The sequence below is a fragment of the Zalophus californianus genome, chromosome 8 (assembly GCF_009762305.2).
Source record: "Zalophus californianus isolate mZalCal1 chromosome 8, mZalCal1.pri.v2, whole genome shotgun sequence".
Classification (NCBI taxonomy): domain Eukaryota; kingdom Metazoa; phylum Chordata; class Mammalia; order Carnivora; family Otariidae; genus Zalophus; species Zalophus californianus.
In genome coordinates, this window is record NC_045602.1 from 12,620,763 (window position 1) to 12,692,091 (window position 71,329).

The window sequence follows — 71,329 nt, forward strand, 5'->3', positions numbered from 1 at the left end:
CGCCCACTGGGATGGACAGGCTGCTCCTGATGCACTGATCTCTCAGGACACCAAAGCATCGGGTCGTCAAGGAGTCAGGATCCCCTGGGAATCGAAAGGGGACTACTGTAAAGTCATGACCACGGGCATGTTCACACTTCACATGTAATGTTATGAAGGGAAGGTTCCTTTTCCCCTGGTCCCACCCAGGCACTGACTGCCGAAAGGACTCTAGCACCTTTGAGCCACAATCCAAAGATGGGGAAACTGAGGGCCAGCGGAGGCAGTGACTTACCCACGGCTACTCCCAGAAAGAATTAGAATGAGTCGCTACCCCCTTGTTTCCTTGACCTCCAGGACCCCCATTCTCCTCTCCATGCCACCCAGCGTCAGATCACACCCCTAGGCAGAGAGCTTCTCAGCGTTTCCTGCCTCATGTGTGTAATTGTGGGGATTTATTGTGGCTGGGATTTTGTTTCAAGCCTTTAATATGATTAGCAAACATCAAATATCAAAAGCTTATCTAGTAAACACCTCCTGTCCATGCCATGGATGTTATGGTCAGCTTCGGATTGAAGTCGAGTCACATTTCAAAACAGATGCAATTTCAAGAGGCCAGCCTGAGGCCGCCCACATCTGCTGGCCATGGTCTTTCGTGTGCAGTAACTGGCATTGTTGGGGAGCCGGGCTGTAAAAAAACCTCAGCCTGGTCAGCAGGACCTGCTTACAATGCCTGGAGCTGTCCGGGGGATTTTAAAAATGCAGCTGAGCACTCTGAGTCTGGTGGGCAGTCTGCTGGGACCAGCACAAGCTGTCCGTTTAGGACTGGGATGTTCAAATCGAATATTTATTATCTTTGACCCAAAAAATCAAGTGATATTATTGATTCCGGCAGGAGTGGAGGCGGGGCCCGGCGGGGGGGGGGGGGGGGGGAGATGGTGAGCGTTTGTCAAATAAGACTATTGTGCCCTCCAAATCTCTCCATGAACACTGAAAAAGCACGCTTCCGTCCCTGCCGTAGAAATGAGATTAAAAAAAAAAAAAATGTCTGTCCCATTTGTGAGTAAATGTGAAGTGTGAACCCAAGGCATGCTCATCAGTGTATGTTTTCCCTGGGGTCCGCGGACATGGTTGCTGACTGCATGCCTTTCCTTAAACGTGTCAGGACCAGAGCTTGGGCTCTGCCCGGTGTCCATTGAGAGCTCTAGCTCGTCTTCAGGGATGCAGGGTGTGTGTGTGTGTGTGCGTGTGTGTGTGTGTGTGGGCGTGCAGGAGCGTTTGAGTGTGTGTGAGAGCCTGTTCTTCCGTGTGATTCCAGTCACTGCAACACACGCACCGCCCTCCCCGGGCGCCTTTCTCTCTCCACCGCTCTCATGGGAAGGAGACAGTCTATCTGGGGGACTAATGTTTCTCTGGGCGTCGCAGTGCGCGGATCGGAGTGACCCGTTGCAGCTGTCTCTGGCGGCAGCTCCGAAACTGGCTATAGCCCAGTGGGTGGCAGGGTGGTTTACACCGTGGCAAATGCATTCCTAATGGGGCAGCCGCTGCCGGCGCGGCCAGAGCGGGAGGAGCTGGTGTAATGAGAGAAATTGTTCTCTGCCACCGGGTCTGGCGGAGTTCACCCGTAAATGAAGCTTTGCTGCTTCTCACACAGGAGGCATTTATTTGGTTTCGATTCCTAGAAGCTGATGAGGAGGCGGGGCTGACCCAAGGAAAAAGTTGGCCAGGAGTCCTGCGAGGAATGCGGTGATGGTTGGCACGCTCGGGATTCGAGGTGGGTGTGAACCGGGCTGCCCCAGGTCCCACCTGCAGGCTGCAATGTTGCTGAAGCTGCAAGTCACCGGGCTCTGCTGGTGCTGCAGCATCTTGAGGGGCACAGGAGCAGGGGGAAGGGGGAGGGCTCACTGGATCAGGGTGGCAGAGGGGTGGGACTGGAAGGGATTTTCAGAACTGCTGTTTCACCAGCAGAGACCACAATGGCCAGTGGCTCAGGGTACTGGCATCACGACGAGGGCTAGGACTGAAGTTCGGGGAGGATTTACTTTTTCTTTAATGTGGTTTTTAATTTTTTTTAAATCAAAGTTACATATGCATATTGTTTCAACAGTTCTGCAAGGCTTCTTAAGAAAAGCAAGTTTGCCCCCCAGCTTCCTCCCTATTTGCTTTTCCCCAGAGGCGACAAGTTTTAACTCTTAAGACTCTTGTCGTGTTCCTCCACCTCTGTCAGTAAAATATTGCTTCTTGATGTGATAGTTTGAAAAACAATCTGTTGGCTTCCCACTATGGAAGATGACGATTTAGCTTTTTTGGCGACTGTCCCTCTTGTCAACATCTGTTGACGGAAACATTGCATTCCTCCCGTACATCACAACTTTGGAAAGGGGCCAGGAAGGGGGTGCAAGAAACAGAACATGGAGCTCAGACTCCCCAAGCCAGGCCAACATAAAACTGTTTCCCAGGGAATTGTGGCAAGTGGGGAGTTTGGGGCTAAAATTACCCAGGTGAAGGATGCTTGGTACATGCAGATCCCAAAGCCATGTGGCATATTCCACAAGGCAGGGGATTTTTAGAAAAGTTGCGTGTTGGTGGAATGTGTCATTCCCTACCTTTCTATCCCTTGTAATACTTTGTGGAAGGGGACCTAGCTGGGTTAGAAACACATCTTCCTCAGAGTGCGGGAGACCCAGGAGAGGCATGCAGGGGGCATGCAAATAACGAAAGAGCTATGGCAAACGCATTAGAAGTGAGCCATCTGTCCCCACGGCAGAACGGATCCAAGAAAATATGATTCTGATCACAAGGTCCTAGGAAAGGGAAGAATCTGTTTACATTTATGACCGGCAGGGCAGGGAGCATTGTGCCCAGCATAAAAGGTGCTCAAAACATAGTTGTCTTTAATAAACGAAGCAGCTCGTTTTGCAGATGGGTACACTGAGAATCCAAGATTTAAGGTCATACAGAAGATTGACGGCAGAGCTGGTAGAGGGAGCCGGGACCCTCCCTCCCTCCATTCCTTTATCCCTCCCTCCCTCCCTGTATTGGTGTGTGGAGGACTACTCAGGCCAGGTATTGTTAAAGACGCTACGGATTAAAAAGACAGAAGACCTGGTCCTGAGCCAGAGGAGCTAAGAGTCCTACTGAGAGACAAGTAAACAAACAATGCAGAGGAGTATGGGGGATGATAGAGGCAAAGTACTTGAGGAAGGTACTTGAGGAAGACAGAGAAGGGACAGGTAACTAACTGATCAGCATTCAAGGAAGTCTTCCCAGAGAAAGTGATAATTGAGCTTGATCATGAAGGAAGAGTAAATGTCAGCTAAGAATAGTCAGCCTTTCATTATGTGATCACTTGACAGTGGGCAGGGAAGAGCCTGGAGGCAGGAGGTCAGGGAGGAGACTTCTTCAGGTGAGAGGTGACATAGGTTTGAACTAGCAGGACAGTAGCCAGGGAAACCGAGGGGGCAGATGGGAGAAATACTTTGGTATGAGGACTGACCTAACCTGGTAGTTGGCTGGAGGGAGGGGTGAGAGAGGAGGCTCGAGACCGATTTCCAGATTCCTGACTCAGTTAGGGGCCTGGATGGTGAGGTCATTCACAAGAAAGGAGAACATAAGAGACGAGAGAGGTTTTTTTGAGGAGGAAGAGGGTGAGTTCAGGTTTGAACTTGTAGAAATCGAAGAGCAAATGTTCAGCGGGCACTTGGGTTTGCAAGGACCACAGACACAGAAGAGAGGGCTGGAGGTGGGCGGGGTGTCCGAGGCCGAGGCTGGCCATCGAAGCCAGAGAAAGGAACATCAACCAGGAGCCTGTGCAGTAAGAGAAGGAGAGGTTGAGGACAGAGCCCTGAGGAGTATCCCAATGTCAGGGATGGTGAGAGAGAGACTGCATGAGGGTATCTGCAAAGGAGAATTCAGAGATAAAGGAGGAGTTCCTCTCAATGAGAGAAAAGAGATTACAGGAAGGAGATGATGGTCAACATGTCTAATGCAGCAGGAAAGTCTAGAAAGGAAAAGACTGACAAAGCCCACTGAGTTCGGCAATGTGGTGGTAGGCAGTGTTGGTGAGGGCAGTGTTGATGGAATGGTGGATGGAGGAAGCCAGAATTCAGTAGGGCGGGGAGCCCTGGGGCAGCCAACTTCCATGCCTTATAGGATCCCTGGCTGGCCTCAGGATGAACAAGATCAGTGTGCCTGGAAGGCACCACTCTGCAAGCCAAGCTCCTTGGGACCGACTGAAGAGCTGCCTGGACTGTAAATGGGATTCCAGCCCAGGCTGAGGCCAGGCCAGTTGGACTGGTGAGGGAATGAGGCCCATTTCTGCCTTCTGGTGACCATATGTCCTGGTCAGTGTGTTTTCTTCTACTCTGAGTGGTGTGTAGGTTTAGGAGCACCTGGTGCCTGATATTTGCTGCTGCTTCCGGGTGGTTGGAGTTCACCCAGAGTAAGATATTGCAGAGCCAGAACCCAAGGATTAAGTACAGCCGAGTTTCTTTTAATTCATTAAGGAGGCGTCCTTCTTTCTGATGTGGAGACTGAGCTAAGCAGTGGGATGTCTATTCTTTAGTAAATCAATTAGCAAATCTTCTTGTATGTGTGGTCTCTAAACCTTGGCTTGGGTGAGGAACTTGCCTTCATTCTTTGGATGAGAAAAATAAATGACATAGACCCCAAATAGACAGAAGTGTGGGCAGAGGGGTGTGGCCACTTTATCAGGATTTCTGCTTGTTTACTTAATAAGACATTAGATGCCAGGTAAATAAAAAAAGATGCACGTTTTCCACGGATTATTTCCAGGTTTTTGCTCGGATTATTATTATTTTTTTTTTTGCACAGATTTTTTCCCAGATTTAATATTTTCCTTTGAGTTTCCACAGTGGGGTGTTTGGAGACCCAGTACTGACCTGGGCCCAAATGGTACTGAAACCTTGTCATTAAAACTCTGCCTCTTCTGAAAAGGGATAAGGGAGAACTTTCAGTATTGGTGTCCATGAAACAAAGCCATTAATGAATGAAACAGCAAAAGAAAGATGTGAATCTCTTATATGGGGGGAAAAAACATGACAGGTCATTGAGACGACATGCTATTTCAGGTGAACACTACCTTTGGCTTCAAGCTTCTTGATCCCGAGTCAAGAAGGAAAACAGGCTGGACTACATAATTGTCCACATCAAATTCTCATTAAAATATGATCAGTAGTGACTTTAGAGATTATGTAATTGTATTTGTGGATGAAAGGGTAACTTTTTGGAATAAAGTTGGTATGGAGGATGCAGAACCCCACGTGCTTCACATCCCCCAGGTACTGGCGTCGGGCTCCAGGGAAGAGTGCAAGTCACTTTTCTCATTCAGCAGCGTCATGTCACATATGGGGAGACTGAGGCCAAAGAAGTGAATCCAGTTGATTGGTTGGTAAATCAGGACTAAGTTCTATACCTTCCACCTGCTTTTCTGTCTACAGTGATTTCAGGATTCTTTTTAATTTAAGTGGCATTTGATTTTCATAAATAAAATTCACTAAAAATTGGTCAATTTCACCAGCCAGAGATAGGTACTGTTAACATTCAAAATGCACATATACAGGGGCGCCTGGGTGGTTCAGTCGGTTAAGCATCTGCCTTCGGCTCAGGTCATGATCTCCAGTTCCTGGGATCGAGCGCCACATGGGGATCCCTGCTCAGGGGGGCAGTCTGCTTCTCCCTCTCCTTCTGCCCCTCCTCCCACTGTGCTCTCTCCTTCTCTCTCCAATAAATAAATAAAAATCTTCAAAACATTTAAAAAATGCACATATGCATACACAAACCTACACAATTTATAGATTCTGTACATGTAAAATTTTTTTTTCTTATTTTTTTCCTTTTGACCCCCTTCACCCGTATCTTCCACCCCCTACCCTCTGACTCTGGCAATCACCCATCTGTTCTTTGTATCTATGGGCTTGTTTTTGTTTGTTTGTTTGTTTTTGTTTTGTTTTTATTCCACATATAAGAGACATGATATGGCATTTGACTTTCTCTGTCTGACTTATTTCACTTAGCATAATGCCCTCGAGGTCCATCCCTGCTGTTGCAAATGACAAGTTTTCATTTTCTTTTACATCTGAATAATATTCCGTTGTATATATACACCACATCTTCTCTATCCATTCATCCATCAAAGGACTTTGAGATTGTTTCCATCTCTTGGCTATTGTAAAGAACGCTGCAATGAACACGGGGGTGCATTTATCTTTTCAAATTAGTTTTTTGTTTTGTTTTGTTTTCTTTGGGTAAGTACCCAGAAGTAGAAGTGCTGGATCATAGGGTAGTTGTACTTTTAATTTTCTGAGGAAGCTCCATACTGTTTTCCAGAGTGGCCACATCAGTATGCATTCCCACCAACAGTTCCAGAGGGTTCCCTTTTCTCCTCATCCTCACCAACACTCGTCATCTCTTGTCTTTTTTATGATGGCCATTCTAATTGGTGTAAGGTGATATCTCGTGGTAGTTTTGGCTTGTATTTTCCTCATGATTAATGACGCTGAGCATCCTTTCATGTACCTGTTAACGGTCCATCTGTATGTCTTCTTTGGGAAAATGTCTACTTGGATCTTATGCCCATTTTTAAATTGGGTTATTTAGTTTTTTTTTTTTTTTTGCCACTGAGTTGTAGGGGTTCTTTATATATTTTGGATATTAGCCCTTTATATTATATATAAATTAATTTCTGCTTTTTTAACTTAACACCTCGTAAATATTTTACCATGATGTTAGGAATTTTTTTGTAAATGTGATTTTTAATACTTACAGAAGATGCTATCATATGATATATCATGTAGTGAACTTATCTGGAAGATTGGCTGAATTTTTTTTTTTCCAGGTGAAATCTGCTTAAAACTATGCACGATACACATCGGCCCAGCTTCTTGAGGGCAGGCAAAACAACCCCCCCTACTCCCAATTTTCTAGCTTGAAGAGCTTGACTATACTTCCCACATGATGATATTTGGGTACTATGGGCCCCTGGTTTCCAAATTCCTGAGTGACTTTGGTTATCTCAGTACCTTCTGCCCCTGAGAAAGCCAGGGTGTCTCCTCTCAGCCTGATTCCCACATCTTAGCTTGCCTAGCTTGGCCCTCTGTGACTGGGCCAGAAGCCCTCGGCTTTTCCCCAGTCAGCCCAGGAGCAAAAGGAAAGCCTTGGACATTTCCAGCACTGTTAGTAGAGCCTCTGAAGGGGTTTTGCATTTGCTAGAGAGAAAGAGTCTTTGGAATTTTAGAACGGCCAACATGAAATCAATTCTTACAAGACTAACAAATTAGGAAAGAATGAGGAAGGATGCTCAGAGAAATGACCTCAGGTCATTGCCAGGTCCTTAAAATGCCTCCTGAATCATCAAAGAAAGATTGCATTACTGCCCAGATGGTTATAATGTCAGGTTCAATTTATTATCTCTGGATGCCTTGAAAATTAATCATTGAAGTTTAAGTATTTTATTATTTATTTATGATCTATACCTTGCTGACTTCAAAAATGAATCAGAGGTAGTGTGCCATATTTTAGTTTTGTATTTTATTTGTATTTTTTTGCTAAAGTAACTTGTGCATTGTTTTAACAACAACAAAAATCCCTTGCTCCGCTCTTCGTCTCCTGATTTTGCTCCTTTAAAGCGACCCAGTTTCAACACTACGTTGGTTTTTACATGATTTATTTCCATTTTCTATGTGCTTATATTGCTATTTTTAAATTTATTAATGCTAGGCATTATCCATATTGACTGCCAGCACACCTCTGGTTGATTACTATGCGTTACTGATTCTTGATGGAGCACATCCAGAGTGAGATATTACAGAATCAGAATCCAGGAAGAATATATTTAACCTTCAGGTTACTTTAGTAGAGTTGAGGATTTAAATCTCTTAAACCATGCCCTTTACTTCCTCTCTTTCTGTTCTCCCAATATAATTACTCAGTAATCTGTAGTTAGATCAATAGTCAGTATTTACATTTTTACTATGAAAATGTTGCTCACTAAAGAGCCAATTGGTATGTATTATGAATGCTCTCCTTTTTCAATATAATTTTTTTGGTTTCTTCTGGAGTTAATAATTCCTTGCTTAAGACTATGTCCATATTTTTAATTTTTTAAGAAAGATTTTATTTATTTATTTGACAAATAGAGACATAGCGAGAGAGGGAACACAAGCAGGAGGCATGGGAGAGGGAGAAGGAGGCTCCCTGCCAAGCAGGGAGCCCGATGCGGGGCTTTATCCCAGGACCTGGGATCATGACTTGAGCCGAAGGCAGACACTTAACAACTGAGCCACCCAGGAACCCCATATTTTCAATTTTAATCATTAAGGTTTACTGACAGTGTTTTGCAAATGCTTATATAAAGCAGACCATCTATCAGTTGCATTTTCCCACCTCTAGAACATTCTCTCATTGCTCGTTGTCTTGTGCTCCACTTTGGACTGCTTTTTAAGCCTGATAGTCAGCTGTCATCCTGGGGTGTGGTAGACTGCATGTTAAAACATACTCACAGTCCCTTCCTGGAGAGGATATCTCTGAGTCTCATTGATATGAGGTTTAGGCCATTGGCCAATGAAATGTGAGTAAAAGTGGTATGTGTGTGTATCATTTCTGAGAGGAAATCTTAGAGCCAGAGTATTGTTTGCCATGGTCTCTGTTTTCCTCTGCCATGATGGCTGTCAACATTGCAGATAGAGGATGCTCTGTCAAGTCAGTTCTGGAGCAAAGATGACACGGAGCAAAGCCAAAGCCAACCCACAGTGGACATGTAGCAAGAAATAAAGCTCTGTCGCTTTAAGTCCCGGCATACCATAGCCTATTTTTTCTGGGACATGTGACTTATCATCGCTGCCTTTTCCTGTTGCCTCTTCTGCTCCTGTTCGTTTGTTAACCTGATCTATCACCTCTCTCTCTCTCTCTCATCAGCTATCTACTGATCTCTTCTGTTGTCTAATCCCTTGTTTTGGTGTAGCATAACCCATGCCAGCTTCCTAAGAAATGGTGTATGGGCTGTAAAAGTTTTGAGTTCTTGAATAACAAAAAATTTCTCTCTTCTATTTTTGTATTATTTAGCTAGTTTGGCTGGGTATAGAGATCTATGTTGAAAATCGCTTTCTTTCAGAAAAATGAAAGCATTCTTTGTATTTTAATATTCTATGTTGCTATTAAGAAATTTGATACCATTCTGATCCCCAAACCTTGGATAGAATTTAAATATTCTTCCCTGGAAGCTTTTTTTTCCTCTTTAGTTAATGGAGGTTTTAAGATCTCTCTTTATCCCGGTATTTTGAAGCTTTACACTGAGGTAACTTACTGTGGGTCTTTTGTCCTTTTTTTTTTTTTGTCGTTGTTGTTACACTTTCAATCCTGGGGCTCGTGATCTTCCCTTCTAGGAAGTTTCTTTAAAGTAATTATGTCTGTAATAATTTTCTCCCCTGTTTGTTCTTTTTGTAAATAACATTAGTCAGATGTTGACTATTCTGGATCGATCCCAACATTTCATCTTTTCTGTCCTATTTTCCAATTCTTTGTTTTATATATATGTATATAGAACACATTAAAAGTTTCCATAACTTTATTTTCTGATCTTTCTATTGAATTTTCTAGTTTCACTATGTTGTTTAAGTCAAAAGAATCATTTACAGGAGAATACAGAAGAGGTGACCTTGGGGATCTAAATCTCCGATATTTAGCCTTAAAATCTGTATGAACCTAGAAGCCACTGAGTTTAGCGTCTCCCAGATGAAGATGATAGGTTCCAGAAAGAAAATGACTTATCTAAGGCAATGTACCATGCCTTCCTACTTCCAGGACAATTGCCTTTCCACCACAACATTATGCCTTTTCGTCTTATCATGGCTAAAACTTTGTTTCAACTCTGGAAGGGGCACTTTTAGAGTTAACTTCTGAATGGGAGAAGATAATGGAGATTGGTTGGGGCGGCACTAACAAGTAGGCACTTCATGTAATGGTGAGCACGCGTCACTCAGAGACCCGGAAATCTACTTCCTCTTCTGTCTCTGACTTGCGCTCTGATTTTAACAATTCGTTTCATCTTTCTGGACCTTGGGGCCCTTATCTACAAACGGAGGAGCTTGGAGTAGGTCATGGCTTTTCAAAACACATTCCTCAGAGCCCCAGAATTTCCATGGGTGCCTTGAGCCGCGGTGGCTTAGAGAGGGGGCTAAAACAGTGAACAAGAGGCAGGGCTCTGGGCCCTTCCTCTGCTTCTTCCTGAGCTGTTCCCCTTGGGTCTGTTTTATGTATTCAGTTTTCATGTAAGATTTTATCTCAAAAACAAGATTCTGTAGGTTAAATGTTTGAGAACCACTGGCCTAAAGTTCTCTAGCCTTTCTTCTGGCAATGTGTTTTTTGCCTCTCTGGTTGTAGATGTTTTTTTTCAGAGACTCATTTAGACAGGCTCAAATTTATATGCTGTTGAGCTCTTTGGAGTTCCTATAAATTAGGATGCACATCGAGATAATTACCATTCTGGAGTTCTAAGCACTTAAACACAAGTCAATCCTTATAACCCCCTTTTAAACCAATTGCCTCACTGCAGACATGGTCACTCAATATATATTATCAAATGCCAATAAAACAGGAAACCCGATCTTGCCATTTTCCCGATTAGATAGTACAGATGGGTTAAAGCCAGAATCTCAGCGGTCATTCTGCTGGTGGGATCTGGCTTCTCTCTGCAGTCAAACTCTGGCCGTCAGGCCAAGCACAGAGACATATTCAACACCTTTCCTCCCCTTGGCTCTGGAGACTCACGGAATAGACCAGCTTGCAGTCCCTTGCCTTTGGGAAACAAACTGGTTTTCGGCTCTGTTCCAAGTCGACTAATCATTAAAGGACACCATAGATCCAGGCCAAGCACTACTATCAAATGGCAGGGCTGAGAGGGAGCAGGTTCACGTCTGAGGCTGAGATTAAGGAAGTCAAGGTCAGTGGTGGGTCCCAGAGGACCACACCGATGCCTTCTCCGGGGCACACCTGCTCTGTGGAAGAGTACGGTGACCTGGGGACTGAGGCAGGGATTGGCTTTAAAATCAGAAAGAAATTCATAGAAAGCCCTTAGAAGTCAAACGACGGAGCCTCTTCACTGAATACATGGGCAAAATAAAGCCCAGAGAAGTGATACCCCTTGCCCAGGGTCACCCCTAGGTCGCAGTGTTTTGCTTCTTCCAGTCTACATGGTGGGACCTCAAGCTTCTCCCAACAGGCACTGGGAGCGTAAATGAGGTAACTGGCCAGGAGTGTTTCCTTGAGGGGTAGCCTTCAGGAGCGAGGGTGAAGGGATGGTGTTTCCCACCACGAGCCATTCATTGCTCAGCAGGCAGAAGGCAGTGCCCAGTAGCCAAACCCAGACCCAGTTCATCACAACGTGAGCCTCTCCACCCCACCCAGCACTAGGGACTTTGGAGACTACCCAGTGTGTGCAGGAATTCCCTCCTGCCCCCCTTGGCTGTCAGCCCACACCAGTCTGTGCCTGTTAAGTTTCTCTTCAGTTAAAAATGTGACCCCACCCTAAACCCTCAGTCCTTGGGCCACTTCTGTACAGAAGCCTCTGTTGTGTGTGTTACGGATGGAGCGTCCTGCCCTTTCTGAGGTTGACAGTCTGTGACGATCCTGATAGGGACAGGGAAACTCACACATATCATTTACTTCCGTAAATAGTCATGCCATTAATGAGCATCCAGCCAGCGGAGAGGGTTCATTTGCAGACTCCTAGACCACAGGCTTCGGTTTCCGGAAAATGCAGATCAGGACAGCAGATGAAATAAAGCCATCACCAGCCCACAGGACAGTCTCAAGAGGAGTGACAGTCCCAGTCCCCCACAGTTGTTGCCGGGGAGCAATTTGCCCTTGAAGCCAATATCCCATCCCGAACCTGACAATTTCATTTCCCTCCCAGCCCACCTCCTGCCCCGAAGATCTGCTGAAACTGCGAGTTCCATCTGACGAGGCGGCAGGATAATGGGTGAGTCCCATCCGTCCATCAGCGATAATAGTCACAGACACTCATGACGCCTTTTGTCTGCTGGCTTCCCTGAGGATGCAGGCTGGGGACCTGGGGTATTTACACTGCCTTTGTGTGTGTGTGCTTTTAACAGCAGCTCTCTTGTTTACTTTCCTGCCTTCACCCAGGCTGTTTACTACCTTTGCAGGGGCCCAGCCACTAAGTCAACATGCATTAAGACCCAACATCAAAATGTCATAATGCGAACGAGCGGAATTCAGAAAGGCCAGGGACATTGACTGCTCTGTTGGGTCCTGTTTAGTCTGAGGGTAATGAAGAGCTCACAGATGACCTGATTTCATTAAACTAGGTCAGATTCGGCTGCAAAGCGGCTATGACTCTCACCCAGTTATCCAGCAGGCTCTCCCTGCCCCCACCCCGCCCCCACCTCAGGGCTTGAATGCTTTCTGGGAATTAAGGCTGAGTTTTGTCAATACAGTAGCTAAATCTCCATGGAATAATTGGACCTTTCCCTTTAGCTTCTGTTTGTGCAGTGCTGAGGCCAGGCACAGGAGAGAAGGGGGTAGAAGGTTGGAAAGATCTGAAATTGCCTTTTGGAGGATGTTAGCCCAGGCCATATGATTCAGTTGTAGCCGATTTCTCTCGAGCCAAGCCTTCTGAGTTACAGCATCTTATCTGAGGGCTGAATTGACGGAGGCCGCTGAACCGGCGCAGAGAGGAGTTTCCGTGCAAACAAGGCTTTGAATGTGTGCAGTCTCTCCGGACACACTCAAGCCCTCTGCAGACTTCAAAAATCTGACTGTGGGGAGCAGGGAAGGGAGCAGTCTGAGGGGGGAGGCAGGAAGCAGTGATGTCTGCAGGAATGTTGGGGGGCCTAGGGGCTGTCCTTCTCGGGGATCTGGAGGCAAAGGCAGGATCCATGGTGGGCATTCTGGGCAGGCAGAACTCCGCTCATCCACATAAAAGAAAGCATTTCTAACAATTAGAATGGAACAAGGATCAGATGGGCTGTCAGATGAGATCATTTAAATGTTAGACTTTGTTAAGCATCTACGGTGACTCGGGCCTGATGCTGGGCACTTCACCTACCTTTTCTCTGAGCTGAACACCATCTCAGTTGAAGATGAGAGTTGAAGAATCCGAGGTTTAGACGTGTTAAGGACTTATTTAGGGACCGGCGGGGATATGCGGCGGAATCAGGACTTGAACCCAGATTGTTCTGCGCTCACGCCCTGCCCACATCCACAGTCCCCCACTTCTTGCTGGAGAACAGGAGAGTAGAACATTGCTGGGCTTTGGCAGAGGGGGTCTCATGCATTGCTTGGAGGCTGGACTAGGTGCTTCTTCAGCTGACTTTCTCCGGGAGAGCTGTAGGCCTTGAGGATTGAAAAGTTCAGATGTCTTGTTCCCAAAAGAACCTGAGTAGACAGCTGGAAGAAGAGAGCAATTTTGGAGCACGATTTCCCTTACCCCCCTACCTGTCCAAGTCCTCCCAACCTTCCAATGCTATTACTTTTGGGCAGCCTCTCTGGCCACCTCAGGCCTGAGGAGTCCCTTTGTTTGGAGTGCCCACAGTGCCAACTGGGCAAGCTTCTTCTGGGGACTGAGCTTGCTGGGTGCTGCGCACTGGGCACTCCGTATCCTTGGCTGAGGGTCTGGTCTCCCAGGGACTGGCCTGAATGCTGGACATCTCCGAGTCCTATGCAGCAACAGGAAAGGGCTGTGGACATATGGTTGGTTACTGAGGATAAACCGGATGTCACCTCCCCACCTCTACAGAGCAGGAGGAAGAAACGTCTCCCAAACAGAGCTTGGCGTTTGGAGGCAGAGGACAGGTTCTGGTTCTGGTTTACCATCTGCTTCTGCCTGTGAGCCTTGCTTGCTTCATTTTTTCTGGACCTCTGTTTCTTCTTCTTGATGATGGGGTAATAACATACATCTTACAGAGTCCTGGGCAGGGCTGTATGAGATCATGCATATAAAGAGGCTCAGCGGGCCGTAAAGTGCTGGGTAGACGTGAAAAATACCCTGAGGCTGCAGAAACTGATCTGAGCAAATGTAAGCAAAACGGGGAATTTATCTTAAAGAAATGCCTTGGAGGTTGCTCCCTGGAGCCTCAGGAAGGACTGGAGTCTAGAACGACAAGTCCTTCCAAGACCTGGGCAGCATACTCTCTCTTGCCTTCACCTCTGCTTTTCCCTGTGTGTCTCTTTCTTTTTCTCTGTTTGCCAGTCAATATGGCGTGCAAGACGGCTGCCCCGAAGCTCCTGAAGTTACATGTCAGGGGACCCAGTCACGGCAGGGGCATTCATCTCCCTCTCAGTCCCACATTCCTGAGACAGGACTTGGATTGGCACAATTTGGTCAGGTTGTTACTCCTCATCCAATCCTCTGTGGCCAGAGGTGTGGGGCCATCCTCCCTACAGTTATCTGGCTGGGGTGAATGCATGTGGAGAGAGCTCTAGAGAAGAGCTGGGAAAGCCAGTGTTATTGGGCTGGAGAGGCATCTCACAAGTATCTGTCATCCTTGCTTAGGTTATCTCATGCTGCAAAACAAAGTACCCCAAATTTCAGAGGCTGAAAACAACCATGCCTTATGCTCACTGATCTCTGGGTCAGGAATTCTAATAGGGCACAGAAAGGACGGCTTATATTTGCTCTATGATGTCCGGGGCCTCAGCTGACAGACTCAAAGGTTGGGGCTGGAATCATCTGAAGGTTTATTTGATCAAGACTTGAATAAGTAGGGGGGCAGTTGATGATTGCTCTTCCACGGGGGTCTCAGTTTCCACGTGGGCTTCTTCATGTGGACTCGCCACGTGGGCTGCTTGGGCTCCCTCACAGCATGGTGGTTGGGTTCCCAGGGTGAGCATCTGAGGAGAGAGGTGGGCTGAAGCCACAGCACCTTTTTGACCTGGCGTTAAGAGTCACACTGCATCGATTCTGTACGTTGTATCCGCAGCGTTTGTTAGAAGGAAGTCATTAAACCTGACTCATGTTCAACAGCGAAGGGAAGTTAAACACAACCTTTTAATGAAAGGAGAGGCAAGGTTCTCAAAAATCAGAAGAGGATTGGAAATATTGCTGTGGGCTCTTTGGGGGAAAAGACAACCTGCCACACTATTTATAATTGTTTCCATTGTATGTTAATATTGTTTTATAAGTAAGAAGCTGGAAAGGCCATCTCTAGGGTTGCAGGCTATGTTGTAGGTCTCCCAAACTATGTTGGCTCGTGGTGCCCCCAGGCCAAAAGAAATACCTGACAGTTCTGTTGATTAAGTAGTTACATCCGATAACGTAATACGTATTTATCTCCTAACAAATTAGTAGCCATTGAATAGTAGCCAAAATCATACTCATACATTGGAAGAAAAAGAAATATTTTTATTTCATTCTTTTTCTTCTAAAGATTTTATTTATTCATTTGAGAGAGAGCGTGTGAGTGAGCACAGGGGGAGGGGCAGAGGGAGAGGAAGAGAATCCTCAAGCAGACTTCCCACTGAATGTGGAGCCCAACGCGGGCCCCAATCCCAAGACCCTGAGATCATGACAGAGCCGAAGTCAGATGCTTAACCGACTGAGCCACCCAGGCTCCCCTATTTCATTCTTAAATAACTACAGTAACAGGATGTGGTGAGCCTTGTGAGCCTCTTGGGTGCTACACAGCTTCTCTGGCATCTGATTGGACACCACCCCCCTCGTTTCCTGTTTCACACTGATTTTCATACTTCATATGCTTGGTGTCGCTGAACCCCCAAACCCCGCTTTGCAAGGAAGGATATGATGTCATGGAGAGGAAGATAGCACAATCTAATGCTGCATGAAGGAACAACTGTGAGCTCGTGGTTTACGCGGTGTTTAACGGTTGTCAGGCATTGCTCCAAACTACAAAATTCTCTTCTGTGCTTCCATGAGTTGGCTGTAAGCCTCAGGGTACCTCCACACACGGTCTGGGAATCATGGGCTTAAACATAGTAGACTCAGAATCAGGCACCAAGCCATATGCCAAAGGTGCAGATTCTTAACTTCCTAACAAGGGCATTCGGATTTCAGATTTTTTGGATACTCTGAACTTGGCTAATTCGGAGTCTGTGTAGTTAAGCTGATTTGTTGAAACTGATGAATTAAGGAACCACTTTGGCTTTCTTTTACATGTAACACATGAGAAACAAGGATCTCTTCCCCCCATCCTCAGGGATGGTGAGCTATGAGTTACCTATTGTCTTTAAGACATTGACAGTTGCCCTGGAGAATGTCATATATGGAGACTGAGGGAAGGACATAGTATGTAGGGGACACATCTATGTGGTGAGTGTTGCCCATGCCAGGCCATGCTGCTCAAGAAAGGCAGAGTATAGTTTCATTCCAAGCTTAAGGCAGTCTTCTTTCCACTACCCTATAGTGCTGCCCAATACGAGGTGAAATATTACGTGAATTTTAAAAACTTAAGATAGGCCCACCGCATCTCTAAAACAAAATAGTTTCTGAGACCCCTGAAGTTAAATTGAATAGAACATTGGCATAGTCTCTAAAGCAACTTCCTGTTTAGCTGAGAACTTTATATATGACCCCAATAAGGTCATCTGATAGCTCTTTAAGTTTCTTTAAATAGAGCACTGAAGTAGTAAGTTTCTTTAAATAGAGTACCGAAGTAGTAAGAAGTCATTATTTTTCTCTAAAGTCACTTAACAAATTGCAAATGAGAGAGAAAATACCCATGCAACTAGAGAGTTTATCACCTTGCTGAACTAAAAAATATGGCCCAATTTCTCTCCCCCCGCACCCCGTTTCTCATAATTCTCAGCCAAGACAATAGGAGTCACGTGATGTGACTGAGAAATTGGGCCAGTTAAAAATAGAAGGTGCACTCCACCAAGTTCATTAGAAAGTTGAAGTCTTACTGTTGATTGCCGTTGATTTATCTCTGCCTGCCACATGTGTGAGGGAGCAGGGCGACAGACAATTGAACTCTGAGAGCAGCGCCGGCCCCCGGCCCCTTCCCTTCCTGCCCTGGCTGAGCAGCATCACCCACGTGACCTCACCTGGGCCCTGATAATACCCTCCACCAGCCCCAGCAGCCTGTTCCCACTGGGAGCTGTTTTAACTGAAAAAGTTCTGGTTGGCATCTCTTCTCTCTCAGTTGGAGTGCTCAACATCTGCTTTTACAAATGGGGAATGCAGGTCTCAGCCTCATTTATTGGACATAACCCTTGTCCCTTTGCCCCTGCGAAATCCTAAAGACTTCTCGGCAAGCTGTATCTGGGTGGGTGTTAGAGCCGTGTGGCCACAGCGACACCAACTAGTTTTCCAACTGGGACCAAGTCGTCCCCTTACCCCTCCCTCTCACAAATATACAAGCACTCCGTGTGTGTCAGGCAAGGCATCTGTCCTTCGATGCGGGAAGGCCAAGGGTACACACTTCCGGGCCACGAGGGGTCCTCGTGGAGGGAAATGAGCTCTCAGAGAAGACTCCCTCCAATGGTGGCAAACGCTCTTCACATTATGATCTGTGGTCATTTCATTGAAAAGGCTATTCTTCCCCTTGTTTTATAGATGAGCAGATGGAAGCCCTGAGAGGTGAAGTGATGGGGCTGGACCTGGAAACTTCTCCTTTCAGGTTGGGTGATTTGTCATTCAGATCACTATCTCTTCATGAAACCTCTCTTTTCAGAGAGGCTGCACAGTGCACCCCTAATGACCACAGGAGAGGGGCTCTAAGCCTCCCAGTCCTAGCACCCCACAAGCCCACCACGCCTTGCGTGCCCAGACAGTGTGGTTCCAATGACCCGCTGGGCTGAATTGAATTGTGGAGTCCCAGACCATGAGCGACACGCAAAAAGCAGGGTTCCCGGCATGGTCTGGGGCTGCGGAAGACTGGGGTGCTGGCCCTCGTGCGGGGGAGGTGGTTTGTCAGGCAGCAGCTGGGCAACACCTGCTCTCCAGGTGGGGTGTCAAGCCTCAGCTAACCTCAGGGTGTATGTCAGAGGGGCACGCCCACTCCGCCACCGGTGTTCCTTGGAGGACTTCTCTCCCAGCGCGGCTAGCAAAAGGAGGACGGTGGGGCCAGGGGTGGGGGGTGTAGCAGGGAGGCTGGGAGGACGGTATTGGAATTGCTCACTTGTGGAGTGTTAACATACGTCTGTCTGCCACCAGCTTCCCCCAGCTGCCTGGAAATTGGGCTAGCCCAGCTTCTATTAGAAGGTCTGGGAAGGGGGTATTCTGTATTGAATGGGGGTAGAGAACAGAATCTTGGGGGGATCACCAGGAGATTCTGAGAGCCCTCTCCTGTTTTTTTTGCTTTTACTGCTCTTTGTAGGTTCTTCTCCTCTGCCCATTTCTAAAACATGGGGGTTCTGATGCCACATCACCTTCGCATAACTGCCAACTCCACGTTCCCCTCCTTCCCCCTCCCTCTGCCTTTCTCTTCTCCCATAGACCTTAGGGGGGCCAGATGCTATGCCAGGGTAGGACAAGGCCTTAGAGCTCTGTCTAGTCTCCAGATTTTATAGGTGAGAAAGCTGAGGCCCAGAGCAGAAGTGGACATGATAGGTATATATGGAGAGGTCCAAAATGAATTTATAGAAAATGCATTTCTGTGGAGCAAAGAAGAGGTGTTTTCTGAGGTATACGAGGTGTGGTCCTAGCCAGCCTGTGGTACCTGTGACACAGGGTATGGAGGGGCTGGAATCTCGCTTCACCTGTCAAGTGGGGACATACGCTTGTCTGTGTCACAGGATTGTCCCCAGTGATGAGTGAGCTAGTTTATGGAAAAGGGCTAACATAGTATCCAGTACCCAGTGCACTCGTTTCTACACAGAGCTTGGTAGATAGGGTATCGGTTCGAGAGCCAGATTGCCTGGGTTCTGATCCTAATTTACTGTATGGCCTCGGGCAATTTTATTTTTACCTCTCTGGGCCTCAGATTTCCTGTCTATAAGGTGAAGGACACAATCATACTATCCCGTAGGGTTGATGGAGAATAGAATGAAGTTAACTGAAGTGAGCACCAGGAACAGTAAGTATGTGGTGCATCAGTACTCAGTGAATGTTATAGCTGCTGTAACAAACATTGCTGTCGACAAACCACGATTGTTGTAATTGTGTTTGTTATTCCATCTTCCAGAATCTTAGGGCACTTGGTGATGAAGAAGGCAGTGTGCCTGCAGAAAGACAGGATTAATGAACAATTCCCCCTGCTTATCATCACTTGGGGTGTCCAGGGGAGATACGGAGCAATGATTTTTTTCTGGGATACTGAAAGCATTCCTCCATGGTCAGAGAAACCCGGGCTAGTGTCTCTTTCAAAGGCTCCATGCTTCCAGAAAATACTGTGAATTTTTAGGGTACTTAAATAAATTTGCAAAAAGATATTGCAACTTCTTAAAAAGATGCTGATCTCTGCCTACTCCCACTCATTCATCAGTGCGTGCAGAACACCTTCTATGTGGCAGTCACAGCATGGGCTCTGGGGACCCGGCAATGGATGAGATATGGCCTCTATCCCCGGGAGAGACAGACATAATTAAGCCCATGTTTTCAAGACAGTGTGTCGTGTACAGTGAGTCTACATGGGGCCGTATATGACATGGGGGAGGCTGTGACTACTTTGGGGGAGTTCTACCAAAGAAGTCTTCAGAGAAGGAAAAGTATGTGCCCTGCGTCTTGCAAGACCCATGAGTGGGAGTGCCCCAGACAACTAAGAGGCAAAGGACATTCTCAGAGGAGGGAGCACCATCTACTCTATTCCTTCCTGATGGCTTCATGAAACAGAGAATATAACGGCTGTGTAACTGTTTTGTAAAACAGCAAATAAGAAAGCTTACTGACAGACCGAGTGGTAAGCCTCTGAATTTACAGGAGGCCTCTGACCCCTGCTTTGGGAGTCATCACCATATCTGAGCTATTCTATTAACCATACCAACCTTAGGGTTAAAGCCAAATACCCGTCATCCTTCCCTGGCTGAGGAGTTACCAGTCAAGGTGATCCCTCTGTTTTTGAAATGCAGATCAAATGGAGCAAACTTTATTTCCATCTCTACCTCATCTTTTATAAACTTCAAAAAAGGACCCCAAGGTGCCCCCATCCCACCAGCAACTCTGACCCATTCAAATCAAAAGAGGAGATCAAAACCCCAACTTTGTAAAGTTCCTGGAATCCAATAGCCTCTGCCTTGCTGGCCTCATCACATCCATTCCCATAGCCCAGGCGAGCCAGGTGTGGGTTTCAGTTTACCTGCGCCCAGGTATTGAAGGCTGAGTGCCCACTAATTACCGCTCTAAGGGCAGGGCCTGGGAGTGAAGAATGGAGACAGACACCATGTCAGGCTTGTGTGATTATGGGAGAAAGGAGGAATTCAGGTGGCAGGATTATGAGAAGCGGGGAGAAAGCAGAGCCCCAGGGATTGGGTGTCCCGTGGGCTCTGTAGGAGGCTGACTGATCCGCTCACCCTGATCTGGTGGCTCTAGGGCTGGGCCCGCCTGGCTCAGCACACACTGAGGGCTTCAGCCTGGTGCAGCAGAAAGAGCAGGGATTGGGAGTCCTCAAGACCTGGGCTAGAAGCATGGTGGTGGCTCTGGTTAACTGTGTGACTTTGAACATATGATCTTTTTAAGTCCCAGTTTCCTTACTAGTAAAACGAGGCTGCTAAAACTTAACCTCCAAAGGTACTGTGGATTAAACAATATAACGAAAGTAAGAATCCAGGCCTGGTGTGAGCTACGTAACAAACAGAAGGTGATCAGCAGGTGTTAATATGTCAAACAACAGGCATATATGGAACACCCACTAAGAGTCTTCCACGTTGAATTGATGGTCCCTGCCCATTATGGTCCAACCTTAAGCTATTCCTTCACTCAACAAACATTTATCTGAGATAAACCATATGTCAAGCCCTGAGATTTGTTCTGGGGATTCAGACAAGGGTAAGATGTCTGTCTTTATGGGGTGCACATACCATATCATTCTCTGAGGCTTTGTCCATAAGGTTGAAATATTGGGAACAACACAAAGGCCCTAGCAATAAGGGAATGCTTAAGTAGATGTTTTACTCACACAAAGGAGCATTATTATATGATAACATTGACAAATATTATTTATATAATAGTAACTGAAGCAAGCAGGGAATGAATTTCAAGGACAGTGAATTCTCAGTATTCATGGTAATGATCTACAAAGTCACCTCAAACACTGGCTTAGTGAACACAAACCATTGCTCCTAGGAGAAATACATGGCTAGGTTCCTGCGAGCCTCTGGTTATAGCATCTTGGTCAACTGATCAATTCTTAATCTTATTTTATGTGAGTTTTGTTAGCTATTGTTGATTCATTAACATGGAACTCGTGGCCCCTGACAGTGCTATGGGTCGTTAGAAAAATGAAGCTTTTCTAACACGTACTTTTCCTATAAGGCACATCACAGCTTTCTTGCTCTTGGGGGACACTTGACAACGCTATGGCGGGTGGCTGTTTTAAACAGTGAAATCACCAACAGAAAGCATAAAAATACAGAAAACATTGCGCTAAATGGACTGGGAAGGGGACACTTGGTTATAGTATGGAGCTGAAACATGAAGGCATCTCTGTGCTCTGCCTTGGCTGGGAACCTGGAGTTCCCAGAATTTTTCACTTTGTGCATGTCTGTGAATGACCATGAAAGTGCTTTGAGTGCTGGTTTTTGGGGTTACAGATACATTTTAGCGAGTAAGCAAGTTTGCCAATAAGGAATCCACAAATAATGAGTGTGTGCCTGTGAATAAAGACTGGAGATAATGTAGAAGAAAATAAACACAGCGGTCATAGGATTACTCCTGATGCTTTTCTGTTTTAAAATTCTCGTTAATGTTGGGGCACCTGGGTGGTGCAGTCGGTTAAGTGTCCGACTCTTGATTTCAGCTCAGGTCATGATCTCGGGCTCCTGAGATTGAGCCCCATGTAAGGCTCCTCGCTCAGTGTGGAGTTTGCTTGAGGTTCTCTCTCCCTCTGTCCCTCTTGCTCGTGCGCACGCTCTCTCTCTCAAATATATAAATAAATCTTTAAAAAAATTTTCGTTAATGTTGTCAAGTTGTTTTTCCCCCTACATTTTACGATAAATACACCTCAGGGAAAATGAACATGAAGCCCACGGGTGGCTCCCTAAACCCTCCCTACTTACTTTGCTCCCTTGGCTTGGTCAGTGGGCTCAGAGATGGTGGGAATGAGGCATCAGGGTTGGTAGCTCCCAGGCTGGGCCATTCTACACGGACTGAAGTTTCTGGAGTGGCAGTTAGTACAGCCTTGAGAGCTCGCCCCAGTGTAGCCGCCATCCCACCCTGACGCAAGACCCCTCGCTGAGAGCGCAGCCCCAGACAGTTTCTCTCAGGTTGTGATCCTGCCTTGTCTGCGTGGCAGCCCCTGGGACCCCAGCCCTGTCAGAACCTCTGATACTCAGTTTCCTGTGTTTTGATGACTAAAGGCTGGGAACGCTAATTGAAATAGTGCAGTTTGTTTAAGAGGGAGTCTTCCTAAAGTGTGGGCTCTTTGGAAGAACGATTGAATATCCTTGTGATTCAATATGTCTGTGATTGAAATATTTAGAATTATTGCTCTAAATTATGTAAAAGACACACTTTTCAGTTCCTTTTTTAAACTATTTGTCAAGAAGCCAGCTTACCTGTTGATGGGACCTAGTATGCTCTATTGGATGGTTCTAGGGGTCCATTTGAAGGGGAAGATCCAGAAACTTCTTCATCAATACTCGCAGAGGCTAGGAGAAATATTGTCCTAATTCCTGGCTATGGGGGCAGGAAATTCCAGGCCACTAAGGTTGCTAACATTTTTACCTGATTTGCCTCCGGATTTAAAGTTATGTGAATGGCTTGTTTGTCTAACTCAGCTCTGCTCAAATCAATCTTTCATGGATCTCCCCCAGTAAAGATCACCTTGGGTCAAAGGTCATAGGTCATCATGGTTCTCAAATACCTACCCACTTTGTAAGAGTTCCAAAGTGGACAATTACCCAGAAATTAGTGAGGAACAAAAGCAAGTATTGCAAAAGGCTAACTGGGAGAAAATGAGTGCAGCATGTACAATCATGTTTCAGATATTGTCTTTATGGCTATTCCAATTAATTTCCAGTTTTTCTCCAACCCGACTTGCAACAACATAGACTATGATAGAAGGCACCTGCTGTTGATGTAGGGTTCCCCTGTGCTACATCCACAGCACGATTCTTGACTGTTGATATTCACCCTTCTTGTGCCTGTGTGCACTCATACACACGATGCATTCTTAAACATGTGTGAGCTCAGACAGCCTTATGATGTCCTAACAAAGATTTCCCTCAAGTAATTCACCCAGGGCTACCACTGAGAAAAAAATGAAACAAAACCAAAAAACCAAAACCTTAGAAGGACTTTCAAAAATATCATAGTTTTGTAGCTGATTCCTGATTTCTTAGGGTGCAAAGCTATTAATTTTGATTTAATAAAAAGTCAAAGTGTTCATGGAAACAAGCCAGAAATAAATAGGGGCATTAAGATTATATGGAGGGGAAGAAACTGAGACGTGAGCTATAGGGAATGTCTGAAATGTCAGGTTACGGCAGTGTGCACAATGTGAACGGAGCAGGTTGGTTAAATACATGCATTTTAAAAGGTGGGTGGTCATGCACACGACTCGTCGCCTTTGTCTTCTGGAGAGCCGGGAGTTTGGATGAAAGGAAATAATTATTTTCCATGGGGAACGAGAGGAATTTTAGACTATTGCTTCTTTGAAGTTGGACTTCCAAACATTAGCATTAAGATGCCTCGTATTTGTCTACATGCTATGCTTTAAAATTAATTTTTGGCAAATTTTAACATTTCCATTGTAAATTTTTAGGGTGAGGATGAAAAAGAAATCCGTCTGTTGATATTTATTTGTCTTGCCTTTCGTTAACCAAAGGTGTTTTTGGAATGTTCCAATTTGAAGTTACAGCTTCTATCCACCTCGGTTGGGGGCAGCTTCTGCATCTTGGGCCCTCCTCCTATGTGGACAGGACACCTTAGAAGGGGCAGAACGTGGTGACCCGGCCCAGTGACCCTGTCTCTTCTTTACTCAGTGGAGTAAAATTCCCAAAAGTATGGGCTTGGCCCCAAGGTGTTGAATGGATTCACTCCAAATGGTGGTTTCTTCCCTCAGCGCTGAAGGTGAGAGAAGTAGCCTTTGAAGCGTCTCCTGTGCACTAGACGCGGGACTGGATGCCTTGTCAATTTCCTATCATCTTCGTAATGATGTTGCAAAGCGGACATTAAGAATTTCCCTGTTTAAATGAGGCGGCACAAGAGAGGTTAGGTAACTTACCTGATCTCCCAGCTATGTGGCTGAGCTGGGATTCAAACAAGATGTGTCCGTCTTCCCAGAAGCTCTGCAAGCATCATCCAGGGGAGATGGCGTCCCTGAAAGCCCACCGAGGGGGGAGGGGGATTAAGGCTCACTTGGCCAGGACGGGGAGGAGGGGGTGGAGGCAGCCGCCAGATGCTGTAACCATCTCGGGTCAAATGAAGCCTGATCCTTTCTCAGCTTGATTTGACCTAGAACTGGGAAGCAGATGGGTCCAAGCTGCCCGAGGGTCTGAGGGAGGCTGAGCAGACAAATGGGTCCTGGCTGCAACCGCTCCTGTTCTGAGGGCCTGGGGCTGGGGGCTGCTTTGGGAACCGAGCTCCAGCCTGCCCTTTGTGACTTATAAAACCTTAGATAGGAATTCATCTGCGAGTCTTCGAGTCTAGAGGGCTCATCCTTTTGGAGGGCAGCAGACTCAGGGAGACCCCGGGTAAATCCAGGGAGATAAGGCAGATGTCGACAGATGTGTTGCCAACAGTGTGGCTGGTTGCCCCAAGAGGTAGCTGGGAAGATAAACAAGGGCCATGGGAAGGGCCACGGAAAGATGCCTAAGGGACTTAATGCTCATTCAGCATCAAAGACTCATCCTTTTGCAACGCTGGGTAGTGGGATTTTTAAAGAGATATTGGGTTGTTTAGATACGCCTTGCAATTGGATGAGTGGGGGACCCAGCTCACAGATTTTTACAATACATGTGTTGAATGAATGAATGAATGAATGGAGACTGGATATTTACTCATTCAGAACTCACTTATAGAAAGTGAGTTCTTATAGAACTCACAATAGAAAGACCAACCGTCCGGTTTGCTTAGGACGTGTTGTTTTCCGGGAAGCGGACTTTCAGTCCTCAAGTGAGGAGTGTCCTGGGCACGCCAGGGCTGGATGGTGCCCTGCTTACTGAGAGTCCATGATGGACCAGGCCTTGGCATCATGACCAGCCCCCCCTGGGCATATGGGGCTAAATCAGATGCAGTGCCTGCTCTCAAGGAGTCCACGTATGATCAGAATAGATAAATATGACCCTGTGGCACATGCCACGATAGGGCCACGTGCACGAGAGAGCAAGGCCGTGGAGTCAGAAGCACCCGGATGGCTTTTAAGAGGTGGGGCAAAACTGTGGGGAGGAGCTCCCCAGATCTCCAGAGAAGCTTGGGAAGGGCCTTGGGGCTAAGGGACAGCGGGGGCAAAGGCCTAGGGTCTCGTATAACAATGGTCTGGTTCAACAAGCAATGGGCAGCGTGTGTGTGTATGTTTGTGCGTGTGTTGCGGACAAACGAGGGAAAACGGGGTGATTGTGAGGTTGGAGAGGTATTTGAGGGGCCAGGTGACAAGTCGGAGCCCATGTCAAGAAAAATGAAATCTATACTATAGGCAGTGGGGAGCTACTGAAGGTTTTTCTAAGCAGGGAGAGAGAGAATCCGATACTACAAAATGTTTCATTCACTCAACGGATGTTTACTGAGCACCTACTGTGTGCTAGGCATTGTGCTAGAGGAGTGAAGGAAGGCATGCATGCATGGCTATCTGCCAAGGAGTTTCTTTTTAATTTTCCAGTGGCGGTGAGGATCCTTGAAATCCAGGGACTAGCTGATATGATGTTTGGGCCTGTGGCCTCTGTCAGAAAAATTGTTCTGCGGTGAGCAAATCTAACAAGAAGACTGCCGGCACTGGCTCCAACCTCCGCCCCCTTATCTGTTTTTTCTTTTTCCAAAAGACCTTGAGGACTGTAGTCAATTCCACTACAAAACGGTTACACAATTTCCCCCTGGAGAAAGCGAGTTTCCACCTTAGGGGATGAATAAGCCCTTTCTTTTCTGGAGCGCTGGCCAGTGGAGGCCCAGGCCGGGGGCTGCAAGAGGGGTGGCATGGGGAACAGCAGGCCTCGGTCTAATTTGGGGGTGACTGTTTTCTCATTAAACAAAGTCTGCATGGCAGGGGCCATGGCTGCAGGCGCCCAGGGAGGCCGAGAAAGCGGGGGACGGGGCTCGGCCTGTGGCAGTGGCCGGCAAGCTCTTGGCCCTCCAGCTCTGCGCCCCCCGAGCATCCATTTTTCCGGGGCTGCGGGTCCTATAAATGGTGCCTTTGAGGAGGCTGCCCGGGTGACAGCAGGACCCTCCCTGAAGCACCCACTCGGCCACTGGATTCTGAAAGCTGATTGTCCCTCCTCAGGCCCTGCCCTCCTGCGACATTCCTCACGCTGACCATTGTCTGCAGAAAGAGGCCATTGTCTGGGGCTGACATATCTGCTGACGGAGGCACAGGAACCGAGCAGAGCTTTGGGGAGAAAGAAATCCACCCAAAACAACAAAAAACCTGAGCCTAGCCGGAGGGCAGGGTTTAGACTGGGCTTGTTGAATTTCCTGATTTGCTGGTGTTCTTCCCAAGAGGAAATGCCCCCCATTATGGGAGGATCAGAGTTTTATCTCTGGGCTGGAATGACACCATTTGTGCCTTTGTGTCAACAGCACAGAGAGGCATTGTTTAGGGTTCTGTGGCCGGGCGCTGGGAAGGGCTTGTTTGAAGAGAAAAAAAGAAAAAACCCAGAACAATGTTTACCCAGCAGGCAGCCCCTGCCAACGCGCCACCCCCCTCTGCACTGGGATGTCAGCTGGCTCGCTCGGGCCCCCTTGGCTGGGCCTTGGCCTTGAGTGCAGCCGGGCGGGCAGCTGGCTGAGATAGGTATGCCAGCTCTCAAAACACCAACAAACAGCCCCCTCCCGACCCAGAACTAAAGGTTAGTGCTGGGAGGGCAGAATCATGGGCCCTGCGTGCAGGCAAGATCCTGACATCTGGTGAATTCCTTCGGGGAGTCAGCATCAGAGACTCGCTGCCCAAAGTGTGGTCCCAGCACCAGCAGCATCTGCATTCCCGGGAGCTTGTTAGACCTGTAGGCTCTCAGGCCCCGCCCCAGACCCGTCACACCTGAAGCTGCATTGTAAGAAGGTGTCCTGAATGCATTTACACACTAAACTTCAGAAGCGTTGGTCTCAAGCAGGGGTTTTCAAACACAACGGTGCATTGAAATCACCTGGGGAACTGTTAAAAGTTCCGATGACCAGGCAGCAGCTCAGGCCAATGATGTCAGGATCTCTAGGGGAGGATGGAACATCAGTATTTTCTAAGACACCCTGAGGGATTCCAGTGTATCTCCAGGTTTGAGGCAGAGGAGTGAGGACGATGCCCTCTTTCCCCTGTCCTAGCACTGAGTCTGCGCTGGTTACGATGCCCCGTTTCTGAGCATTTTCTGGGTGAGAAGTGCTGAGCCTTCATCCATGAAGATGGTATGTGTCCATGACTACAGAGCCAAAAGAACTGGCCAAAAGAACTCCTATTCATCCTTCAAAACCCAGTGAAAAGGACTTCTCCTCTGTGATACGTTCCTAGATCTTCTGAAGCAGGGAAAGATGCTTCTTCCTCTGAACTCCCACTGCCCTCTGCATCTTTCTATTACCGCGCGCTTGTCACATTAAGGCTTAATGATCCGTTCACCTGTCACTGGACTTATCTTTGTATCCCTGGGGCCTGGGGCAGGGCCTGGGCACAAAAGTAGGTGCTCAGCAAATGAGGTGACAACATGAATATGAGGGTGAATAGCTGAATGAATACAAGGATGAGTGAAGATACCTTCCCCGCCTTTAAAAATCTACAATTCTAGCAGACTAGGCCACCTTGCACCAAGTTAATGAGCCATTAACTGTGGATAGGTGTGACTGAGGTTTGACCAGAGTCCTCTGGGAATGCAGAGCAGGGGACAGGGTCTCCCTTAACCACACTGCTCCAGGCCTGCTGGGAAGAGGGTGGTCCACCCTCTTTGCTCAGTGTTGCATCTCCCGTCTATACCCCAGAGATCCCCCTCGACTGGTTCCCCTTGGGCTCCTTTCCTTATCATATTTGGAAACAGGAAGATCCTCCAAGTGGTGGAAGGGACAGATTCTGTTTTCATTTCTCGATGATGCTGGTACTATAACCTATAAGACAGGTGACTCTCATTGTATTGTCAGGCCCCAGAACACTAGCCTGGACAGGCTCCGGAGGAGCCTCTTGGGTCCGGGTCACAGCTGAGCAGATGGTGAGGCCGCCTTGGCTGTTGTGTGTCGGTAGCAATTTGGCCTGTAGGCCACCTGATCACTGCAAAGGTCAAGGCCGGGCTGGCTGAGGCCTTCCCTGGTCAGAGGCAGAATAGGCTGCCTGTAGGCCCATGCTTCAGGCTCGAGTGGGCTCCCTCATTGCTGAGGACTTACCGAGTCAAGAGGCCGAGAGGATGGGCAGAGGTCAGCCAATCAGATAAGTGGGTACAAAAGAAGCCGGGGCAGGTGGTGGGAGTTGGCATGAAGAGGTCAGGGGTCAGAGGGTCCAAGGTTTGAGACAGGAGTCGGGAGGCAGAGACAGGCCATTGTGGAAGGGTCTGGGGGCAACAGAGTGGAAGAGTCTGGGACAACAGCCAGGAGAGGGGTCTCACTTGCAGCCGAGTCTTAAACCCTCCTGGTGGCGTGAGAATGAAGAAGAGGACCCAGGGAGAGGGGCGGGGAGGCTGTGCAGTTCATGTACTGGGCAGAAGGGAGGAGAAGCCGGTGGGCCGACACCAGCGTTGTGAGGTGGCCCTTGGCCGCAGTCTTCCCCGGGGGCATCCTCCGAAGGTCTCCCCCGGAGCTTGGTGGAGACACAATTCTAGAGCCGTGTCGCTGCCGTGGGTGGGTCCTTGGGATCCTGGGACATTTGGGAGGGAGAGTTCCCTTCCTCTCTCTTTTCTCATTTTCCTGCGCAGGCCTGGGTTCGCTTTCTGTGTCAAAGAACAACTCCCTTCCACTCTTCATCTGTGCATCTCTCTATTCCCCGCGCACGGCACACAGCCATCTCTGGCGTCGGGAAGTCACGATTGCCCAAGTGAAAGTCCCCTTGCAGTTGTCAAATCCCCACAGACACAGTCCCCAAGGGTTCCTTTGGGAAAACAGCCTCAAGAACTGGAGGACAGGATGTCGAAGACAGCCAAGCATGGGTCGTCAACTTCCAGGAGAGGAAGGAAGCCTGGGAGTCTTTGGGGCCATGCCCTCGCTTTCGGTTCTGTCTTTTCTGCTCCCTCCAATGCTGGGCCCGCTCCCAGGGCTGAGCAGGGAGGGGCACTGGAAGAGGCCAGGAGGGAAGAGCCTGTGAATTCCAGAGGGGTTCCTGAGTGACCCCGAGGGTCAAATTCTGTGTGCCTCATTCAGGGAGGTCATGGGGCTGGGAAGGGACCGAGCTGCTGTGTAGTGGACATTCCGTGGAGACATTCTGGGCTGCGAGCTGGGGGAGGGAGCCAAGGCTGAATCCGAGTCCGGGAGCCTGGCATGAAGCCTCCTGCTATAGGCAGAGGAAGCCCAAGGCACCCTTTATTGGTTTCTGGCTAGGAAATGTGGGACTCAGTTCAGGAACTTGGCAGCTGTACTCTCCTCCAGGAAGACCCCCTGGTAACCCTAGAAGGAAACGATCACACCTAGGGGTTGACCCTAGGGATTGACATTCCCCTGGTTACGGATATGTGTCTCCATGTCCTACCATCCACAGCCCCAGTACCTTCTCTAGGGCTGGTCCAGTCTTGCCCCTTCTCTGGTCTCCTGGGCGCCCAGCGTGGGACCTGGCCTGGCCTAGGGTACGGTGAACATTTCCCCTGTGGAATGACTTACCTCTTGCCAAGGGTGCGCTGTGTTGGGGTTTGGTAATAGAGATGGCAGAAGAGTCTAGAATGTTGCTCAGAGCACCTGGCTTCCTTGATTTCTCACCTGCTAGCTGGGCATAAGATTCCCCTCCTTGCCTGCCCCTCCACAGGGTGCTCCCGGGAGCACATAAGAACCTGAATGTCAAGTATGAGAAGTCCACCAGCAATATTAGGTGAGAGGTGGTGTAGAGTAATGGTCAGGGCCTGAGTTCTGTCACCAGGCTCCCAGGGAGTAAATTTGGCTCTGGTGCTGGAGAGACATACAACCGCGGGTGAGAGGCGAGAGCTCCTTGTGCCACAGATGTCTCATCTGTAACAGGAGTTGTCATGAGGATTCCATGGATGAATTTATGTAAAGCCCTTGGAACAGTGCCTGGAGGTGGGGGATAGATGGAGGCGGGGGTGATCTGTGCTCCAAATTTGGGGACTCTCTTCCTGATTTCAGGTTACCAGTCTTTCAGACAATACTATTGCTTTCTATGCTCTGTGCGCCATCTTGGTTCACTGAGGAGCAAAGATGGGAATGTGGCAGCGCAGCCTCCAGAAGCGAGTTGGGTTGGCCTGGATCTGGCTCCTTCTAGCTCCGGCTCCATAATTCTTGGAGCAGACAGTCTTCTTTGTATGGGGAAGTCAGGCCTAAGCACCTGCCCTTGGGTGAAAGCATCCAGTTCCCTCGGCACTCCCGGCCTCTTGGTATTTTCCTGGAGCATTTTCTGATCGTAGGGGAACTACCCATTCCTGTCATTGCTGGGAATCCAGCATTGAGCCGGATGTGGCCCATGCCCAGGTGAAGAAAGGAAGTCCAACAATGAACAAATAATTACCAGAGTGTTGTGTGGTACCAGAAAGTGCGGCATGATAAGACAGGCGCAGAGCAGGGCTTCGCGACCTAGGGGCAGGGGACCAGAGAGGCCTCCGGGGGAGGTGGGAGAAAGCACAGGCAGGAAAAGCAAGGATGGAGAGTGTTGCACATAGAGGAGCAGCAGGTACAAAGGCCTGGTGCTTATGAAGAACCGAGCGGCCCTCCTCTCGCTGTCTGGGTCCGATAGAAGGTCTTCGGACGCTCGGGTGCTTGTCTGGGGTTTTATCCCCATTTGTGGAGTCCTCCCTTTTCTCTTTATCCCTGGTCCTGGCCATGAGCTTTTAGTCTGGAACAGGGCTGGCAAGCATTTTCTGAAAGGATCACTTGGTAAATATCCCTGCAGGCTGCCCAGTCTCGGTTGCAGCTCGGGAAGCTGCCACTGTAACGTGGAAGCGGCCATGGGCGCTCTGCAAATGAATGAGCGTGGCTGTGGGCCAGGAAGACCTTATTTACACAAACAGATGGTGGTTGGATTTGACTCATGGGCCGTAGTTTGCCAACCTCTGGCCTGGAATGGAAGGCAGGCATGGACCAAGTCGTTACAAGCAGGTTGCCGTTATCTCTCTCATCGTGAGTTTTCGCCCACAGTGGTCGATGTGTAGATTCTCTGGAACTCAGTGCAGAGGCTTGAGTCGCTCATGGCCTTCAGTTCATGCAACATCCCTCACTGGTCCCTGCCAGGCTCCTCTTCTCACTGATGTACTCGCCGGTCCTCATTCCCAGTCGCCTCTTCCCAGGCGACCGTCCCAATGCCTCTGCTCTGTACCCTTGAAATCATATGCATCTCTCTGAAGGAGGTTTCTCTGTGTCGTGTATTTTGAAGTTATATAAATGGCACCGTGCTATCCACAGTTTTGCTTCTTACTTCTTTCCCCCATTCCACGCTGCATTTATTTTTAAAGATTTTATTTATTTATTTTTTAAGATTTATTTGTTTATTTGACAGAGAGAGAGAGAGACAGCGAGAGAGGGAACACAAGCAGGGGGAGCGGGAGAGGGAGAAGCAGGCTTCCCGCGGAGCAGGGAGCCCGATGCGGGGCTCGATCCCAGGACCCTGGGATCATGATCTGAGCTGAAGGCAGACGCCTAAGGACTGAGCCACCTAGGCGCCCCCACACTGCATTTTTAGAAAATCTAAAGCTGAGCATACATCTAGGTCTTTGCTTCTAAATGCTGCAAAACATTTCACATTGTGCACCATCACATTCTCCTTATTCATCTCCCCGGTGATGATCAGTGTTTGGTGCTAGCTCTTTATCCCCACAAACGCCATCATATCTTCCCCGAGTGGAGATGCTCATACCCGCCTTTCCTTTTTGGCATACCCTGCTGTCATAGCATGCGTCCCTTGGGTGTCTGCCTCCACCCTGGACCATGAGGTCCTGAGGTCCGTTGTCAGATCCATATTGGTACCCCAGAGCCCAGCGAGGTGCCTGGTACTTTGGAGAGCCAATAATGTTTGGTGAATGAACTAGCCTCTGACGGGAGGACTCTATCAGGCATCTTTTGGATGAGCACCTGGTGACTTCCAGTTGTTCTCCAGCAGCAGGCTGGTCACAGCCCTCACCCCAGTGGTACCTTTACTCTGTGGGACCCTGCCCGCCACCCCCACAAAGTGCTTTCCCATGATTGCTTCCTGTTTGGTTACGGGTTGATTATCTGACGGGCTGATTTCATTTCATGCTGTAAATTTGGGTAGTATAATGGGTACTTTGATGTGTCAACTTGGCTAGGCTATGGCACCCAGTTGCTTGGCCAAACACCAGTCTAGGTAGGTGTCACCGGGGAGATGTTTTTTAGAGCAGATTAGTGTTGAAACCAGGACACTGAATAAAACAGATTATCCTCTGTAATGTGGGTGGGCCTCATCCAGTCAGTTGAAGGCATTAACAAAAAGAATGAGATCCCCCAAAGAAGAGGGAAGTCTGTGTCAAGACGGCCTTTGGACGCACGATGGCAACATCAACTCTTTCCTGGGTCTTCGGCCTTCAGGCTTGCCTTACAGATTTGGGACTTGTCATCACTCATGATCACATGAGCCATTTTCTTACATTCTTTTCCCCTCTCTCTCCACCCTATGTCTGTTTCTCTAGAGAACTCTACTAATATGGGGAGGGTCAGGATAAATCTCCTCCAAAGTAAGATCTTTTTCATGACATTTAAGGCTTCAAGGGACTTCAGGAGACTCTATCTGTGACAGTATCTAGGAGTCCCCTTCGCAGAGTGCCACCACACACAAGCACAGGCACCAGATGATGATCCTGAAATTTGGGCTGAATCAGTGAAATTCAACAAAGACCCACAGTAACTCTTTCCTATGTCTGGATTTAGATTGTGCAAACCATCTAGTTGATCTGGGGGCCAATTCTCACCTAAACCTTGATCATATAATGATCTATAAGATCACCCATTAAACCAAACTCAGCCATGATACAAGAACCACAACAGCCAGCCCAAGAGGGCACGAGTGCACACCCCTCAGAGCAGAGAGCACCGGAAGATGGTTAGAGGGAAGGATCTACTAGCTGATCCCTTGTATTTTCTAAGTTTATGGAACATCCGTTACTGTGTCTCAGGCACTTGGTGATTTTCATGACAACCTTGCAAGGGTCGCTTTATCAGCCCCATTTTAGAGATAAAGAAATGGAGCCCAGAGATGCCGAGTCTCTGTCCGGAGCACAAGGGTAGTCAGTAGTGGATCTGTATTTAAGCTTGAGTTTGTGCTGTGAGACCAAAGTCCGTGCTCATCCCATTGCGCCCTGACTGAGTTTCTTTCCTCCCTCCTTCCTTCCCACCGAGCGTATGTTCTCAGTGTGGGGGAATCTACAGTTATGTTTTCTTTTTCTTTCTTTCTTCTTCTTTTTTTTTTTTTCCCCTACGTTTTCTTTTTCTCATGAGGCTCCCGGGCCCAGAGAAATCCTGGGATGGTGAGACAGTCTTGTCTTGGACGTGTGTGCAAAGTGATCACAGAAGTGCAAACAAACTATTCTCCCCTGGTGGTGTTGGGGGGTCAGTGGTGTAGATGGGAGAGTGTGTGGCAGGGCTCCTGGTGCTGTGTACAGGAGGGAGGCCGGGGTGCCATGCAGGAGGAGCGAGGATACCAGAGGAAACAAGGACTTTGCAGGACTGCATGTCCAAGGGCAGGTCAAGAGCCAGGCATCAGGGTGGGATGCTGTGGGGGTACAGAGCCTGTGCCGATGACGGAGGCCATTGGCAGTGTAAGGAGCTGAAAGGGTATGAGGCCAGAAATGCAGGCAAGACCTTGGAAGGTGGTGCCCAGTGCTTGGACTCAGGACCATCGGGGGCTTTTGTTCAGGGGTGGGACGAGGGTAAGGAGCATGAAGAACTCATTTCGGGTGCAAACTTTAAGGAGGGCCAAAATACTCAGTCACCGAGATAGAGAACATCAGATTAGTGCAAAGGGCACAAATGTTGTGATCCGAAGGGACACGTGTACCCCAGTGTTTATAGCAACATTATCCACAAGAGCCAAACTATGGAAAGAGCCCAGATGCCCATGGCTAGACGAATGGATAAAGAAGATGTGGTACATATATACAATGGAATATTACTCAGCCATCAGAAAAGATGAATTCTTACCATTTACAACGACATGGATGGAACTGGAGGGTATTACGCTGAGCGAAATAAGTCAAGCCGAGAAAGACAATTATCATATGATCTCACTCATATGTGGAATTTAAGAAATAAAACAGAGGATCATAGGGAGGAGAGGGAAAAATGAAACAAGATGAAATCCGGGAGGGAGACAAACCATAAGAGACTCAACTCTAGGAAACGAACAAGGTTGCGGGACCGGAGTTGGCTGGGGATTGGGGTAACTGGGTGATGAGCATCAAGGAGGGCACGTGATGTAATGAGCACTGGGTGTTAGATGCAATGGATGAATCACTGAACTCTACATCTGAAACTAATGATACACTCTATGTTAAGTAATTGAATTGAAATAAAATAAGTTTCCAAAAAAAAAAAGAAAGAAATTAGTGCAAACATATCTATGATGAGCAACAGAGCAAGCTTTTAAATAAAGAAAGGGTCTGAGTCTTCGCTTGCATGACCCACCTCTTAGCTCACCCCAATCCTGTCTCTGCTTTTGTTAAAAAATCCAGATTCCTGCTCCCCCCCCCCCCCCCCAGACCTACTATCTCAGTCTCTCCAAGAGGAACCCTATTATTTTCCAGTGCCCTGGGTGGTTTCTATGGTTTTGTTTTTTCTTTTGAAAAAGAAAAACATGGCCAATAACCACCTGTGGGCACTGGGCCAAAATACAGCTTCTTGCCTCACTTCTATACCTTCTGCATCCGAACGGGCAGCACAGGGACCTTGGTGGTTCAAGCTTTAGCAAGGGCCTCGGGAGCTTCCCACCACCCAGGCAAGAAGGCAAGTAGCAGGGATGGCAAGGAGATGTTTATGCTGACAGGTCCCAGCTTTGGGAAGACCACTCAGGCAGGCCCAGGTAACCGGCACCGTTCTGGATGGGGTTTTCCATTTTTCAGTTTCCAAAAGGGAAAAGATCCTGATTGTTCAAGGCTGCACACATATCACATCCCTGCAGTAGCTACTCCAGGAGGCTCTGGAAGAGAGCCCTAACTCCTGGCCAGACAGCTAAGGCCCTCCACGGCTGGTCCCTCCCTTGGCCCCTAAGCGTTTCGCGGTCGGGGCTGCGGGTCTGTGAGCGTCCATGGACCAGGCTCGCCACGGTCCTTGGGCTGACTTCTCCCTCGGAGCCTCCCCCAGGCTGTTCCTTCTGCTGAAGCACCTTTCCTGGTTCCCTCTACTCATCTTTCTGGGCTGCTCCAACCTCTGCTTTTGTTCCTCTGGGTGTTTGTCAGAGCCTGGAAGCCTCTTCCTTCCCTCTGCATTCCGGAGTGTTCCTCCAGAAGCAGCGAGATGCTCCAGAGAGCTCATGGGCCGCGGAGTCGGCAACCTTGGCTCCAGCTCTCTGCTCCACCTCTTCCCAGCCTGGGCGACCTTGGAGAAGTTGGCTGCCCTTTGGTTTCTTGGGACATAATATAGTTCCCTCGGTGGTGGTGGGAGGGTCAGAGGCGACGGTGGAAGCCGCAAGGTGGGAAGGCATCCCACTAATGAGGTTGTTATTATTCACAAGTCACCCAGGGAGGGCCTCTCCCCCCCCTCCCGCCTCCCTGTGCCCCGGGGAGCCACGAGCCACCGGCGGACCTTCTGCTTCGCCTGCCGCTGGCCGTGGTCGTCAATGTAGCCCCCTGCTCCTTCCACGACGAGGGCACACCTAGGAGGCAAGTCCTCTGAAGAAGCTTATTTATCACTTATGCTATTGTAAAACAAGAAATTTTACAAAGACTGAAGGTGAGGTGGAGAAAATTCCTTTTAAATTCTCTTAACTTTTTAGTCTTCTAGGAGAGTCTGGGAAACACCCTTTTACAGAGGGCCCTGAGGGGGCCATGGGGGGTGTGTTTTCTCAGTCGCTGGGCAATCTTTCAAGGAGACAGGGCCTCTCTCTCTCGGAGCACTGTGTTAGGAGGAGCAGATGCGGTTGGAGCCACACAGCCCGTGGCAGGGACGTGGGAGGTGCCAGGAGGCCCAGGCTGGAATGGGGGAGATACACCCCCTCTCGCGTGTGTTCCGGTGCCGGATGTTGGTGTGAGCCGGACAGATTTGGCTTGAGGTTTCATCTGGGCAAAGACAGAGTCAGGAGGGGCTTATTTCTTTGTGTTTTGACCCTACTGATGAGCACGGATGGAAAACTCAATTATCAGTGAGGTTAGGGGCAGGGCGGGAGGTCAGGGCCTAACTGCCCACTCTTCCTCTGGGCGCTGAGAGAGTTGATCTGCTCTCTGCTGCTCCAGGAGGAGGAGGCATTGATCAGAGTCAAAGGTCATGTGTCATCAAAGGCAGTCCAGGAATAAAGGGAGCCCTTCCCAAGGATTCTAGAATGGCCCCCGAAAACCCAAGGCGATTCACTCCTTTAGTAAGCTCACGTGTGCCTTACACTCAAACCGTCCAGAATTCTGGTTGCAAAATTTACAAGAAAACGTGGCTTTATTCTAGGGTAGCTTTCAAAGATTTAGGATTTGAAGGGGGAGGGGTTGGAAGCATTCTCTTTCTAGCCTCCTCAGCCAAGAATTCAGAACCCTCTGGGGGAGAGACTACACATGTCTTCCTTTTTTTTTGAGGAAAAACAATTCATTAAAAAGTTCTTTGTATGAGTCTGGACACCTCAAAGATAGGACCCTAGCCACCCTTGTTTCACACTTATCTTTTCCCATGGGAATATTTCCTCTTTAGATGGGGGTGGGAAACCACACACACACACACACACACACACACACACACAGCAGTTTGAAAGTTGGAAGTTAAATTTAAACAATCACATGGCCAGTGGATTGTATAGAAAAACCATAAAGACAGGAAAAAAAACAAAACAGTCCACCAAAAGACAGACAGACAGAAAGAAATTCAGAGGGACAAGGAGAACGAACGTTCATGCCTGAAACCAGAAGATAAAAAAAAGAGTACCATATAGGCAGATAGGGTCCTAGCCAATCATCATCAGGTGATTTAAAATATGACAAGCATCCCCATGTGCAAAATGCTGACGTCCAGGGGAGAAAGGAGTTTCCCAGCAGATGTACCTATATATTTTCCCTAATACTTTCTTGTTCTTTACAGTGAAGTGTGGAAAATGAACAAAGGGGCCAGCTGTGCATCTAACTTTGCAGTTGTCAGAGCAAGTTGAACACGGAGAGGATGGAGTTGACGACACATGAGAACAGGTTCAAGAGCAGGTCTGAGTCGCAGCTGAGAACGGGGCTGAGGGAGGCGGCAGCATCACTACAACCAGCAACTGGGATCCCCCTGCGTAGATGCTGGTGTATATCCACGTAGATCTCCACATCGACCCTTGCCTATGCAGGTATACGCACAAGTGTATCGGGGTGTTAACTGGAATCTCACTATGCGTCAGAAGTCTAGATCACCTGCCTGAGAAAGTTGGCTACCATCCCACAAACGAGCCCCAGAGCTCATTTCTAGATTACGGAAAATCGAGCACAAGGATAATGTGTGCAGGGCACCGTGTTCCTGGAACCGTCCAAATTTTACTCAATGGAAGGTTCACTCTGACAACGCCATGTCGCCTAGAAAGCCCTCCCCACTTGCGCTGTCTCGGTGAACTTACCCTCCACGCCTCCTTTGCCGACGGCCCCCTGGAGGGCTGCTTGCTCCCCACCCGTCGGCTAGAGGTCTGGCCCGTTCTTGATAAGCTCTTGCTCGTGTCTCCTCTCCCCACCGAGTTTGGAAGCTCCCGGGCAGGGACCACTGTGGTCCTGCTGCGCCATGTTAGGTCCCCTGCGAAGCCCTATTGGCTAATCAGAATAGTGGCCCCACCTGGACATCAATATCTCTGAATCAAACCCATTTCCTAGGTCCCTGTTCATCTTGTCAGTAGGATAAGACTGTCGTTGGAATCATCTTGTCTAGTCATGGAAGGGCTAACAGCGCTCCTGCTCATCAGCCTGTGCTCTGGTTTAGCTGGCTTTTTTTCTTTATTCTTTTTTTTTTTATTTTTCACAACAAGGCCTTCTCGAGGAAGGGGGCAGGGCATTGATGGATATTCTAGCGCAAGCTCCTTATCTTGCGCTAGTCTGATGGGTACACTTCGAGGTGCACTGACCAAGAACATGCAGTCTTCACTGTCTTCATTTGACAGACGCAGGCTTAGAGGTTGAGAGAGAAGAAGGAGCCCGTCCGAGGTTTCACAGCAAGAGACAGAGCTGCAGTTGGTGGCTGGGCCTCCTGACGCGGAGGTCTAGGACAACAACAAAATAGCAGCGTGGAACTGTCTGTGGCTCTCACACACGGTCACAGAGCACCCGTGGAGTGAGGCCGGCAATCAGACGTGGCAGGATTCGGTCTCTGCCCACGAAGAAACGGGAGCTCGGGGAGGACAAAGCCTTGGCCTCAGGCATCGAGGAGGAGGATGCTGTCAAAAGAGGGGACACTAGGCTGTCCCTGCCCCAGCTCCGCACCTGTCCCAACATACCCAGCTTCAGGTGACGTAACGTGGTCCTTCCTGCTCCAGCAAACGGCCAAGAAGTGTGGGGACAGGCTGAATGTCTTTCCAGGCATTGTTAAAGATTGACGGCAGGTGGGAAGATCCAAGTGCTACGTTCCAGAAAAGTCTCAGCCGTGGCAATGCTCCAGGTTCTTGGCGGCACCTTCTGTAATGGAGCTTAATCTCAGTGAGGTCTCACGCCCGTGTGTTGTATGAGTGAGCCCTGCTAGTTGTCTCAAACCCCCTTTGGAACACAGCATGGTGAAGATAAATACGGAGCTCACAATTTAATCTCAGCACGTGCTAGCAGCAAGCACGGCGTCTGACACGAAGTGCTTTGTAAATGGTGGCCCTCAAGCAAATGGTAGGTATTTTCTTATTTTCTGAGCCTGAAACAACCAGTGTTTGACATTTTCCAATTAAAAGTACGGGCCTGGATACTTGCCCTTTAAAAATGTAACACCACCCATAAAAATCTCAGTTTTTTCATTTTCATTTTTTAAGAACACAAATTAGGCCAATTAAATCATTTAAATGACATTTTTTTTTTCTTTTGAGCAAAGTGAGCCATGCACAGGAACCAATAGGTCCCTCACAAAGATTTGCTTTTTCCCCTGGAGCAGACACCCATGGAAGGGACAGCCACACAGAAATCCTTTTGCAGGTTTTACAACCCTGGCTTGGCCCAACGTTCACGGGCCTCGCATAAACCTCTCGTTGCACGTGGTGAACCCGTGAACACTTTCTTTCTACTCCAGCTTCCCATCTGGATGCTAGTGCGCAGCGGGCCGGGGATGGGGTTTGTGGCCTCGGGGTCTCCTCGGGCCCAGGGATGCCTAATGGGGCCTTGTTGGGTACACTGAAGGGAGCTGACCTGGCCGATGGGCCTAGACATCCTGTCGTTTTCCAGAGAAGTGAGGAAGCCTGTGGAATGAAGTCTGGGCTTTCCGGAAGGACCCTAGTCTGAGTGTAGAGAAGAATGGGGAAAACCTCTGTTTTCTTGATGTCTGGTTTTTCTGATTTAAGTGTCCAGCAAATATGATTGCTCTAAGAGTCTGTCTTTGATGTCCAGTTGGGGTTGCAGCCAAAAGCTGACAATTCCATGGGGGAAAATCCCTATTCTAATTCGAACATTGCTTTGCAAACTCAACTCACAAGTTTTCAAAAAGATTTCAAGGTCCACTGCCTCTGGGATGAAGCTGAAACTCCTGGGCTGGCCCTGGGTGGAGCCGGAGAGCCAGGTCCGTGGAAGTGACTGGAACTTGGTCCTGACATGACTGGTTCCTTCCTAGTTGGGCCTGATTTCCTCCTTTCTGAGATGGTGTGATGATAGCATATAAACCCTTCAGGTCTTTGTGAAGATTGAAGGAGGTCATGACTAAAATGTCAGACCTCCCCAAACTCTGAAGACCTCGCTCTCTCTACCTCCTATTTTGCCTTTCCTCTTGATTTGTTAGGTACACTCAGAGGCAGGCGTTGGCAGAGGTATGTTGAGGTTCTAGTCTTCAACGAGCTCATACCTGGTGGGATGCACAGCCAAGGAGACTGATAATGAGGTGGCACCGGTGTGTTTATTGGCTCAGAGAGGGAAGATGTGGTTCTGGCAGTTTCTGCTATCCCTCAGGGTCCAGGGAACACCTTCCCCAGCTTCATGCATCCAGCCATCTTTATATTCATTGCTCCTCTTGCCAGGAGTGCCCTTCGTTCGGTGTTGGGGGCGGGGGGAGAGGGTGTGCACAACGGAAGGGAGACACAATTGGTTCTGTTCCCTGGCCCCGTAAGGGCTCATGGCCTCCAAGGAGAACTCCAAGGAGATACAGGCAGCCGCTGGTCTGCTCCCAGGCGACCATCTGTGAGGGAAGCCCTAAGAGGAAGAACATGGCTATTGTTCAAAGATGGGACAAGGGGCTCTGTAGGTGACAACCTGCAGCTCCAGCTCAGAAGAGACAGGTAGGCAGGAGAGTTATTCCCATATGTGGGTCACGTCACAGTCAAGTTGTCAGAAGGGAAGAAGATGAACTTGAGTTTGTCTAGAGAAAGAACATTCAAACAGGATAGGGCCATCTGAAGACTCAACCTCTCCCTTGGGTCCTCAAAAGGACCCAGGAGTGGCTATTTGGGCGTTGGGCTGGCAGGGGTCCTCAGTGGTGGGAGCAGTGGCCGAGAATCGAAGGACCTCCGTCCACCCAACTCGCGGAGTCTTGGAGGGCAGGCATGTCAGCCCGGCAGGCCCTGTCTTATCAAGTACCCCCGTCCCCCATCTCTCCTTGAGCACAAAAGCCTGTTGTCTGGGTAGCTCAGAGAGTGGGCACAGACCATCCTCTCTTCTCTGTGTCATTAATGTAATCTATTTGATCTTGAGGGTGGTTTTGTTTCAGTTTCTCAAGGGAGTGGGGGGGCGAGGAGGGAAGAAGGCCTTTCTTCGGACTTTGAAGACTAGAAACACTTAAACGTGAGAGTTAAGCCGAGGACGAAACCCATCTTGGTCCTCTTTTCCTGGTCAGAAAAGAGCTAATCCTTAATATTTCTTGGAGAGTCACCTCTTCTTTGGAATCAAAGTGTTTTTCTTATCATCGTTGCTAACAATAGTACAAGGTTTTTTACATTTATTTATGCACTTCTTGCATCTTATTTATTTATTTATTTGTTTATTTTCAGAGTGGGGTAGGCAGAGGGAGAGAGAGAATCTCAAGCAGATTCCTTGCTGAGTGCAGAGCCCGATTCGGGACTCGATCCCACGACCCTGAGATCATGACCTGAGCTGGTATCAAGGGTCGGATGCTCGACCGACTGAGCCACCTGGGTGCCTCCATCTTGCCTCTTTTTCAAAAGGCTTTTGACATACCAGTAAAATAGGTTTACGGTGAATAAAGGAATCATGACTAAGAGAAAACAAAAATAGAGAAAAGATGGTAGCAAAGAAAAGGTAAGAAGACAAAATTTCCCCTCCAGAGGCCTGGGCAGTAGCTAGATGTGGCCACGACTCAATTCTGAGCTCCCTGGTAACCACAGTAATGAGGGAAACACTCGTATCCATGGTTCGTGGTATCAACAAGAAACAGAGCTGCCTCCATAACGACAGACTCTGGATGATGTATGAAGAATAGTATCAGGAAAATTCTCTAAAAGATCTAGCTATTAGGAGATATGACCCTTTGGGAACTCTCAAATTCATAAATATCTTTAGGGCAGCATTTCCTGAATTGTGTTCTGTGAAACGCTGATTCTGGAGACATCAAGAGGTGGTTCCTCAGAATCAGATGCTGTGGCCAGATAAACAGAGTTAGTGTTCACATGTATGTCCCTCTTGGAGATTTGCAAAGCATCCATTCTCCTGAGGACTTGAGGAGTCGCAGCAGAAGAAACCTGGTAAATTTGGTTTAAATAATTATTTCCCTAAGTTTTTTGGCCACAGAACCAGTATTTGGGGGAATCCCTGAACTCATGAAGCCGGACTGGTTTTCCTGGACCTTTGTGGGAACTGGAGTCTGCAGAAGCATTTTCCACAAAGAAAGCCAGGTTCTATCTCTTTAGGAGAGTCACTGTGTACATGGGATTCCATTGACCTTTCCCCCTTCTGCCCCTCGTGCGCAGACTGAGTTCTTCCCTCAGCAGGGGCATCTGGCCCCAGCTCCTACTCGTACCTGGTGGGGGCGGCCCAGGGAGCTGAGGCCTTGGGGGGCCTTCAGAGTTAAGCATCTACAATACGAACAAAACTTTTGTGGCCAAAAGGGACTCTTCCCGTTGCATCATAATGTCTCTGCCAACAAATCGCAGTCTCTCTTTTACCAAAGATTCCCCAGGACCCCCGGGGTGCGGTGAGAGAAAGAAGGGCAGTGGGTGGGAGAATGCTGTCTTGCCACATCAGTGCAGCAAGATTAATACGTGGTACATATCTGTGGGACCTCAGGGAGGGGACTGAAGGCTGGCAGTTTCCGGTAGGCTTCTTGGAGGAAGTGACACTTTAACAAAGATTTAAGAGATTGGCAGGAGTTATATGCAGGGGAAGGCATGGGGTCGCATTTGGGCCTGGCGGGAACAAATGGTCAGAATTGGCTTTGGGTAGAACAAATGGCAGAAGAGGCAGCTGGTAAAGAGCAAGAGACAGCGGGCCTGGCTGACGAGTTTGGGTTCCTTGTCCAGGGAGCCGAGGGGAGGCATCGAGGACCCCCGGCGGGGATGGCAGGGCTTTCCTACTAGAAAGAGCCTCGTAGCACTGACGCGCGATGACCGGAAGGACACATAGGGACTAGGAGGCTGGGGCCAGGCTCCCGAGCCACCCGCCCCGGGCGGTGGCTGCAGGAGAGGGCTAGAACTCCTGCCTCTACTCTTGCTTCTAGTGGCTTTGGGGGGGGGGGGGGGGGGGGGGGGGGGGGGGGGGTGGGGGGGGGGGGGGGGGGGGGTGGGGGTGGGGGGGGGGGGGGGGGGGGGGGGGGGGGGGGGTGGGGAAGACAAACTCTCCGTGCTCCCTGGAGGATTGGCGTTCTCCCTGGCTGGACGTCAGAACAAATTAAGGGCACTGTCTCACAAGCCCCACCTGGCCGGCAGCATGGTCAGGCCAGGCCGGCAGGGGAGATGTGTCCCCAGCAGCATCTTGGATCCTGGCCAATGGCCTCAGCACGAGAAAGGCTCTCGGTGTCCTGCCGGTTTAGTGGACAGCGTACAGGAGTACGAGATCCTATGGCGACCGAAGGCCTGTGTCAGTGTCACGGTCTGAGGTTTTTCGTGCTCACCAATGTGGAAAACAGAAGCCTCGTGCCCTGTCGGAACCACGGCTGGTTTACAGAAGCGGCCGGAAGCCGTGGGGGCAGCGGCGGGCCACCACCCTTGCATTTCCATTTTGCAAAGTGTGCTCATGAAGATGATCTCCTTTGATTTCTGTCTTAGTCGGGGTCCTGGATGTTAGAATAAAAATACCATAGACTGGGGGGGCTTCAACAACACACAGCTGTTTTCGCAGTTCTAGACGCTAGGATACCCAAGATCGAGGTAGTGGCAGGTTCCGTGTCTGGTCATAGGCGGCCCAGCTGCTGTCTTCCTAATGTGCCTGCACGGGGCGGAAGAGAAGGGCGGGGGCCTCTCTGGGGTCTCTTTTGTGGGGGCACCAATCTCATCCGTGAGGATGCCACCCTCATGACCTCATCGCCTCCCAAAGGCCCCACCTCCTAGTACCATCACATTGGGGGCACGATTTTTTTCTTTTCTTTTCAGATTTTGTTTATTTATTTATTTGAGAGAAAGAGAGTGGGGGTGGGGAGGAGCAGAGGGAGAGGGACAAGCAGACTTGACGCAGGGCGCGACCTCACGGCCAGGAGACCAAGACCGGAGGCGAATTCGAGTCGGATGCTCAACCGAACGAGCCACCGAGGTGTACCTGGGGGTTAGAATTTCAACATAAGGCGTCAGAGAGGAATGAACACGCGGTCTATAGCGCACCGCACTCCCCCTTGGGACTCTGGGGTTCCTTACATCCCTGTTAGTGCATCCCGTCATCTGGATGGTCACCCTCTGGGCCAGGTGCACCCTCTCAGTCCACGCACGGCCTCGGGCGCTGCCTTTCGCGGCACTCACACCACATTCAGATCATTGCTCCATTGGTGTTTCTCATCGCATGAAGGCAGAAGGCAGAGCCCTCCATCAGTTCACAGCTGTATCTCCAGAGCCTAGCCCCGTGCCTGGCACATCCCGGGCTTCAGCAATACTGGATGAATGAATATATGGGAAGTTTTACCTTCCCATGGCGAAACAACAACAACAACAACAACAAAAGATGCTCAAGCTTCAGGAAAGGTTGCTCCACCTGTGGGGCAGCTGGGCTGGTGGATCTCACTGCGGGTGAACCCGAGCATCGGATCCACTCGTGTCGGCTGAGGACCTCCGTGGTTTCTGGAGTCTGTCCACCAGTATTAGCTTGTCAGGATTCCAGGGCGAGAAGTTATTTCGGTGAATTCTGCAGAGTCCGTTGTTGGAATTCCACGGAGATATTAGCCGATGCCTGGTGATGCTTTGAGGGGGTGGGGATAGGAGGGGAATTTTAAAAAAATGACGTATTTTGAGGAAATAATATGTTTGCTACAGAAATCTTACAAATGCGGGTCAGCAAAAAGAATTAAAAAAATAAATGAACAAAACAATTATCGCACCCCTTCGGGGCCCGGGGCGACTTGGGCCTCTCTTCCGTCTCCTCGCGGTCTCTCCTCCCTGTGGCTTCAGGGTGGCGGGAATGCTCACATAGCCAGCAGCTCAGGGCTCCAAATAGCCGTGTCCCAAGACACAGTTAGGCGGAACCTCTATTATCTCTTGTGACCCAGCCTCAGAAGTCACTCGGCCTCATTTCCACCGGATTGCATTGCTGGAGGGAGTTACAAATCTCCACTCAGGTTTGAGTAGAGGGAGCATGAACCCCACCTCTTCGTGGAGGAGTTGACCATCCCATGGTAGGGAGGGTATGTGGGAAGGGAGACACACTGATGTGGCCATCTTTGGGAAACACGACTTCTCGCAACTAAATCTCAGTATTTACTGTTAATATGTTCAATGAAGCTGCAATCATTTCAATTGGGAGTTTTTTGTTGTGACGCTAAAGTAAAAAACAAATTCTCGGCTAAATGATGCATAAGGCACGTTACAACTGTGCAGTGTTTCTCGGGTTTCAGAAGAATTAGAGGAAGGCACTTCATTTGTTGCTCACAAGTTCCTGGTAGAGATCATCACCCCCCATTTTACAGCCATGGAAACTGAAGTCTAGAAGGGAATAAAAAAGAATTTCTGCAATGTTAGCACCAGATGTGGTTGGGAGTGGATCTAAATTTTCTGCTCCAGTCCCAGAGGTCTCTCTTCTACTCCAGGTAATGCCACCTGCTGTGATTAAAATCCACCAGGGGTCACATTCCACTCCCAGAAAATTGTAACACTGACCCAGGAGGTAAGACTTCCTTTTTAATGTTTTAACTTTAGCGTGGCCTTCAGCCTTTAACTCTAGAATGGTGTGTACCGAGTAAATATTCACCCAGTGCTGGATGACCAGTGTTTTATTAGCTGAAGGAATGCTCCAGCCGAAGGGGCTGGGAAAACGGTGGTCCAACATTTGAAAATGGCACCCGGTTCTTGGGTGAGCAAATCTCTGAAAGTCCTTACAGCTGCCTGGGCATCTAGGTGGGTGCCTATCTCTGGATGAAAAGCATCAGGACTGATCAGACAATGATTTGCACTCTTGAGAGACTTGTAGAAGCCCCGGCTGTCATTCTTGGAGATCTCACCTAATAATCCCATCACATGTGATGCGACTCCAACATTCCATATTATGTACTATGGGGTTTTCTTTACTTTTGCTACAAAAAAGTTCAAAAGAACTTCTACAATTTTGCTTTTGAAATTATTTAGCTATGGGTCACTTAATTAATTTACAGTAAGTTCTTTTTTTTTTTCCTTCTCGATCTATTTGGAAATTCATGCCAAGTGAGAAAATATAACCTACACACTGTTTACTAGCGTAATGAAATGTTCACAAGTGATAAATTTAACAATTAATGAAGTGGCATATGACATAACATTATTTCTTTTTGACAATTAATTAAACATTTATCTACTTTGATTTTGCTGTTTTTGTTTTGTGTTTTAGAACCAATAGTTCTTTTTTCTCAGCTTTCAAATATTTTTGTGGAATTCTAAAAAGCTCATAAGCCAGATCCTGTAGCTATGGAGACTGACAAATAAGATGGCTGAGGCTCGTGCTTTCCCAATGGAAAGAGCCCCCCAGAGTCCCTGTGGTTGTGTCTTCAAAGCTGAAGTCACGAAGAGGAGTCATCCCTCATTGCGAGCTGTCCTTTGGGTCAAGTGTGCAATCTCCCCCTGCTCTAAATGCTGTTGTTGGCAGGAAACTCTGCCACTCAGTCAGTGGAACAAGCTGGTCCAGGAAGATGACCAAATAATTCAGGAGGCTCTGAGTGCTCCATCATGAATTCAGACGGTCCAGTTCTGGTCATCGGTTCAGACAGATCTGAAATACCAGTGGGCCAGAGAGTGTGATTGTTGGAAAACTCTTGCAGAGAAGTAAATGGGCCAGAGAAGTGGACTTGTTTAAGTCCCGCTGTGGAAGGGAGCCGGGGTAGAGAAGGCCACTAACGTCGTTAAAAAGCCCGAGGTGTGGCAGAGGCTCTGATGAATTTCATCGGGCAAATCCAACATCTTGTCAAGGGGAGAATCAACTCCCCTTTACAGACTGGACCCCTGGGGTTCAGATAGGCCAGAGACAAGAACCCAGTCCTGCCTGATTCCGAGGCTCTGCTCTGTCTTCCTGCCACTGGGACAGAGAGAAGTGCTTACGATTTTTAGAGGAAATGAGCAGCATGTTTTGAGGTTTGTGCTTGGAATACCAGGGGGCTTAAGGGGATTGCAGGAGCAATGTCTTTTAGGATTTTCTGTTTGCAGAAGCCACAATCCTCTAACAAACACTCAGAATGAAAGAGCTGGAGACAGGTAAATTAAGGGCTTAGAAAGAGGCAATCAAGCCTTTGTCTAGAGTCGTGGAGCCAAGAACCCAGTTGGTTAACACATGCTCATGGAGTACCTACTCTGTGCAGAAGGGCCTGAGGGATGATAACCTCTTGGTCTTGGGCCCTCTGTTGGAGATAGACACAGAGGCAGATAGAAAGAGCTCTGGCCCAATGAGTCAGAAGCTCAGAATTTGCAAACTTCTCTTCTGCTCCCTGGCTGTGTGGCCTTAGACAAATGAATGGACCTCTCTGAGCTTCAGTTAACATTTTCTAAGAGGGGGATGATAATTCTTGCTGAACCCACCTCTCAGGCCTGTCATGTTCCCGCGGATCCTTGGTAAGCTACTGTGTGAGGTCAACCACTGTCCTCTTTATGACTCTCCCTGGAGCAGACCCACTCTGTGGGCAGGAGGTGTGCTGTTCCCCGTCCTCAGCACAGGGCCTGGCCCAGGGTAGGCAGGTACTCTGTGGGTCCGGGATGAGTAAAGCTGTAAGTCTCTTACATCTCAGCTGAAATAGCCTTTTCTAAAGCACGTGGACCTTAACTGGAGTCTTCCTGCCCTGTTGATACTTTAAATAATAAAGACAGTTTTTTTTCAGGCCACCTGGGTGGCTCAGTCGGTTAAGCGCCTGCCTTCGGCTCAGGTTCTGATCCCAGGGTCCTGGGATCCAGCCCCACTCAGGGCTCCCTGCTCGGGGGAGCTCAGTCTGCTTCTCCCTCTCCACCCCCTCACCCCGCCTCCCTACCCCCCCACTCTTGCTCTCTCTATCTCAAATAAATAAATAAAATCTTTTTTAAAAAAAAGACTCTTTCTTTTCAAGGATCTGAACTCTTAGGGCACTGATGGGAGTCTCTTTATCCATCCACAAGACTCTTCATTAAAGTCAACTTTTTGCAAAACAACTTTATGGCTTTTTCTGTAACAGCTACCTGAATCCCACAGCCCTCACCCTGGGAAGGGGGTTTCTCCTTTTTTGCAGCTCAACTTTCACAAGTAATACTCTCTTCTGATCCATACCCCTGATTAGGCGAGGGTCCTCTGTAACTCCTAGAATCGCAGCATCCCAGACTGTGGGCTCCAGAAGGGCCCTCGGGGTTCTGTCTTCCTACTCCCCTGTTGTAGCTTTGCGCAGTGGAAGTATCGTAGCCAATGAGGTTTATCCGAGGCGCTATTATTGCTAATTGAAACCTACTCCCCTGTTGTAGAGGAGGGTCTACGGCAGAATGGGAAGGGACTTGTTCAAGGTCATGGAACAGAGCCAGTCTTGGAGTTGCGTCTCTTCCCCTTAACTCAATGGAAATGGTTCCTGTACAAATGAAAATGACTCTGGACAAAGCCAGTCATCCTCTCTAGAGACCTTGGGTCTCCGAGCTGTGCCCTGGAGGAGCTTCATCATCTGACGGCTTCCCAGCTCCGTCAAGACTGGTGCAGCACTCTGCGCAGACCCTCTAGAGAGGGATGCGCACTGTGCGTGTGTTTTTGGTCCAGCTCGCGGTCAGGGCAGCTGGTGGCTGGAGTGGCCTGCCCTGGGGTGCAGTGCTGTATGTGTGGAGGGACTTTCCTTCTCCCCGAGCATAGACTCACAGGGCCGTGGGAGGGGACGGGTGTCCTGGAGGTCGGGGCTGAGCACAGTGGTGGATTGATGGCCACAAGAGCAGTCCCGAATGGCCCGGGCTGCACCTTGTTCTGGAACATGGAGGGGTTATTGGCTGCAGTCACAGATTCGTCAAATTCCCAGCTGGCGTCTCTGAGCAGGGAGTGGAAAGGCCTGTGACTTCCTTCCTCCTTCACGAAAACAGGCCTGCAGAATGAGGTCCTTGCTCTGTAATTATATGTAGGCAGGAAACAAATAGCTAAGACCTGTCTCTAAGTGAGGAAGGAAGGAAAACATCCAGGGCTCTGGGGATCCTTTATCTTCTGCTCTTGAGGCACTGGAATAATAAGACCTGCTATCTACTTTTAAATCTTTGCCAACCCTGGTGAAGACGGCATCATTAGCCTTCGTCCACAGATAAAGGATAGTGAGGTACCCATGGCTGCAGTGCTAGGAGATGGCGTCATGGAGCTGACTGGGACTGAATGAGACTTCTGCCTGATGGCGGTTCCGGCCCATTTCTCTCCCTCGGCTTTATGTGGCCCGGGCACTTTCTCTGATTAGCCCAGGGTGGCCGCTGTAACTTGCACACGGTGCCCGACCACGGAGGCCGCAGTCCAGGGGATGCTTCCTTGTGTGGGGGGCTCGATTCTGCATCTGCCCAGGAGAAGGGCACCTCCTCCTCGGCACAAGGGCTCTATCGGCTCAGACGCCTGTGCCCACGGGGCCGCATCCTTTTCTAGTTCACACAAAGGGACTGAATCGGCCGGGGATGGCCTTATATTGGCGGTGGTCATTGTCACTTCTCTGGGCCTCAGTCTTTCCTCTTGAGAAGCAGGAATCTGACTCCATCTGCTGCAGGCCCCAGGGGAGCAGGACCATCTCCACCAGGCCATGCACAGAGCAAGGGTGAGGCAGCTGGCTGCACTCTTGGTATAATTGTAACCTGGCAGGTGGCAAGGCGATGCATCTCTTGAATTCTTCTCTCTCCAGGGGGCTCACGGTGGTTCCTACGGGTCATTCCAACTCCTGGATTGGGTTTCAGTCAACGCAGGCCATCCCTGCTGGACCGTGTGGGTAAGGAGTAGATGACCCTGGCCCTCACCACGGGGCTTCCGGTGAGCACCGGATGGGAGAAAGTTGTGTGTGTGGTGCCTCTGGTTTAGACACAGGCCAGGGGGCCGAGACAGAATAGCCAGCAGCACCTCTTTCCCCTCTGAGTGTGAAACTGTAAGGAGAGGGACCGAGCCCAGCCCTCAGCCCTGCCCCCACGGCCTCCACCTCAGTCACCTACACTGTTGGCCCTCCCTGAACGCGCCAAGCCTTGTGTAGGCACCATTCCCTCTTGCAAATGTCTTCACTTCCTTGTTCTTCCCGTTCCTCATCAGGATGCACCCTCTCTATGGCAAGAATCCCCAGACCTGTGCTTCTTCCCACACTGCAGTGCATGGCGTCTACCACGGGGCTGTGTGCACAGGAGGTGCTCTGGTTCTGCTTCTTGGAGAGGCGGATAAGTGAACGCCTGAGCGGTTCTGACCTTGCTGTGCCATCCCGGGGCTTTGTGACCTTGACTGGCTCCCCCTTCCGCTAGCAGGGCCTGGGCCTGACCGTCTCCCCTTGTCCACAGGCCCAGGCCCATTAAGCCGCCATCTTCTCTCACCTCATTATCGCCTTGGCCTGGGGAAGCCTCCGGGGATGCAGGGAGCCCCAGAGAGTTCAGAGGTTTCCCCTTGGCCCTCCCCCCAGAAGACAGAAAGCCAGAGCCAGAGGGAGTGTCTTCTTTGTGGTTTGAGAAAGGCCTTCTTTCCTGGAGCTCAGTAAACACCCCAGAGAGCAGTAAGAGTGGGAACCGGTGGCCCAGGCGCCTTCAGGTGGCTGCAGGCTTCCCAGAGCCCCGGTCTTTATCTCCTGGGCAGATAAGAACCCAGGCTTGGCTGGTGCTGAGCGAAGCGGAGCAGAAGCCTTAAAGCAGGGCGGGGCCGACAGTTTAGGCGGGGGGTCCTGGGGAGCCAGAGGTTTGAACTCTGCCCTCCGAGGGAGGAGGCCTTTATGGCCTGGGGGGGGGGGGGGGGCTGGGGCTGATGGGACAGCAGGGCCATTAGGGCAGAAATGAGGCCCCTAGACGGCCCCTTGGCACCCTGACTGCAGGGCGAGACAACAGAGCCCCCGAGGTGGGACCGGCTGCGGGAAACGGGGCCTCCATGGCTTTATTGACTTGTAAACGACACCATTAAGAGGAAGCCCTCACCTAGGCTGGAAACAGCTGTGTGAGCTGCTGTAAATCTGACCGGGCCCAGGCCTTTCCCCCCCTTGCTCCCTGTCCCCCCCTCCCCGCCCCGGGGAAGGGGGGTGCAGTGCGGGGCTACCTCCCAGCTGCAGTTCTGATCCTTCACGGGAAGGGGGCTTATTCGTGGGAATGTGCATGGCTAAAGAAATACTTCCACAAAAGGGGAGAAAATCATTCCCAGAAGTCTTTGAGTTCTCCTCGAAGTCAGCCCAGAGAAGTGGACATTGAGAAGCCCGTGGGTGTCCGGTGAGGGGTGGGACGCCGGAGGGTCAAGCCCACCTTGGCTTCCAGGGACAAGTCCAGGAGCAGTTCTTACAGAAAAAATAAGCATAATAATACCCTCCAAAGGGCGGCCCAGATCATTCAAGGAGGTGATAGAAGAAGCAAACCTTGCCCATGGAGGTGCTTGAGAAATGAGTTTTCTTTCTTCTTTGATGGATAACAAAACGGAATGGCAATTTGGGATCTTGGCTAGTTCTTTTGTGTGTGTGTGGGGTGGGGGGGGATCTTCGTGTTTCCATGGAATTAGGTAACATGGCAAAACAAAAGACAAGACTATTAGCTGCCTAAGGGCAGGGACAGTCCCGCCTGGTTCAGTGTTGCTTGCTTTGTTGCTAGTAAGGAACTTGGTATTGAATACTGAGAATGTGCTCAATAAATGTTTGACTAATAAATAAAAGAGGGAAGGAAGGAAGGAGGGAAATAAGGACATTTTCCTTTGGATCAAGTCTCGTAGTTGCAACCAAGAGGAAAGAAGGAAGTAATACTTGCTGATTCCCATTGTGAGCCAGCACATTATAAAACTCACCTCTCGCAGCCACCAGGAAGACCCTGAGGAGAATTGCCCAAGTTGTGCCATTTACTTATTAACCAATAAGTAAGTTTGAGTTATGGGTATGTTATTTACTCAGTGATAAAATACGTTCTGGATGCCCCTGTTTTCTCCTCACTGATGGTGAAATTTAAATGAGATAATATACATAAAGCTGTGAACACAGTTATTGGCAAACAGTAAATGCTCAACAAATGTTGGATATTATTATACTTCAGGATGGAGAAACTGGCTGGGAGCAGTTAAGTAACTTGGCTAACTCACAAAGCTGAGAAGTCTCATAGGCCGGATTCCCACTTTGCTTCTAAAGCTCACGCTCTGGATTCCGCCAGGTTCTGGAACTACTGAAACCCCCCTAAGGGGCGGTGCATGGAAACCCCACAGCTGGATGGTTTCAAAATGAATTATCCGACGTAATGTCTTTGGAAATACAGCTCATATGCTCAGCTCCTGAAAAGTTCACGGGCCCCTGGGGATCCTTATCTCTGCCTGAGGAATACCTTCATGCATTAATGAGCAAACAAACAAGTAAATAAATAAACACACACAAGCCAAAGGGAGGCTGAGATGTTAGGCAAACGTTTACCGAGGGCTGGCCAGGGCCTGGCCCGAGCTGGGAGCTGCAGAAAGTCCCACGCCCAGATCCCTGTAGCATGGCCTGGAAGACAGAAAGTCACCTTCAGAAAGCCCCTGGGGCTACGTGGGACTCCGTACCCCAGAGATGCCTTCTCTCTCTGGGAGTCAGTTTCTCATCTCTGTGACAAGGACACAGGATGACACGTGGCATTTCACATCATTTGTGATTCCTTAATGATCCACAGTGAAAGAGATCTCAACCCCGGGAATTACCAGGGTGCCTCTGTGTCGGGGGAGTCCAGGCTGATTTTTGCAGTGGCTTGAGTCTTTTAAATGAATGCGGGGGATCATCAAATGCAGATATAGCTCCTGCGGCACGCGAGGCACTGTTCTAAATGTTTACAAATATGGACTTATTCAATCCTCACTTCCTATGCCACGAGGAAGTCACGTTTATTCTCATTCCCCATGAGGAACCGAGGCCTGGACTTTGGAGGATTTGAACCTGGGCAGCCTGGCTCCAGAGTTGGCCACGCTTTACTGTCTCCTCCCAAACCTGATCAAAGCAGAATGGGTTTCAGTTTCCCAAATGACTTTCAATCTTCCAGGGATGGATGGAATGAAGGAGGTAAAGGTGGGGGCAGAGAAGAAAGAAGGTTAACGTGTAGCAAACGGAGAACTATTGGAGAGAAAGCGGGTGGAGGGGTCTTGGGATCTTGGCTCTTTTTTTATTCGGGCAAAAAGGAGAATGTCTGGGCACCTGCTCTGGAATGGGCCCTCCAGAACTCACCCTTGCTCCCCAACAACTTCCTGACCATCCCTCGAACAATTCTGTGCGCCCCTCCTTGATTCTCGGGGTGTAGCTGACACCCGGGGGCCTGCGCGAGTCCTGTTCCGGGTCCCAGGAGGGCAGAGAAAACTTGGAAGAGAGTCAGGGCTTCTGGTCGCCCGGACCTACCTGCCACATTCCATTCTTCAGGTCTTAAAAACCTCCTATTCTTTTACAAATCACTGGTTCAGGCCTAAATTATCCATATAATTGAGCCGCCTGGCCTGTCACTTTGTTGGCATAGACACCATTTATGTGTAATCTGAGAATATTCTATCTGCTGCCGAGTTTCTTCCAAAGGCATTATTTCTAACCTTCTTTAAGAACAAATTTCCTGTTGCCATGGAGATCATTTTTAGGCTAATTTTATCAGGCGGCAGGAGCTTGGGCTAGAAGCAGTTCTCGCACATTCTCAGGTCCTCTACTCGGGAGAGTCCTGGGTTGTCTTTGTCCGAGAGGCTCGCTGACCTCAGCGTCCTTTGAACCAGACAAGTCAGGCGATGGTCACGTTTTGGTTCGGAATTTTAAAAGCCTTGACATCACTTGTGTAGGCATTTTCGATTTGTTTTAATGAGAAAACACTTCAAGAGGGGCGGGGTGGGGTGGGGGGAGTCTCAGTTTTATAAATACGTGCTTTCTGAAACCTGCTTGTGAACAAACTGTTAAAATGAGAGCTTTCCCAGCTAGAAAAGACTAGAAAATTCAGGAAGCGTGAAAAGGCGTTTTTAAGCACCAAACCCAGCCCCCGCTGAGGTGCGCGAGAGGAAGCCCCGGAACAGGACATGAAATCTGCCTCCAGGAAGTTTGCAATCTGGTGAGAATTGAATTGCTTTAGAGCTGGGAGGGCCCTCCAGGATCATGCCTGTTAATAGGCTCATTTTACAAGTTGGGAAATTAATCCAAACTCTCAGAGCTGGTCCTCGGGAGAGTTTAAAACCAAGGTCTCTTGGCTCACAGTCCCAAGGGGGAGAGTCTGTGTAAGCTGGAGCACACCTCTCCTGCAGGCTCCCACCTGGCACGCTCGGCTCCCTGCTGTCCTCACCTCGGTGCCTTGGACGTTCAGGCACTACTCTCTGGAACACAGTCACCCTTTTGAGTGTATTTTGCTGTCCTTCAGGGTTCGTCTCAGACGTCGCCTTTTCTGGGATTCGAGGCTGGCTCTCTTCCGAGCCCGCGCTCAGCTGCCGTCATTTGTGCATGTGCCTTCTTGTCCCGCGGCCCTCGAGCCCCCGAGGATGCTGCTCCATTCACCCCTGCGTTACGGTGTCTAAGACAGGACCTGGCGTGGACGGGGCACTCGACGAGTGTTGGGATGAAGCGATAATCCTGAAAGCTAACACGTAAGAACCTCCTAGGTAACCAGACACTGTATGAATGTATGAACTCTGTTTTAGTCCGTTTGGGCTGCCGTCACCAACTGCCACAGCCTGGGTGGCTCACAAACAGCAGAAATTCATCGCTCACAGTTCTGCAGCCTGTAAGTCTGAGATCACGCGGCTGGCACGGTCAGGTGAGGGCACCCTTCTGGGTTGCAGACGGCTGACCTCCGGGGATGTCCTCCCAGGATGGAAGGTGCTAGGGGACTCTCTGGCGTCCCTTTTATGAGGGTGTTAATCTCAATCCAGAGGGCTCCCCGCTCACGAGTCAAGCACCTCCCAAAGGATCCACCTCCTAATAACAGCACCTCCGGGGGTTAGGATTTCAACACGTGAATTCTGGGGGCACACAGACAATCAGCCCGTGGTGGACTCACTTAAGACTCTCGCCGATCCTGGGAGGCCGGTGGGATTATGAACCTCTTTGGCTGTGGAGGCACTGGGGGCCCTGCAGCACCACGCACCTGGAGGGTGCTGGAGTCAGGATCCGGGTGCTGACACCCTTGCCTCTGGACCTTTCACCTGTAGCAGCTACTCTGGATGTCTTTCCGATCGATGCGCCATCCCATGCTGTCGGGATAAACCTCATTTTGTAGCTGAGGCAACGGACGCTTAATGAATGCTAAAATGACTCTCCCAAGGTCACACAAGCATCTGGCCGTGGAACTGGGCTTCGACGCTGGGAAGTCTGGCTTCGACGCTGCTGCTTTTGTCAGTCACCAGACTGTGCTTAAATTTAAGTATAAAACAACATGGCGCTGACCATAAATAATTTAGAGGCAGCTTCTCTCGGGAGAGATTTTCTAATTTTCTCTTATAATCCCCACTTTAAATACTTCAATTCAGAGCTAGTTCCTACTGTATAGTACAGAAAACTCCAAGGCTTTTCCGTTCTTTGTGTGTCTGAGACCCATGTCAAGCGCGGGTGCAGAGTAGGGGCTCAGCTCTCTCCATCAGAGGGAAACGTCCCTACTCCTGAGATGGGGAGCACGCGGCTCTTGATTCTGTTACTGCCATTTAAATAGTACCTTTAGCTTGAGAGCCCTTAACTTGAACTTTTCAAAGGAAGAAATGAGAAGAACCTATATTATCTGCCCTGGACAGGTGAGGATGCTGCCCCCCGTCTGTGTCAGGGTTCCACACGAAGGCCTGACCACCGTACCGTGTGCCTGGGTGACGTGTGATGCTCCCTTCAACTGCTTTTCCTCTTCACTAGAGGAATAGGAAAGTCCTCTAGCCTGGATGTGGAAGGCTGACTGGAGGAACCGTCAGGCTCAGTTTTGCTATTGATACCACACTCTCCTGGGGACTTGGCTCGTCCAGGTCAGGCTGGTCACCAATATGTGGCAGTGGTGGTTTCAGAAGGGAACTGGCTATCCGGCCCCTCCCGTGCTGTGACCCTTGCTGTGTGTGTCTACAGCTGAAAAGGAAACCTCAACATGCCAATGGCCTTGGCCACAGGAGCTTAGAGCTACATGTCCAACGAGTCTTCCTGGTAAGTCCTTACTTTGTCCTGATGGTCACGTCACATTCCTGTCATGCGCTCCAGCCTTTAGCTCTTGCTGGGCTCCCTGAAGCCCATTAATGTGTTACTTGTAATCATCATGTTCACCATCAGACCTGCCTGCGGTGAGATGCTAGTGAGAGGCCACCAGTCCTTCCTGAGCAAATGTCCCCGATCCACGCTCTTGCATTGCATGGGTGGGTTTGTAGGAACAGGTGTAGGCCCAGCCGAGCCAGGAGACGGCTAGTGGTCATGACGGTGGGTTATCCGGGCATTGCTACAGACCACACAGAAAGCTGCCCCAAATTTCCCTGCTGTCTGCTTTGCTCCCTAATCAGTCACCATGACCTGCCCCCGGCTGTTCTGACGTTCCATTCTCAAGGCCTAAGGAATGCTCCGTGGCCAAGCTAGATGTTACGTCGTTCGCTGGATTCTTAGGACATGAAATGAAAACGGGATCCAGAAGGCAGAGTCCATGTTGGAGGCAAGACTGGCATTAGTGAGGGAGGCAAGGCAGGGACAGTGTGGGAGGAGGGGGGATGGTCTGAAGGGGGCCATCAGGAAGCCAAAGGACAAAGGAAGCAAATGGGTAGAGGCAGCTACTTGTAGTAGTCAGGGACTCTGTAATGGTCTTTTTTTTTTTTTTTTTTTAATCTTTCAGGAACCCAATTTAGTAGGCATTCTCATTCCCAGTTAACAGGTGAATAAAGTGAGGCACAGGCAGACTGCCACCTGGCTAAGTCTGGTTCCAAAGCCCGGCGTCTCTCCACCACACGACCCCGTCAGAATCAGTCCTTAAACAAGGTTCACATTCCGAGTCGTTCATTATACAGGGAAAGAGCTTCTGAGGCCTGTTGAGGTTGATTTGCATAATTCATTTTTAGAACATTAATTAGCCGGGATGTGTAATAGTTCTTGTGCCAATTTGTGTTTCAATTTCAAATGCAAATACAAATTAGCAAATGTTATTCCTGTGGCACCTTAAGGATGAAACATTTGCTGCTTGTAGTGAGTATTAATCTTTACATTTCTGAAACTATGACTGATAGAAGCGATAATATCCTCTAATTTGCAGGATTGAGAAAAAAAATCTAGTCTGGTGGGGGGGTGGGTAAGAGGTAATTTTTTTTAGCAAAAGAAAATAGCATGTTAGGCATCCATCATCCGTCCATCCATCCAGCCATCCATCCATCTATCCATCCATCCATCCGTGCGTTCATCCATCCATCCGTTAAATACCATTGAGCATGAACGAAGTGTCAGACTTTGGGGTAGGAGACAGAGGTGGCTCCGGAGAGCTCGAACACGTAGTAGGAGAGCGTTCTGTCACTAAACAAGCACACTACATTGGGATAGGCTTTAGAATAGAGCTGGACTTTCAGGTGGTGGAACAGAAAGCCTGGAAATGCCCAGGAGTGGTTCCCAAGGAACGGGACACTGAGCAAGCTGGATCTTGAAGTGGCAGTGGGAGGGAGCCAGGTGGAAGGGGCTAGTCGGTGGCGGCAGGCAGACCACCATGAAAGAAGACCTTCGTGTGAGATCTGGCATGCTTGGGCAACTCCAAGCCGTTCTGCCCAGCTGGGACCGAGGCTCACTTGCAGTTGTGATGGCAGGGGGAGGATGCTGGGCAGCCTTGTCTTTAGGCTGCGTAGTTTGGACTTCCCTCTGTGGACCTTTGAGAGCCATTGGTCGAAGGAACTGGTCGGACTGACATTTCAGAAAGCTCACTCTGGAGAATGTTTGTGGGAAGGAGACTGTAGGCAAGGCGTTAAGAGACCATTGGAACAGCCCTTCAGAAGAGACGTGTTGACCATGGCAGTGGCCGAGGAAATGGAGAGGAGGGGACATCATAAAGAGATATTTCAGGAATTATCATCACCGGGGAGGCAATCTGGGCTTAAGAGCATAAGCTTTGAAGCCACCTGCTCTCTTTCCATCCTGGCTCTGACCCTGCACAGGTCCCATGGTGCTCCCTGCTTAACTACTTCATACTGCTCTGGAAAATATCCCAAGTCTAAGCAAATCTAAAAGGAAGTGAAGCTTCAGCATCATGTTGAGGACGGCATGCTGGGTAGATTGCTGAGACAATATTGTGCTTTTATCTAGTATTGTGCTCCTCAGTCACTGAAACATCATCATGGGTGAGGCCACCTTTCCCTGTGGACTCTAAAGTTGAGTGATGGGATTCCTCACAGACGGTGATTATTTGCCTTCTAAGCATGTACATCAGAATTTATAACCTTTGAATAAGTTTGTAGAAAGCCAGACTGGAATACATGTTAATCCAATGTAGCAGTGAGTAGTGGCATTTGACAAGCCGATGTCACATTCCTGTGGGATTTTCGGTAGGGATGACGCTCAAGAGATGAGTCCTTGAGTGGACCCGAAAAAGATGACTTCAACTTGAATCTGCAAATATTCAGCTCCCATTTCATTTTCATAAAGTGATGGGAAGGGCTGAGGGTTCTGATCAGAGCTTCTCTGGGACTCAGTTTACCCAACTGACTAAGGAGGTGAGGTGGGATGACTTTTTGAAGGCCCAGTTCTGCTCTTTCTGTCGTTTCTTTAAGAGTCATGTCCTGTGAATATTCTGATTCCATCAGCCCCTAGTTATTTATGTTTTATATCATGGTGGTCATTTTGCATTCCAGGATTTCCTCACAGAGAGAAGGACAGCATGCTTCTGCAGAGAACATTTCCCAGGGGATTTGATAAATCTAGATTCTGACATTTATCTAAGGTCATCTCACCTGGACTTGTTCCAACATTCAGAATTCCCCTCTTTCCCATTCAGTGTCCTATGCTCATCCCGGCAAGGCTGTGAGTTCAATCGATGTTATAATTCTGCAACTTGTAGACATAAATTTTGCGTCTAACTCTAACCTGTGTCAACCCGGAGGATATGAGAAATTGGAGATTCTTTTAGGGCTGACACAGAGGTTTTCCAGTTTTCTGCATGTACCTTAAGCTAAGTATTAAAGTCCCTTAAGCTTCTCTTCAGGTAAGCTCTCCAGGGGAGTCAGAGAAAGCCCCTCTCCATCGTGCCATTTCTCGTAATCATTCTGTCCAATACCACCGGTGACTTCCTCTCTGAAAACGTCGCTTTCAATGACCACCTTGTCACAGACAATCGCAGATAAGAACTCAAGTCACTTGTCCTCACACAGCTACTAGCTGCCATCTAGTACTTTCTAGTACTTTCTAGAGAGTTGTTTACTCATGCGCTGTTTGACCAAATATCCAGATAACTCATTTCAGGTAGCCAGTTTGGAGAGTTGGTTGCCCGGAGTCTAGGACTGATTGTGGCACCGATCTGCTGGTGTTGCTGCTGGGACTGAGGCAAAAGCATTTGCTTTTAGGAAGTCGGGAGCCCACTGTCATTACCACCACGGGATCTTGAGAGGCCACTGTCATGCCTACCGTTTCTCTAGAGTCAGAGCCCTCAGGGGCCACGTCACCAGGATGGCTGACATGCTGCTGCCGCTCCTGGAGCCAGAGCCCATGAGCATGGTGTTGCTTGGCACGTCCCTCACCTCCCGGTCATTGCCAATGGAGCTGTGTTACCTGCACAGAAACCCTGGAGCCCACATCTCTCTGCTGCTTCTCTTGCTGTTGCTAGAAGCAAAAGTAGGAAAAACAAAGTGGCTTCTCTCTTCCTCCTGCTTTTCAATCTCCTGGCAGCGCCTCTCATTGGCAGAACCAAATCCGAAGCCATCTGGCAAGGGAATCTGGACTTGCATATAGTTTCCAGGCTCCCAGCCTCCTGTAATTCAGAACAGAGTGGGGGAAAAAGTGGGAATGAAGCTGTTAGCAATCAGTAAAATGGTTGGTGCATATATTACCACTAGACAAGTGATGAGGCACAATATCGAATTGAAACAAATCGAACCTCCCTGGCAATAATGGCCCCAACTATTTCCTTTCTGTATCCACGCGATGTACCTTTCCAGCTTCTTTCATTAAGACGTGGGGGTATTGCTCCCCACCTTTTGAAACTAGGCTTGCTTTGTGATTTGCTTCAGCCAATAACTATAGCAGAAGTGATAGTATGCCTGTTCTGAGCCTAAGCCTCAAAAGACCCTGTGTGCTTTCAGTTACTATCTTTGAATCCTGTCTCCACCAGAAGAAAAAGCCCAGGTTAGTTGGTTGGAGGTTAGACTACATGAGCAGAGATAAGTTGTGTCAACGGAGGCCTCTCTAGACCAGCTAGCCCTTAGTCAACCTGGCAGCTAACCGTCGGCACAGGAGTGAACGCAGCTAAAAACAACCAGCCGCAGCCCCTCAGACAATTCTAGACTTGTGATTTTGAGTCACTGAGTTTTGGATGGTTTGTTATGCAATAAGAGTTAACCAATCCATCTGCTCCCAAGAGTGCAGAGTCTAGCAAAGCAATGACGCACACGCATGGGACGGAAGCAAACGGTAGAGCATCAGTGAATTGTGCGGGGAGCCACATCTCACAGACTTTCAAGGGGCTGTCTGATCCCGTGGACTGATTTTTCATGGAGTCTTCCAGTAAGCGATGAAACTTGAACAGGGCATTGAAAAATAAGCAATGTTTTAGGTGTCCTCAAGGCAGCCAAAATTTAAAACAATGATTATGCCAACAGAACACAATGGAATACGAAGATGTCTGGCGCAATGAGTGACAATTTTGAAGTCACCACTATCCTCTCTTTCACTATGTAAATATTCTTTGTTTGGCCTGTAACGGAGTACTGTCCGTATATCCGTACAATTAGACGTATTAACACACATTTCTATATTTTAAAACAAGGTAAATTGCTGTCAATATTTTTCTAACTAGAGCACTAATGTATAAGTATTGAAGAAAATTTGGAATTTATAGAGAAGAAAAATTTCTCACCTAGGCTGTAATCCAATGAGCAGATAGTCACTGTTAATTGCTTTTGTGTATTTCTTTCCAGTCTTTTAAAACACATTATTTGCAGAGTTGGTATTAAGTGGTAGGTGTAATTTTGTGTCGCTCTTTTCACTTTTTGTTTTAAAATAAATATTTTTCTCGTTTATTACATTGTAAATTTTAAGTGATTTCGTATTTTTCATCTTCTGAAAGTACCATTATTTATTTAATTTCCCCCATTTTGCTGGGCATTTATATCGTTTACTATTTGGTGCTATTCTAAGTAGCTCCGTGAGAGCCACTGTTCTATAATAGAACACATTCTGATTATTTCCTTAGGATTGCTTGCTAGAGGCCAAGTTTATGCATTCTTAAAGCGACTTGGTTTGTATTGCCAAATGTCTTCTTTTCCCAGAAAAGGGTGTCCTAACTTTTTCTCCTTTACAAATGAAAGATAACTGCTCATTCCATTGTCTCTTTCCTGTGTTGAGTATCATTTTGCGTGTACCTTTTTGCTATTTTAATAAAGGCAAATTGATAACCCATTGTTGCTTTAATTAACATTCCCTTGAGTTGGAGATAGATTGGACATTTTTCAGGCGGTTATTGGCTCTTTGTTTCCCTCTTCCCGAGAACTGACTGTTCATGGTCTAGAGAGTTGATATTGACATCAAAGTCCTTTTGTGGTTGTCCAGCTGCCTCTTGCCTCCCATGAGATATGGGCTGTGCAGTAGGAAAGCTGTCACCTCCTATAAAAATGTCTATAGGATGGGCTGCCACCCACGGCCATTGCTGCAGCTGTCACCTGGGTGGCATTGCCAGGGATCGGTGAGACACAGTCCTTCCTACAGGATGACATGGAATCTCAAACCTGAGGCTCCACTCTGTGCAGTTGCCTCCAGGGTCCTGCACTGGATAGCACGTCTGCCCTGGGGGTTGCATGCTCCACATGGTAGAAGCACGTCGAGAGCTTTCAATGTCCCAGGGATACAAGGACCTGCTGTGGTCAAGAGGGAAGTGGGCGCCATAAGGCTGTGCTGCTTGGGTGGTTTTCAGGGCGACCGTAGGCTGCTTGGCCCGAACTGTCCCCTTTCATCTCTGGCTCCATGGTGTGAGATGCTGAAGGCTCTGGGAAAGAGCTTTCGAGCCTCATTACCCACCCAGAGTACCATGCAATTCCTCAGTAAGCCACCTGTTATTGTCAAAAGAAGACCCAGATTTGTGTGTACTTACTGGAGGCGAGACATCTATTATGGGCCAGACAGCTAGAGAGCTTGGTCATGTGAGTGATGAAGGTCATGCAGAGATTCGCCTTTTGCTGTTCTGTACCCTATGGCATTTGGGACTCCCTTTTATTACAGCATTTATCATTCTGTGGTGTAATTATCCAGTGACTCAAATGCTTCTGCCTCTAGAGTTTGAGTTCTGCACGGAAACGGACAACATCTTATTAATTCCTGTATCTCCAATGCTCCACACAGGGGCTGGCACTTAGTAGCTGCTCAGTAAATTTTTGCTGAATTAAAGGAATGTTATCATTTGGAGTGTGAGCAAAAGAAAACCTTATAAAACCTTGTATGGGTAGGTTATTTGCTAACAAAGTTCTCAAAAGCCGGGAGTGATGGAGTATAGTTCTGATGCTCTTTCTCGTGCACGCGCTCCTTAGCCAAAGGGGCCATGATAGTGTCTGGCAGTGGGAAAAGGAGATGGGGATGAACTGATTCTTGCCCAACCCTCATAACCAAGAATTTCTTTTTTTAACCTGGTGCGGTGTAATGGGTTAAATTATGTGGCTCAGAAAAATATGTTGAAGCCCTTAGCCCCAGTACCTTGGGAGCGTGGCCTTGTTTGGAAACGGAGTCACTACAAATGTCATTAGGGAAGTCGAGGCTCCCGTTCCATAGATGACTGGGATCTTTATGAGAAGAGGGAAGTGTGGCCACAGAGACACGCAGGGAGGGCAGCCAAGGAAGGTGCAGGTAAAGATTGGAGTTGCACTGCCAAAGCCGGGGGAGAGCTGGGGCTAACAGAAGCCAGAAGGGGCAAGGAAGGGTCCTCTACTAGAGATTTCAGAGAGAGCATGGCTAGCCAACACAGCCTTCTGGCCCTCAGAACTGAGACAGCAATTTCTGTTGTTTTCAGGCAACAAGTACCTGCTTTGTGGGACTCGGCCCGGCAGCCCCAGGAGGCTAACACGTGTGGTGTGGTCCAGTCCACCGTCCTGAGGCAGCAAGGGCCACGTGAGCGGCCACACACAGAGGCACGCGCACTGATACTCTTCTCCAGCACTGACCTAGTTTCTGAGAAGTGATCAATAAACCCCGGGCAAGTCTACAGCCTGCCACTCGTCTGCATCCACCCTGGTGTTGCATTTTCCTTCCCTTGTGTGGGTCAGCCCGAGAGCTGGTTTTTGGGCCAGTGCTTTATTTCTCTCATCCAACTCAGTGTGTGGGGGTCTGGGATGGTCCCTGCTGCACTGGTTTTGTGTAGGTCACTGTGGGGATCTTCTCGGGCTCCTGGAAGGCAGAGGTCCCAGCCTTGCCTCCTGGGACAGAAACACAGCTAGCCATCCTTCCAAACGGGATGTTTTATTTATTTATTTATTTATTTATTTATTTATTTTAAGGATTTTATTTATTTATTTGACAGAGAGATAGAGAGAGTGCACAAGTAGGCAGAGCGGCAGGCAGAGGGAGAGGGAGAAGAAGGCTCTCTGCCGAGCAAGGAACCCGATGCAGGGCTCAATCCCAGGATCTCGGGATCATGACCTGAGCTGAAGGCAGACGCTTAACCGACTGAGCCCCCCCAGGCGCCCCCGAATGGGATGTTTTAGATAGTGGACTGGAGGCAGCATCCTAAAAAGGAAGAGAACTAGAATCTGATGTCCCGGCTCCTGGATCCCATTCTGTTCCTCAACACGGGACTTTGGACAAGTCACTCCTCTCTGGACCTCAGGCTCTCCATGGATGTAACCGGTCACACTCTGGGCTCTTTTCAGTGTTCTAGTGGCTGGGTCCCAATGGGGGACCAGTCTGTCCAGCGTGTCCAGGCAGGGCAGGAATACCTGGACCCAGGTACAGAGGCCTGAGAGATTGGGGAGCAGAGCATCTGGCCTCACACAGGAATAGCGATAAAAAGGAAACCAGGCACTTGATTGCTTAGTGAAATTTCTTCTGCTTGAAGGACATGCTGAGGACCAGAAGGCCTGGCTTGAGTTCTAATTTGAATAGCGCCAGGCAGCGCAGCCTTGCGCTAACTCCCTGCAGCTCTCTGAGCCTTGTTTTGCTCACCTGGGAAGCACAGGTAGCAGTGAACGCCCAGCCCGGCCGCGGTGAATCCAGATGAGCCCCGGGCCTGAGCGCGCCTGGCAAACGCTGAAGCCATTAGCGGCCAGGGCCGGTCGTGCCTCCGTGTTTTCTTCTCCTCTGTGCCCCCTTCCCCCACCAGCGAAGCCTCTAATGGCTTTGGCATCTCCGCGGTCCATTTCCTGGAGGGCGTAAATTATTCAGTGGATGAACACATCTGCCAGCAGGCCGAGGGCGCCACCTCCGTGCATGCCCGCGGGAGCAGGCTGCCAGTTGGCCCGACCTGGGCCCGCTCCCTGCTCTCGGGAGGCCGCCTCGCGCCCGTGGCGACCCCCCAGGATGGGGACTTCACGCCGCCTGCCGGGGCTGTCCCCAGGCTTCCTTTGCTGGCCTGGCCGGCTGCCCTCTGAGCCATGGGTCCCTCCCTTAGAAGGAAGTTTGGCCTCTTAATGGCCATGAATAATCGATGAGCTCTTAGGGAAGGGGTTCTGATGAGAAACACTCCTCCCCATTAGTGACCCTGGCATAACCCCTCCGATACCCCCTCTGCAACCTGCGCCACCCCCGCTCTCGGCCTCTGTGAGCAGGGTTTGCTCTGAGTGTGGATGGGAGGGGGAAGGGAGGCTCTGAGCGCAGCCGGGTGCTCCCCCCACCTGAGGACACTGCAGGACAGTCACCCCCAGGAAAATGTGTGTACATATCTGCCTGCATTTGTTCTTGACCTTGGGTGGGGGGCAGGCAGAAACAGCACATGGAATGGGTTCTTTTGAGGATTTTAGGAAGCTGTAAAGGCTGATCCCGGGGAGCCACATGCGTGCACAGACACTTGGCAAACCATCTTGCCTGGTCCCCAGGGGGTCCCTGGCCTCCCTGCTAGTGGCCGCTCAGAATGGGGTGACCCAGGTTCTGAATTCAGCTGGCTATCTGTCTGCTAGGAAGAGTCCCCTCTCTCCAGACCTCTCCCCACCTCCGCCTCCACCCTTCAATGCCGTCTCGGGCCCCCAAGGTGAGCTTAGGCCCAGGGCCTCTGGCCTTCCCTTCTCTGGCACTTGTCACGCTCGCTCTTACGGTGTCATTGTAGGTCTTCCCCATGAGGACAGAGCCACCCTTTCCTCCACGGTATCTCAAGTGTTTGGCACCAGGCTTGGCCCGTAGTGGAGACTCAGTGAACGCTGAATGGGGCAAGTCACGTCGCCTTTTAGACTACTGTTACTCATGGAAGGGTGGATGGGAATCCACATCCTAAGATGTAAGCAGGTTATAAACAGGATTTCCATTTATCCTGTAATTATTTAGGTTTTTGGGAATGCCCTTATATTTTTTCTGGCCGCCTACGCTTGGGGGCTTATGGATCAGAGCTGGCTTGTAGGATCCTATCCCTAAGATGGAGACAGTAAAAAGATACCCGTCAAGTCACTTACCAGTTGGGTAATTCTGGCCTTTTTTTTTTCTTTAGAGAGACAGTGCACACATGAGTCGGGGGTGGGGGGAAGGGGCAGAAGGAGAGAGAATCTTAAGCAGGCTCCAGGCCCACCACGGAGCCTGATGCAAGATCTCAGTCTCATGACCCTGAGATCATGATCTGAGCTGAAATCAAGAGTCAGATGCTTAACTGACTGAGCCGCCTACACACCCCCGATTCTGGCTTTTTTATAGGAGCAAGAGAACAGAGGTACTAGACATAGATTTTTACCTATCAGGGTAGGATTAAATCATGGATAGAGGAGATTGAAGAAGTTTGTCAGGTAGACTTATAATTTATCAAAGATTTGGGGCAGCAATTTAAGGATTTAAACTGCCCTGGGGGCAGAGTAGGGGATAGGAGTGAGAAAGGGGGTCACTCTTCGTTAAACACTACCATGAACCAGGGGTGGTACTGGGCACTTTATTTATGAGGTTATTCATTTCTCATATGGCCCCCAGCATTAAGTACTTTTAATATTTGTTTATGGAAGATGAAACTGAGGCTCAGAGTGGTCACATAACCTGCCTGAGTTCACACAGGTCACAGGCAAGGATGGGGCAGGGATTCTGTTTTAGCAGGTGATATGTGCTGAACATGTGCGTGTCTTTTGAAAAGTCTTAGCCACAGGCTCACATGGTGGTCCCCTTTGGATGGGGTAGGAGGGTGATACTCACAGAAACGAAGTGACTTAGTCAAGGTCACGTGTCCGGGGAATGCCTGGATGCTGAGAGGCAACACGGCAGCAGGGCTGATGGTTCAATGGAATCCCAGCCCAGCTCTCCCTTGACCTGAGAGGGCCTGAGGGCAGCTTATTTGGGGGTGCATTGTGTGGAGGCTGAGGGGTGTCCTTGTTAAAAAGCTGTTGTCCTGGGGAGCAAATTGTCATGAAAGTAATGTCTCCTGTAGGAGCAACATTTCTGAATCTCAAAGCACTTTTGTATCCACTATCTCCTTCAATCCCCCAAATAGTCCTACAGCGTAGGCCCTATCATGCCCATTTTGCTGATGAAGCAACTGAGGCTCCACAACTTTATGTGACCTGCTTGGGCTCGCACTGCTAGAGGGTCCCCATCTACCCACCTTCTGGTTGTTTACACTCAAGGTCAATCCTGGACCATCCAGGTCAGCAACCTCGGCTGTCCTTTGATTACCAGCTGGCATCGTGCCCATTTTTCCCAGGTGGAGGGGCTGCCCCTGCTCTTTGTAAACTTGGCTGGCAAAGAAGAACTCTTCTCCGGCAAACTCAGACTTGCTGGGAGTCCTGCAAAGGAGACACTGATTTCCTCGGTGGTCACAAGGAGCCCGTGGGACCTCGGCTGCTTCCTCTAGGTCTGGATAACCTGGAGATGTCTTGTCAGCAGCCTGCCTCATGCCAGGGCATGGCATCAGCCAGCCACAGAGAGAGAAGCATGTTCAAGTCACTTGTGCCTCACACCGTATGTCGGCCGCCTTGCAACCCAGTTTAACAACGGCGCAGATAGTATTTGTTTCTGGCCCACCTTTTCTCACTCTCTTTCTGCTGCTTGATCTAACAGGAGTGAGTTCTGAGTAAAAGTGATTAATAGACTCTTTTAGCTTTTGATTCATTCTTTTCATGAGTTGCCAATGAGAATCTGCTTTTGGGATTAATAAAAGGAGTGTCACAGAGGCTTGGAAGCCTACAAAGGTAGGAGGTTGATTGGTGAGTGCACCTAATGAGAAACTGAGGCACAGACCTTTGCCCAAAGTCCCATGAGTAGCAATGGAAGGAAGTGGGGAGGGAGCGTTTGGTGTCCTCCATGTTCTCATGGGTGGCACTGCGCCCTCGCTGCTTGGTGCTGTGTGTTGGCACGGCCCACATCTACGTCCTTCCCTCTCTGAGTCCTCTTGCCGGCCTTGCGTCAGGACTTCCTCAGCTCTTACTGTTGCCGCCTGCTTGCTGGTCTCCTCTCTCCCCAGCCCACCCACCACCACCTGGCCTCCAGAAGGCCCCTCCCCAGCCACAGTGTGACCCGACCAGCCTCCTGCCGAAGCCCCTAGTTGACCAGGAATACACTTCTGGGTGGGGCCTTCGAAGCTTCTCACGAGGTCCCTGCTGGCCTTCCCAGCCTTAAAATAGCAGCTAACATTTGTAAGATTAATGCACTTTATGAAAGTAGATTTCACATATGTTAACCCCGGCAGCTTATCACACTTCTTGTTTTCTAGCCAATTGGTCTGGGCACTGCTCTCTGGAAGTCTGTCCTGTGTTCCAGACTTGTGGCATTTCTTCCCGAGCTTTCTCCTGCCTGGAATATATTCTTTCCCTCTGTTTGTATATATTTTTTTCCTTTCAATGCCCTTCCTAAAAACCACCTCCCCCAGGAAGTACTCTATGATCCCTCTGGCAGATCAGAATCCACCCTTGAATTTCCACAGAATCACAGAATGCCAAGCTTTTGGAGGTGAGGATCTGTGTTGAAGTCATTACTATCCCCCGCAAGATTCAGAAAAGTTTACTTAAACGAAAGCACCCACTAAATGACATTGAATTAATTATTCTCAATCAATTGATACTATGACCTTCTGAATGAATGCCAGTTGGGTTGAATTATTATTATTAGCCCAAGACTATAAAATACAATGGAAAGAAAGGGATTACTTTCTGCAAAAAAGAGGACAGCAGAGATGGGCTCACTCGGGGGTACTCCTGGTGCAGCCTGGGTGAGGGGGTGCGCACCCTCTCTATTTGAACCAGGGGTTTCTAGAGGCAGGGCTCAGCCTCTGCACTCTACGGGGCCAGCCCTGCCTCTGCCCCAAGAACCTCCCAGAATACCTATTAGCCCACGTCTCTGCCCCATTCAAACGCGTACCAGTGCTCCGGGTACCTAGCAGCTGCAGAAGGGTCACTGGGCTCATAATGAGGAAAAGTAGAAAAACTGCCCCTATGTTACAGTTGCTGTGTGTGTTGCTCTGTGTGATCTGTTCTTTTTCCCTTTCTGGTGAATCACGGAGATGGTCCTTGACCTATCTTTGGCGTCCTGTGTGCCAGAGATGACAGTGTTTAAAAGGTAAAGAAAGCAGTGAGAGAAGAGGAAAGATGAGGGCATGGGAAGTGTTAGGACACATGCGCGTGTGCGTGCACACACCCGCGACCAATACTCGGCAGTCACCTGCAGGCTGTCTCGGAAGGTCACGCTGCCGGGCGGGGCAAAACAGGGGAGACGAACCACTGAAGTGAAGCCCGAATGCGAGGCTGGGCTGCTGGGGCTTTGTGCCCAGCATGGTGGGCTCCTGGGGGTTTCGAGTTCAAGAGTGAGATTTTGGTAAGCCGCTCCCTGGACGCAGACCCCTTCAAGGGGTGGGGCTCCCGGCAGGTCTCCGTGCCTTGGACCATCAGGCTCAGCGTGTCTGTCTATTGACCCAACTCACTTCGGCCCGGTTTGAGGTGCTGGTCTCCGTATCCTCAGGGACACTGGGGAGGAGACCCTGGGCAACTGCATGCAGAAACACGGAAAGCAAAGCCTCCAGAAAGGCACTCTGTCCCTGTCGGGCCCACAGGTCTTGTGTGAGCTTCTGCTCTGACCCTGTGCTCAGGCAGCGGTTGGTGTGTGGGGGCCAGTGGTGTTCATGGGGTTGTGGTGCGGGACTCTTCTCTGTCTGTCGTCACAGATCTACTTCATTCAGGTCTCCACTGCGTTGTCACCTCCTCAGACACCCTTCGAGACCCTCTCTGACCCTCCATCTCCAGGAGCCCTTCTACCTTACTTTATCTTAAATATAGAAAGATTCTGTCTCCGTAATTGACATCTTCAGCATCAGAATGCAAGTGTCCTGATGTTAGGGAGTCTGCTGGTCTTGTTCCTGGGCGGGGGGGGGGGGCACAATTGAGAGCAGGACCTGACACTTGGTGGATCCAAGATGACAAATAATTATTCCACATGGTAACTTACACTTTTTGTATCTAATTCTCAAGACAAAGTAGGATACAGGCGGCACTAACCCCTTTTTATAGAGGAGAGGAATTTGAGGCTCAGTGAAGTTAAGTAACTTGCTCAAAGCCACACAGCTGATACTCAGGTGAACAGATAAAAGTGATCGGATTAAACACCCAAATTCCCTAGAGAAGAAGACCTTCTCCTGAAACAGGGGATTTGGCTTATGGGGTAGGGGGAGAGAGAGTGATGGGAGAGAAGTTCCGGGTCAGAGGAGCCTGGGAGAGAGGGGAGCGAGCCAGCGTCACTCGCTGGGATGAGCTGGAGCTGGGAGACGAAGGAACTGGTTAGAGACTCATCTTTCCCCCAGCACCCTGTGCCACCTTGCTCAGGCCTTCCCATTCCAGGCCCTCCAGTTTCTCATTCAAACAGGAGAAGACAGGATTAGATTTGTTGTTCGCAGAGGGTTTTCTGCAACTCTAGCTGTTTTTGAGGTCTCCTGAGGATGTGGGGATTCTCAGCACCCCTGCCCGTTAGGACCGCTGCCTGACCTGAAAGGGGTGTGTTCTTATAAGGGGAGTGGCCTCAGGGATGGGGAGGGGCTGGACCATGGGGTTGGGGGACCCCGAGCTCCAGTCCAGTGAGGCCTCTTACTAATGGTGAGGCCAGGAGTCCTTAACTGATTGGGAGAAATGGAGCTGACCATCCTCAGCCCCGTGGTGAATGTGCTTGGGAAGGGGGAGGGTTGGGCACTCGGAGGCTGGTGCGGGGGTGGTGCAGGGAGGGAGCGGCTGGCCAGGCCTGGCCTGGCTGAGAGGGCTTAGAGATCAAGGGCCCCTGGTGGCCTGTGGGAGGATCCTGTGGATCAGTCCTCCTGCCTGTAGACTGGGAATTTTAATTACTACCTTAACTTATGAGATCTGGTACATGGGCTTCACAGGTGAGGGCTGGCGATGGCGGAACAATACCGGCCGGACCTCAGTCTCAGCCTGGCTCCACCATTCACCGGCTGGGTGGCGCACAGCCCCGTGACCTCAGATGTAAAAGGGGGATGATAAATAACACAGCCACCTCTTACAAGGTGGTGGCCCACACTTATTCAACCATACTCTATACCCAGGAACTACATGTATGTATGTATATGTATTCATATCCCCCTCCCAACACCACAATGAATTCGGGGCTCTTACCTTTCCATTCGACAAATTGGGAAACTGAGACACAGAGAAGTGAAGTAACTTGACACACAGCTAGGGAGGGGTGGGCTGGGATTCAGACTGGGCAGTCCAGCTACGCATCACACTGTCTCACCTGGGGCTTGGGGTAGGTGAGAGGAGAAAGGCGTGGAGCCCCCGAGCACTGTTGGGG

At 49.3% G+C, this 71,329-nt stretch overlaps 1 long non-coding RNA gene and 1 pseudogene across 1 annotated transcript; both read left to right on the plus strand.

Moving 5' to 3' along the window:
- Positions 1 to 1,364: 1,364 nt before the first annotated feature.
- On the plus strand, positions 1,365 to 43,272 carry LOC113938617. The gene is made up of 3 exons (XR_003524912.2): positions 1,365 to 1,753; positions 11,909 to 11,974; positions 37,556 to 43,272. It is a non-coding gene; the product is annotated as an uncharacterized LOC113938617 (long non-coding RNA).
- Positions 43,273 to 48,556: 5,284 nt separating this feature from the next.
- Positions 48,557 to 48,677, plus strand: LOC113938864 (annotated as a pseudogene).
- The last annotated feature ends 22,652 nt before the right edge of the window (positions 48,678 to 71,329 follow it).